This window comes from Saimiri boliviensis, chromosome 2, assembly GCF_048565385.1.
Source record: "Saimiri boliviensis isolate mSaiBol1 chromosome 2, mSaiBol1.pri, whole genome shotgun sequence".
Taxonomy (NCBI): domain Eukaryota; kingdom Metazoa; phylum Chordata; class Mammalia; order Primates; family Cebidae; genus Saimiri; species Saimiri boliviensis.
In genome coordinates, this window is record NC_133450.1 from 132,758,008 (window position 1) to 132,830,096 (window position 72,089).

The window sequence follows — 72,089 nt, forward strand, 5'->3', positions numbered from 1 at the left end:
AACTTAAACAGATTATCAAACGAAGACCAAACAAGCCCATTAAAAAATGTGCAAAGGACATGAACAGATATTTCTCAAAAGAAGACGTACATGTGGCTGACAAGCATATGAAAGCATGCTGAATATCACTAGTGGTTCCCACCTGTAATTCCAGGACTTTGGAAGTCCAAGGTAGGAGGATTGCTTGAGCCCAGGAGTTCCAGACCAGCCTGAGCAACATAGTGAGACCCTGTCTCTACAACAAAACACAACAATAATTAGCTGAACATGCTAGGACAAGCCTGTAGACCCAGCTTCCTGGGAGGCTGAGGCAGGAGGGTCACTCAAATCAGGAATTTGAGGCTGCAGTGAGCTATGATTGCAGCACTGCACTCTACACCAGGCATCCCCAAACTTTTTACACAGGGGCCACTTCACTGTCCCTCAGACCGTTGGAGGCCCGCCACATACTGTGCTCCTCTCACTTACCACCAGTGAAAGAGGTGCCCCTTCCTGAAGTGCGGCGGGGGGCCAGATAGATGGCTTCAGGGGGCTCCATGCAGCCCGCAGGCCGTAGTTTGGGGATGCCTGCTCTGCACTAACAGAGAGACTCTATCTCTTTTTTTAAAAATCTGGTATTTAAATAAGAAAGGCCCTAATTTTCCCTGTTTGACTTCTTTTTTTTTTTTTCCATTTCTCTTTTTTAAGTTCAGGGTGAACATGTTCAGGTTTGTTATATGCATAAATTGCATGACACAATTAGAAATGATTTCATCACCGAGGTAATAAGCATAGTACCCAATAGCTCGTTTCTCAATCTTCACCTTCCTCCACCGTTCAGCTTCTAGTAGGCCCTGATGTCTGCTGTTCCCTGCATTGTGTCCATACGCACTCAGGATTGAGCTCCAACTTACAAGTGAGAACGTGTGGCATTTCATTTTCTGTTCCTGCATTAATTCACTTAGGATGATGGCCTCCAGCTGTATCCATGTTGCTACGAAGGACATGATTTCATTCTTTTTCATGGCTGTGTGGTGTTCCACGGTGTTTATGTATGAGGTTTTCTTTATCCACTCCTCTGCTGATGGGCATCTAGGTTGATTCCATGTCTTTGCTATTGTGCGTAGTGCTGCAGTGAACGTATGAGTGCATGTGTCTTTACTAGAACAATTTCTATTTCTTAGGGTAGATATCCAGTACTGGGATTGCTGGGGCAAATGGTGGTTCAATTTTAAGTTCTTTGAGAAATCTCCAAATTGCTTTCCTTAGTGGCTGAACTACATTACATTTCTACTCTGAGCCCCAAATACCCAAGACAGGTCTCGTCAATTTGGAAAGTTAGAAGATGCACCTGCGACACAGCCCAGGAAGTACTGATGACATGTGTCCAAGGTGCTCAGGGGTACAGTATACATTTTAGGGAAACAAGAGACATCAAACAAGAGACATGTGTAAGATGTACACTGTTTCATTCTGCTAAGGCAGAACATCTCAACGTGGGAGCTTCCACTAGGCTGGAAGTAGGTAAGTGACAAAATTTTGCATTCTTTTGAGTCCTTGATCAGCCTTCCACTGAATATACAATTTAGTCTAGGTCAGTGAATCTTCAGTTTTACATAAACAACAGAAAAGAGGAAGGAATTAGATACGGATTTGTCTCATGTGAGCCTCAGAGGGATGCTGTTGAATAGAATGGGAGGCAGGTTTGCCCTAAGCAGTTCCCAGCCTGAGTTTTCCCTCTAGCTTCATGATTTTGGGGTTCCAAGATTAATTTTCCTTTCACATCACTAACAGTATGTAAGTTGTTCTGTTTTCTCCACAGCCTCACCAACATCTGTTGTTTCTTTGACTTTTTAAGGATAGCCGTTCTGACTGCTGTGAGATGTATCTCCCTGTGGTTCTGATTTGCATTTCTCTAATGATTAGTGATGTAGAACACTTCTCCTTATGCTTGTTGGCAACACCTTCTCTTGGGAAGTGTCTTCATGTCCTTGGCCCATTTTTAATAAGGTTGTTTCGTTTTTTCTTGCTGGTTTGTTTAAGGTTCTTATAGATTCTCGATATTAAATCTTTGTCTCATGCTGTTATGGTTTGGCTCTGTGTCATCAACCAATCTCATCTCACACAGTCATCCCGAAATGTCAAGGGATTGGATCATGGGGTAGTTTCCCCCATGATGTTCTCATGACAGTGAGTGACTGCTCATGGGGTCTGATGGTTCTATAAATGTGTGGTAGTTTCTCCTTGCTGTTCTCTCTCTGTCTCTCTCTCTCTCTCTCTCTGTCTATCACCTGTTGCCATGTATCACATGCCTGCTTCCATTTCCACTGAGATTGCAAGTTTCCTGAGCCCTGACCTGAACCACTAGAAACTGTGAGTCAATTAAACCTCTTCTTTACAAATTACCCACTCTTGGGCAGTTCTTTAGAGCACTGTGAAAACAGACTAATAGAGTAAACTGGTACCAGGAATGGGGAACTGTTAGAAAGATACCTCAAAATCTAGAAGCAACTTTGGAACTGGGTAACGGGCAGAGGTTGTAAGAGTTTGGAGGACTTGGAAGAAGATAGGAAGATGTGGGAAAGTTTGGAACTTCCTAGAGACTTTTGAGTGGTTTTGACCAAAATGCTGATAGTGACATGAACAGCTAAGTCCTTCATTAAGCTGGCGACCCAGAGCGGCCAACAATCAAAATTCTCTCGGCCCAACGAAAAAGTTAGGTGGTCTTTTATACACTAGTTTTAACAAGAAGGGGTTACCTAGCTGAAACAAAGTTTTCACACAGGCAGAGTAAGCAAAAAGTCAAAAGAAAAACTGATATGTAAGAAATAAAACAGTTCCAGGTGTGAGGACTGCGGCTGTCATGGAAGACATACAACTTACAGATAAGGGGGCTCTGGGTGCTCACTGAAGCTGCACTTCCAGGCTCTGCTGATACCACTTTACTCGGCCACTTATCAGCAAAGGCATTTCTATGTGTCAGAGTCAGCCTGACCTTGCTTTATACTGTAGTTGCACACTTGATGGGGAGAAGGTTACTAAAATGTAGAAGCCAAGATGGCGTGTGACCGGCTCAAAAAGGCTAACATAAAGCTTGAACAGCCCTTAGTCAGGAAAAGGAGAGTTAGTTTTAGCTGGCAAAAAGCAGGGTGTCACACATGCTCTGTGGTTAAGGTCAATGGTCAGGTCAAGACAGCAGGTGCTGAGGCATGCAGATCTGGAGGACGTAAACGCTAATGCTCACGGAAGACCATTTCTATGGCGTTAAAGGCGGTTTCTCTTGGTGAACTGTTGTCTTGTGTTTTTGATATTGCTGTTGTTCTAAACAGTGTTTACCTGACTTCGACATGAACTCGATTGGTCACGTTCTTTCTTAAAATGTGTATCGTTCTAAAAGTTCACACGGCATCAGATTTTGGCTCAGACTGTCTGTAATGTTTCTGCAGCAGAATGCACATTTGCCTTCCTTTCCTGCATACTTCCCCCACTGCCCTGAGCAGTGTCCCTGTGGGTCCATCTTTGTAGTGGGTGGGGCAGGTGACACAGGCCCCGATATGGGGTGGAGCTGTGCCTAGTACAGCGCAGTCTCGTGTGTGCACTGGGGTGGGTGGGCGCCGGAAAGAGGAGGTCATTCCCCCTGGAGAACAGCCATGCCCCAGGGGAGAAGTCGGCTGAGCAGCAGGGGGGAAAATGCACCAAGAGTGGGAGAGGCCTGCTGCTGCATCAGCGAATCCCCTCAGTCCCGAAAGGCACGCAAGGGGAGGGCGTGGGGTTCACTGACCTCACACTTATCCGTCCAGCCTTCACCCACAAAAGACAACATATACTGAGACAGGCACAGGAATGGATTGCTCCCATCTTTTTGTTGGCTGAATGGAGGAGATTTCTAAGCAGGTTCACAGAAAGGATATCACGCTGTGTTGGAGAAAAGGGTGGGAATCCTAAACACTGTGTGTCGAAGCAGGGCAGCTAGAACACAGAGGTGTTGAGAAAAACGCCACGTCTCAGTACTGCTCCAGAGTATCAGCGTTTCTGCGGATGGTATGGGAAGTGTGATTTCCTCTGTTTGTGGGCTTTGTCTTTGAAATTCTCTGTGACATATCTGCATTGCATTTTAAAAGTCAATATTATTCTGAATTGGAATTTAAAATGAAATTTTATCTCATTCAGTTATTTATACATTGATCTTTCATTTTCCTTGACAATAACTTAGCGACTCACCTAGCCCTGTTTTTCACCTGACCAGCCTGTGCTGCTAAAGCCTGCTTTCTCTTCCTCATCATGACCTACTCAGCTTCCCTTCCTTCTTTCATTTATGGAAATGTGGGGCGGGAAGGGAGAGGGCCCCTGCCATTCCCAGAGCTCCCACTGAATGCCAGAGAGCTTTCCCCACACGTCTACCTATTTTTCTAGTTGAATTTCTTTGCATGCAGCAATCAACCTCAGGGATTCAGATTCCTGCATACGGGAAGCTCGACCCAAGGTAGGGAGATTTGCTTGGTGGGGGATTGGAACCCAAGTTCTCACTGCAAAGCCCACAGGCATTCCCATGAAAACAGACAGAACAGGGAATAGCCCTGGATGACCGTAAACGCACTTTGGGTTTAGACAAGTACAGATGACCTAGGAATGAGGAGGCCCACTGGTCAGGAGCTCACTTCGGGAGAAATGTCATGAATGTGCCCTTTGGGGAGCTGGTGGCAACTTCCGTTAATTCTGGGACCAGCGACCTCAGTTCATGACCCGGCTGCTCACTCAGGTTTCCTCTCAAGGCCAGAGGCTCTGGCCGAGTCTGGGCTCCCAGTGGAGTCTAAGAAAATGTGGAAGGCAGCAATGTGATTTTGAAGATTTATTTCAGAGTGAGCATCAGCGACCTACAGGAACCTGGGACAGAAGCCAGCACCTCCCGTTTCCCCAAGATGTGAGGGAGGACCCAGTGCCTCCCGTGGACTTCAGGAAATTTGGACTCGAGCTTTTCCATCCCTCCTCCTGCTCCTGTTTCATAGATTTTGCTTTTATATTCTGTGTGTCTTTACAGAGGTCGGGAGGCTGAAGTTTTCTTATTTGGGGCCAGTCACTGTCACTTCCTTAACGGTGGTGGTTCTGATAGTTCGCACATTTGTGGCGATCCCAAACAGCAGTGCAATTATGAAGGCGTAAATGCGACCAAAGACCACCCGCAGGTATGTTGCTGGTAGTTCGCTTTGTTTGATGGAACGCATTCTTTTCGGAGGGGGCCCGCTGTCGACACTGCCCCCAGCGCCACTTCTCAGGCACCGCGGAGGATCCCAGCCAACATGGCAATGGCAGTTCCTTCTGTTGTTGCAGACCCCTCTGTGACTGCACTTCTCAGGGCGACAGTCGTAGCCCAGGGAAGCGATAGTGGCGTTGCACCGGCTTTGATTACAGAAGTTTCCACGAACACAGGGAGTGCCATCGATCACACGTCCAACATCAGTTGTGCCCATTCCACGGTGTTCATCCAGCCCAAAACAGTGAGCCCGGCCTATCACGGAGTGATGTAATGAAGCGTGTTCCTGAAGCCAGGGCAGATGGGTGACGTTGGTGCACTGCAGTCTCCCACAAAACTTGTCTATTCCTACACAAGACTGGTAAGCGTAAGAATCATATAGTCGAGTACAATGTCCAAATCGGTAACTTTCGAGGTTGATATTATAGCAGTCGTCAGGAGCATTCTCAGCACTGACACCAAAGATCGCCTTGCAGAGCAAATTGCGGTCAGTGCAGTTCCCGTGATAGCAGTAGCCTTCTTCAGTGCATGGGGTTCCGTCCTGCATATAAACGTTCGGGGGGCATATCCAGGTGGTCCCACGACAGTACTCTGGAAGGTCACATATGTTTTGGATAGGTCTGCAGAGAGTCCCTGGCGGGGAGAAGCTGCAGTTTGTACAGCAGTCTCCTATATGACAGATGCTCCCTGGTGTGAAGCGACAGTCACTTGTACAACACGGACTGGCGTAACACTGTTTAAAGGAGCCACAGTCACATTGCTCGTTCTCTTCCACTATCAGGTTTCCACAGCGAACTTTTGTCAAAGTTTCATTATACCCAGGCGACGGTGTAATGAAGATACACTGGGATACAGTTGAAAAACAGTTTTGTGCATGTACATAGGTGCAGTTACTGAACGCATCTGTCATCCCTGGATATCGCTGCATAATGCAGGAGGTCCTCCTCTGACATGTACAGTACGATTCATCATATTCCACACCAATACTTCTCATCAGTGACTGCATTATTATCACGGCTATCAACAAATAATGTCTGCTTAGAATACCGATGTGTATCACGCCTTGATTTTTACACATTTTATACGTTGGAACTGCATAGTTAGATTCATGTGGTCCATCTTGAATAAGTAGTATGGATATATGAACTTGAAAAGGAGTAAAAAAGTTTGTTCTATAATAAGTAAAAATTGCACTATTTGTTCGATAGTCATTCATAGGGGCTGGGTCCCGATTGTTATATATGGTCAACAGATAAATACAGTACCGCAGATCAATATTTTGAGCAATGCTGTCAACGAGACTGAACATCCGGACTACCTCTTTGGAACAAGCTGTAATATTGTTATATACTCTATAGTATGAATTGGAACATTGAATATGACCTTTTATATTGCCTGGATGAGAACTATACAGGAAATTAGATATCCTGGGATTCATGCTGTCATTTGCTTCAGAGAGCCGGGGGTCTGTCTGCTCATTTTCACCATCTCTAAATGTGGGCCCCGTGGCATTGGGCTCGGCCACTATCTGAGAAACAACGTGTTCAAACCTGGGGGAATCCTGCAGGGGTTTGATTTCGTAGGCAAGGTCGTCCAGCTTCAGGATGCCGCTGAGGCCGCCATAGCACGTGTCGACGGTGACCATGGACAGAGGCACCTCCTCCAGGTAGCCGAGGTAGTAGCAGTCTGCAGGGATGTAGGGGTAATCCATCTGCAAGGCGCCTTGGTCATCCTGCGTGGTCATTAGCATATGTCTGGGCCAGAGAAGGCGTTTTCTGCGCATGTGGAGGACGTGTCTTTCACCCCCAAAATGCAGGCTGTAGGACAGCCAGCCGGGAAGCTGAAGGCCTTTGCCGCGGTGCGTCTCCCTCCTGGGGATCACCACCTCGGAGGACGCGTAGTGCCACGAGGGTCGGCCTTGAGAACAGGAGACCAGAGCCAGGGTTGCCCAGAGCCCCAGCAGCACGAGGGTGGCCCTGAGAGAGACCCGCACCTCTGCCGGCCTCATGTCCCAGCCCGGGGATGTTCATCCAGAGAATGGGAAATAACTGTCCTCAGGGAAGCCAGACCCCAACCATCTGAGGTGGCCACGTCCCTCCCAGGGAGACCCTGACAGAGAACAAAGGCCCTGCCCGGGCTCCTGCATCACACCCCTGGGGCCCCTGGACTCCCTGAGGGGATGAGGTAACAGTCCCAGGGTGGGGCAGTGGGCGGGTCTGCACAGGATTGTTGTGGGATGAGGTCATGGCTGTGAGGGCTCACTGGAAGGGAAGGGGCCAGGGCAGCAGGGCTGTGTCTTTCTCACCATGCCAATCTGTTGTGCTGCCTTCTCAATCTACAAAACACAGTGGGAGTGTTCAGTGACCTCGCCTGTGGCTCCCATCACCCGTGTTACTCTCGGTCCCTCTGTGGGTGAATATTCCTGCTTCCTGTGACTCACAGCGCTTACTTCTGTGTCACATGGAGGTAGACACTGCCCATGTTTCCTGGGAGGGCTGAATGTTGTTCTAGTCTTAATAGGTGCCCATCTCTTGTTCTTTTGGCTGTTTCGTTTTGTTTGGGCTTTGAAGTTCTGTTTGGGGTCACGAGCTGGTGAAAGGAAAATACCTTGGTCACCTTCAAGTTGGAGACACTCAGGGGAAATCTGCCTCCCACTCTGTTCGAAGGAGCCCCTCTGCTGCGGAGATAGACGCATACTGCCTCCTTTGGAAACACTTATCAGAAACTCAGAAGAGCACAACCCTCTGTCACCTACCTGTGACCTGGAAGCCCCCAGTGGGGAGGCCTTGCCTTGAGTTGTCTCAGCCTTTCTGGGTGGAGCTAATGTACTTCTTCCGCGTATTCACTGACATCTCATGTTTCCCGGAAATGCGTAAAACCAAGCTGTGCCCGACCTCCTTGGGCACATGTCATCAGGACTTCCCAGGTCCGTCCTCAGCCGTGTCAATTCTGTCATTGCTTCTGAGGGGAGGGAAGAATTCCCGGCCAGATCATATTCAGAAACACAAATTACTTTTTTCTCAAAACTGTAAATATTTACCTTTCCTGGCACATGTGGTCTCTGTGTTTAAACTTGCTCTGACCGTGGTGTGTTTCAAGGCCGTCTTGTGTCACACGTGGTCTTCCGATGCCCCGGGGTCCGCACTGCGTCCCTTTGAATCCCACCTTCTTATGACAGATGAACAATTATGAAGGAAGCCGGTCTCCCCTGTAGGAGTGTGTGGGTTGGACACCCTTTCCCTGGGCCCTTAGGGTTTTCCCAGGCAGGAGCAGGAGAATATTTGTCCCCCCTGAGGAAGGCTGTTATGAGTGACTGTGTTCTTCCTAAATTCATGTGCTGAAATCCAACCCCTGCCCCTTCAGAATGAAATCACAGTTGGATTAGTGTCTTTAAGGAGGTGAATGGTTTAAAGTGAGGTTCCTGGGGTGCGGCCCTCAGACAGTCTGACTGTTGTTGTGAGAAGGGAAGCAGCAGGAAGGGCGAGCAGCCCCGAGGGCCGGCCCTGTGAGGACAGGACAGGGAAGAGACGTCCTCTGCAGGCCAGGAGCCAGGCCTCAGGGAAACCCACCCAGCTGGCCCCTGACCATAACCTTCCACCGTCCAGAACTGTGAGGAAATCGGTTCTGTGTTGTAAGCCATCCGACCTGTGGAATTTTCTTTTAAAAGCCCCATACACTGAACACGGTAGGTAATAGGAGGTCTTCTACGTATTGGAAGAGTCAGATGGCCACACAAAGCTGGATGCTCCTGTTGAGACCTGAGCAGGATGATGGACCTGCTTTGGGACAGGAGAGGGGGAGAGATGAGCCCAGCATCCAGAACCAGGTGAGCCTATTCCTCAGCAGAGCGTCCCTGGGCCGGAATTTGCACAGGTGTGAAAGAGTTTGTCTTGGTCTTCAGGGGTTCCTGGAGTTGGAGGGAGGCTGGTGTCAACTGTTGCTCACACAGAAGAACACGTCAACGGTGTGCCTGTGTCTGTGTGAATGGGGCGTGTTTCTAGGCTGTGCTCATCCCCAAAGAAGAATTAATCAGGCCTCTAGGGCCAGACAGAGGTTATGGCATTTGTGTGTATTAACAACTTGGCTGGACCGTACATTAGGTTATGATGCTCATGGGAAGACACAGTGGAAAGAAACTCTTGTTACTGAAGGAAAAAACAATGGTAATTACTTAAATGAGATGCCTTTGAAGGTCACCAGAAGCCCTCAGGTGTGGGCGTCCACGTGTGCTCTCCATGGGGGACACTGTCTCATTTCAGGGCCATGGCTCCCAGTCCAGGCTGTGAGGCTCCTGCCCCTACAGACAGGGTCCTCTCTAAGGCTCGCCAGGGGGCGTGCAACCTTGTGGTTTCATCCTAGAGAATGAGTGCAGAAACCAATAGATGATGTTCCTTCTTCAGGAGAAATGAGGGTGGGAATCTAGGAGAGCAGCTGGCTTCTCACAGCCTTCTGTTGAAAATCCTCTTTGATTAGGGAAAAAGTGATGAATGTGTTTAAATGATGGAGGGTGAATCAACAAAACATTAAAAATGTATTACGTAAAGAAGTGCGTGCTTATTAGTGTGTCTGCACACCGGTGCCTTCCTACAGAAATGCTCCGTGGATGATCAATCTGCCTTCGTGCCCTGTCAGCCCTTTTGGAAGAGCAGACTGTACCGCTGACTTCCCTGTTCTCAGCCCATGAGTGAACAGAGGCTTTGAACAGGGTGTTGGAGGGATCCCAGGGGAACAGCTGGCTGACTGCTGCAGCCTGGCTTTGCACCTGCACTGGAGGCTTTTCTGTGCTCATGAAGCCATGGAGACTTCTGTCCGTTTAGACTGACCTCATTACTACCTACAATCATGTACAGTCACCGGAAATGTCTGCGACAGTGCACGCGTACATACACACCTCCGTGCAGCCACCCTGAGCCCTGCGATGTAGTGGAAGTTAAGCATTTGCACTGCTGCCATACAGTAGGATCATGGTGTAATTGGCAGTGTTGTTTGAAAACCATAGTTCTGCAATGATTAAAGGCTGGTGATTTACACTGGGCTCTATTGCTGAGGCTTCTGTTTCTCAGCTGCAGAAAACAAGACGAAGAGGCAGTGAGATTGTGAAATTACTGAAGCTGCACAGGCCTCTCAGATTTAGAGAACGGCCTGGACGTGGATCATGGAAGGAAAGACAGTAACATTCAAGGGTAGAGCCAGTAAGCCCTGGGTTTTTACCTCACTGACCTCAGAGAAGCTCAGCTAAAGCTGACTTTCCCCCTCATCGTCTTCAGTAATGTTCCGAAGTCTGGGAAAGATTAAGATTGGGCTACATTTGGCCAATGTTTACTTTCAGTTCATAATAAGAAAGGACTTTTTGAGTTAATTCTTAAGAGTAAAATAACCACAAATTAGCTAAAATGTGTACCAATTCCTGCGAGCAAATATCATATGGAAATAGGCATGTTCGAATACAAAAAATATTAGAAGTTGGGATGATATTAAGTGAAATTCAGTTGAGTTGTGTTGACCTCCTTATTGCTGTGTTATTGTATAGTCAATAGATTTTAGAAAATCCTAGAATATAATTTAACTTTCATTCCTGAGAGAGAGTCTCAAAAGCTGGTCATACAAGAATGATATCTCAAAAAATAAAGTTCGTATATGAGAAACACACAGCTTTCATTACACAAAGGCTGCAAAAAGCGAAACCTTTCCTCTCAGAAATGGAACAAGGCAAAGATGCTCATTTTTATCAGTTTTATTCAGGGTAGGACTGAAATGCCAGCCAGAGTCGTTGGATAAGAGAAAAAAAGTGACCTCATATTTGGAATGGAGGAAGGCAATCTGACCATTTCGAATGGAGGAAGGCAATTTGGAATGGAAGAAGTCAGATTGCCTGTTTGTAGACAAAAAGATCTTATACTAAAAAAGAAAAGTAAGGACTTCTAAAAAATATTAGAATTGATGTGCAAATTAAGTAAAGCATGCTTCACCATCTACATAAAAGAATTGGTGGCATTTCTATATGCTGACAGCAAAACATCTAAGAATGAAATCAATGAAACATTTCCTTTTACAAAAGCTGAAAAGTATACCCAGGAAGAAATGTTCCCAAATAAGAGAAAGATTTCTAGAGCAAACTGATAAATATTGACAGAAAAAACTGAAGTGGACACACATTAATAGAAGATATATCCCAGATATTCCACATTTATGAACTGGAAGAATTAATAGCACTAAACTTTTCATACTACCCAAAGTTATTTACAGGATAGATAAATTCTCTATCAAAATAGTAATGATGTTCTTCACAAAAATAGGAAAAGCAATCTTACAATTCACACATAGGCAAAAAAGACCCAGAATGGCCAAGGCCAGCCACAAATGTGTGTCATTTACACATCCACAGTTCATTCATCTGATCATAACAGTCTCCAGACTCTTAACTCTTTTCATCATCAACTCTAAATTCTCGAGAGTAAAACGTAATTTAAATATCAACTAAAGCATATATGGGTAAGATTGGAGGTACCATTATTTCTGAAACAAATTTCTCTCCAGCTCTGAGCCTGTAAAATCAGATATCTAATTTTACTGGGGCTATCTTTGTTTTTTGAGACAGAGTCTTGCTCAGTCGCCAGGCACCAGGCTGGAGTGCAGTGGCGCAATCTCAGCTCACTGCAACCTCTGCCTCCCGGGTTCAAGCAATTCTCCGGCTTCAGCCTCCTGAGTAGCTGGGACTACAGGTGTCTGCCACCGCGTCCAGCTAATTTTTGTATTTTTAGTGGAGACAGGGTTTCACCATGTTGGCCAGGATGGTCTGCATCTCTTGACCTGGTGATCTGCCTGCCTTGGCCTCCCAAAGTGCTGGGATTACAGGCGTGAGCCACCGTGTTCGGCCTTGGGGCTGTCTTGACAAAGTGTCATAAAATGCATGACTTTAACAAGGTGTATTTATTACTTGCAGTGCCGAAGGCCAGGAAGCCCAAGACTGCAATCAGGTGTCTGTAAGGGCTTCCTTCCTGGTTTGCAGATGTCCTAATTTTATTGTATCATCTCATGACAGAGAAGCAAAAGAGAAAAGCTCTCTCATGTATTTTTATTAGAGCACTAATTTCATTTATGAAGGCTTCACCCTTTTCACCTAATCACCCCTCAAATGGCCCATACCCCAATTATATCACATTGGTGATTAGGATTCCATGATATTAATTTTGGGATTACATACACATTCAGTCCATGGCACTGGACATGTTATTTTATTTCAAATACAGTGGTGAGTTAGGCATAGAATATATTTTTTTGTCCCCACAGAAAAAAATTGGAAAGAAAAGAGGGGTGATGTGTCCCCAGCAAGTATGACGCATCATCAAACAAATTGCCATAGGCCTTATGGCTCAGGTGGCATCTTCTCTGGGACAGCTTCTTCCTTCCTAGCTCATTGCAGCAGCAGAATTAACTCCGAGGCGTTAGGCAGAGGCACAAAGCCTGGGTAGCTGCTGGGTTAAGGTCCCGTCCCAAAGACCCCATGCAGCCCTACACAGGAGGCTTGCTGGGAGTTCCTAAGTTCCAGGCTTTGGTAGGACGTCTTTCCTCAAGGTTTTTTAGCACAGGTTGTCTGGTCTGTTCAAATCAAGGTAGTTGTCTGATTACTTCTAAATAAGTTCAAAGTTTTTTTTTTTCTTCTGGAGGAATGGTGCACATTTGCACCCAGGTAGCTGCATCCTTTTAAATCCGAAGAATCTGACAGCATTAATCCATTTTGTCTCATCTCCAACCTCATTCTTTAAAACCTGCAGCATTTATTCTCCTTTAATACCATAAATTCTTCATCAAGTGACATTACAACCCCATACTCACTGTTCTCTTCAGAACACACTTTCTGGTTTTCCAAAACGGATAGGTTGAGAATTTTCCAAGCCTTTAAGTTTTGGATACTTTTTTCCTGATAGTTTCATCTTCAGTTCATCTCTCTCTTATTATAGGTGCTCAGGAGAAAGCAAACCACACTTTTTTTTTGGAAAAATTTACTTAGAAGTGTTCTCAGCTAAATATTCAATTTCGCTGCACACAAGTTCTCTTTCACTAAATATTACAACACAGTCTAGACAAGTTCTTTTGCCGCTTTACAAAAACATCACTATTTATCCAGTTTCCAATAGCACTCCACTCATTTCAGTCTACCAGAATGACCCTTAATATGCACATTTCTTTACGCATGTCAAAACTATCCAGCCTTTTACACATAACCCAATTCCAAGGTACTTTCACAGTGTTGAAGTAACTGTAACATCAGAACCCCACTTCTTCATCTCAAATTCTGTGTAGTCAGTTCAAGCTGAGATTAAAAACGATCATACTTGGTCACTTAGGCAACCTTAATTTGATCTCAGTTCCTCAGTTCTGGAAATTCCAAGATCAAGATGCTGGCGAGACAGGTTTTACGTTGAGGCTTCTACTGTTGGCTCAAAGCTGCCACCACGTTGCTATTTGGTCACATGACATCTTCACATGCTGCGTGTGTGAGTGTAAAGAGAGAGAGGGTGAGGGGAGAGATTGAGAGGAAAATTCTCTGGTGTCTTTATAGTAGTTCCATTTGAATGATTCCACACCCCTAATTTGCTGCACAACTAGTTTCTCGGTTAGTCCATTGAATTGTGAAGAAATACCTGCGACTGGCTAATTTGTGAAGGACTTCCGTTTTAAGTGGCTCACAGCTGTGCAGGCTGTACAGCAAGTGTGGGGCCAGCATCTGTTTTTGGTGAGGGCCAATAGTGGGGAAGAAAAGAAAAGTGGGTGGTACCAGACTCTTTCAAACAATCAGCTCTCATGTGAGCTGAGTGATAACTCAGTCATCACCAAGGGGATGGCACTAAGTTATTCATGAGGGATCTTCCCCTAATAACATACCTCCCCGTGGACTTTACCTCTAACACTGGGGATCACAGTTCAACAAAGAGTTGGAGAAAACACACATCCAGACTACAACAATCTTCCCTTTGTCTTTCTTAATTGCAATATACAATAATCCCTTCCCAATAGTCCCTGAAAATCCGAACTTGCTCTGGCATTAAGTCGAAATCCAAAGTTCAAAGTCATCTGAGACTCAATGCAAAGTTCCTTTCACCTATGAGATTGTAAAATCGAAAACAATTTATTTATGTCCAAAGCACAAGGATGGGTCAGAAATTGGGTGAACAGTCCTATGCTAAAAAGAGAAATTGGCCCCAAAATTGAGTGAAAATTTCCATGGAAGGCTGAAGCCTAGAGGGACAGTTATTCAGTCTTAAGGCTGTAAAATAATCATTGACTCCATGTCTTGTATCCTGGTGGAAAGGGTGGGTGTCCTAGGCCTTGCACAGCCCTACGTTTGTCGGTTCCCTAATGCAGCCTGTAAAGCTGCTTTCATGGGTTGGAGCTGAATGCCTGTGGCTATTCCAGGCTCACAGTGTAAGTTGCCTGTGGATCTATCATTCTGGGGTCTGGAGGTTGGAAGCCCATTCCATAGCTCCACTCAGCAATGTCCTTGTAGTGACTCTGGGTGGAGGACCCAAGCACACATTTTCCCTGTGATTGCCCTTAAAAGTTTACTTTGTCCCCTAAAAGAGGGAAGTACATAGTAACTCTTTATGTCATTTAATGATGTATATGAAAACTTCATGGTCCCATAAACACATATATAGACACAACAGCCCAGCAAAACACATAGATGTGTCCATGCAAAAGGGAATGCATATCTAAACACTGAAAGGACACATCCATTTGTTTCATATTCTTCTAGGGATTTAATTGAATTTAAATTGTGTTTGCAGTTTGAGGTTGTAGTACAAAATAATGCTTTTCTATGTGTGTGTCTGCCTGTTCCCATATTAAAAAGACAAATGTATTTAAATACATGTTTTGGTAAAACTGTATGTAAATGCCATTCTTGTCAAATATGTTACTGAAATGTGCAATGGTAATTATTTTAAATATTAGCCTGTTATTAATAAATGGAATAATTAATAAGCATAACTTTTAAAATTGTATTATGCTGTCTGTTGGTTTTAGATTGCAGTTTTCAAACTAGGCAAGATAAAATTTTATTTGAAAAGTTTTGAGAAAAACCTTTTTGGCATGAATATTTCATACAAACTCTAGTCTTTATTTGCCAATATGCCTTTGTAATAGAGAACATCCAGCAATATGAAACTGAACCCAGCCCATGCTTTCCAGGATCACTCACAATGGCAGTATCCTAGAGGGCACAAGCACATGGGGATGTGAATTTCATCATCAAAGCACTAGTGAGCCCAGTGCTGGGCACACGGAGGGCAGCAGGAGCTGGAGAGCCCACTCCGTGGTACTTCGGGAAAGGAAGGATGGGATGGGGGTGATGTCTGCAGGACCCTAGAGAAGACTGAGGAGGGCAGAGAGTCTGCAGGTAGATGAACGTATTCTAAGGAGAACTTCTATCCTGTAAACTTGGTTGGCTTCAGTGATTATGAAGAGAAGGGAACTGTTCACCAGACTTGGAGGACAGAAAGTAAAGGGACTTTCTATTCCTGCATGGAGACTGAGGAAGTTGAAAGACTTTCAAAGAGGAAGGTAAGATGGAGAAATTGGCTTAAAAACAGGACACCCAAAGTCACCAAAGTGGAGAACAAGAGCATTTAAAGTGCTGTTTAATTTTCACAAACAGCAGATAAAAGAAAAAAAAAAGAACGCACCATGCATATGCTGAATTAAGGTTAGGGAACATATAGAGTTGTCTGACTATTACAGCACAGAAACATGAAACTCTGTTCATGGAAACAGTTTGTATTGAGGATACACAGTATTTTCTAAGACAGGTTCTCGCTCTGTCCCCAAGGCTGGACTGTGCAGGCACAATCACAGCTCACTGCAGTCTCAACCTCCCAGGCTTAAGGAATCCTCCCGCCTCAGCCTTTCAAGTAGCTGGTAGCACCTCATCCAGCTATTTTGTTTTTGTATAGAAAGGATTTCACTATGTTGCCAGGCTGTTCTAAAACTCCTGAGCTCAAGTGATGTGCCTGCCTCAGCCTCCCAAAGTGCTGGGATTATAGGTGGGTGTATACTATTTTAATAATAGTATTATTTTAAATAAAGAAATATATATTGAATAGGAGTGGTGACAGAGGGCATCCTTGTCTAGTGCCAGATTTCAATGTGTACACCATGGAATACTATGCAGCCATAAAAAACAATGAGTTTGTGTCCTTTGCAGGGACTTGGATGAACCTGGAAAACATCATTTTCAGCAAACTGACACAAGAACAGAAAATCAAACACTACATGTTCTCACTCATAGGCGGGTGTTGAACAATGAGAACACATGGACACAGAGAAGGGAGCATCACACACTGGGGTCTGTTGGGGGCGGCAAGGGAGGGACAGCAAGGTGCTGGTGGGGAGGTCGGGGAGGGATAACACGGGGAGAAATGCCAGATCTAGGTGATGGGGTGATGGAGGCAGCAAACCACATTTTCACGTGTGTACCTATGCAACAATCCTGCATGATCTGCACATGTACCCCAGAGCCTGAAGTACAGTAAAAAAAGAGAAATATATTAACCCATTTTAATAATTGTCCTGAGAGATCATTTCTAGTATTACTTGGAAAATATGCAGCCTTAAAAGTAGAATTAAATCCCTGTTCTAAGTTAACGTGGTAGGTAAAATAAGTCATGGCGTTACAAGGAAGAAATGGTGAGAGGTCCTGGGGAAGACTTTTGCTTGACCAGGTGAGGAGTTACCGAAGTGTAAAAGGAAACCGCAGCCTCTGAGGCTCCCAGTGTCGAGCTGCCTCCGAAGAGAACCCTCGTGTCCTGAGCTCCCACTGGTGTCCTGAGTGTCCCCTGGTGGTGCTGAGAACCACCTGGTGACTCTGAGTGGCCCCTGGTGTCTTGATCGCCCCCTGGTGGTCCTGAGCAGCATCTGCCACGCAGTTCCCTCCTGTTTCCCTTCAGAGATTTTTGTGTCTGGGCTCACCCAGATGTTCCCACTCCTGTGTCCCTCACTGCAGTACACGGCCTTGTCCTTGGCTTTCAGGTTGGTCGTTGTGAGGTGGACTGCCCTTGAAAGGGTGTCATTCAGGAATGTTAATTTATTTGTGCTCATGGAGAGTAACCCCGAGAACTCCCACTTGGTCACTCATGTGGCCACCCACACCAATCCCTGCTGTGAAGCCTGCTGGACCAAGCTCGTGCTGTAGCCAGTAAAAGTGCAATCAAGGGCTTTGCAGGAGAGTCTCAGTGAACTGCTGGGCTGTGCAATGTTTCCCCCTCTGACTCCACCAGCAAACTTCACACAGGAATCCTGTGAACAGAGAAAACAGACTGAGAACAGCCCCATGTGGAGCAGCCACAGCTGGACCTGATTCACAAAGGGCATTAATACTGAGGGTGATGAGAAGGAATCCAGACCAGGGCAGACCCCACGGTGTGGACAGAGAGGAAGGGCACAGACATGGGGTTGGCTCCTCACCAGGGCCTGGAGGAACAGGGATGAGTCCCCTTTCTTGAGGAGAGGAGGGGACACATTTCCATGTCTTTCTTTTTGTGGTCCTGGAGCACCGCTCAGCATTGCTCATCCGTCATTTTTGTCTACATTTCAGGGAGTGTAGAGTCAAAGGATTCCTGGGTCTAGATGCACAGGGGTAATCTGCCCATTACTCTTTTTTTATTCTCTAAAGTGGACACTGTTCAGGTATCTTCATAGTTGCAAACATAATCAACAAACATGTCCAGTGAGAACATGACAATACATTTCCAGAGAAAATGGACACCAGTCTTTAACTGGTTGATTTAGAGCTTCAAACTACTGCTCTTGACAATAAGTAAAAGTCAGGTTACAATGAGAAGAATACGGATCTACACCTGGTCAGGGAGGTGGTTTGTAATTATCATTATCTTGAGATCATTTTGCCACAAAACAATTCAACATTGGATATATGTGCCTGTGTAAGGAAAGAGTCATTGTGGAAACACGTGTACTTATCTGAGTGAAGAGTTCACATGGAGACATTTTTGCTTGTCTGAGACAAGAGTCCACATGAGGAAATGTCTCTTTTCTGAGGAAAGAGTAAATATAAGAACATATGTGGTAGTCTGAGGAAAGAGTCCATGTGGGGACATGTCTGTTTGTCTGAGGGAAGAATCCACATGAGTAAAAGTGTGTTTGTGAGACAGAAGAGTCCACATGTTGACAAGTGTGTGCACGCATCTGAGGGTAAATCACCATTAAGGGACAGTGTACACCTAAACCGAGGTCAAGTTTGGGGAAAATCTTTCTCAAGCAAGAAAAGAAAAAATGCTGTGGGTTATTTGCCTGTCAGGAAGAAAAAACCTGGGTCATGCAGAAAACCAGTTTTTCTAAAAATCAAAAGTCTTTAGTGAATGACAACACCTTATATACAAATGATGAAAATCACTTCATTCTTTGTTGCAGGTATCTCATGACAACCCCACACTCACAAAGTACATTATTAGATGATTTTGTGTAGTCTGCCTTTGATCCTGGGGTTAATGAACAGCTAAATACTTTTTAAATTGTATATGTTTAGGTTTATGTTTTCCATCATAAATTATGAGCTTAGACAGATTAATTGTTTCATGTTTCACCATTGCATATTACTAAAAATAGTTTTACTCTTCTCAAACAGTGCCCTTTTAGCTTATTTTCTACTCACTCTCTGAATTCTTGGGATATGTTCTATATGTTTACTTGACTATTGTTTTGGCATTTATAGAATTTCAAATAAGTTCTATAAAAGCCAAAACTAAAAACAAAATTTTACAGTGTAATTAAAATGACTTCACTGAAGAAAGTAGAAAATTAAGTTGCTGACCTAAGGAACTTTGAAAATGAGGAAATGCTACAAGTTTAAAGTGTAAAGAAACTGCACATAAGCACTGTATTCTAGTAGATGGACATGTATCCAAGAAGGGTACAGCTTTACATTTCTGATATTGCTATGCCTGTGTCTTGAAACTGTGCAGCTAAGTAATACAATGGCATATGGTGGGATGGGGTTCCTCACTTTGCAGTGGGTATTTACAGACATCATGGAAGGAAGGCTAGAAGGGTCCATGTGGTGACATAGTTGAGGATAGAGACCAATGTGTTCTGATTTTAATGTAATAAAGTTACAGAAGATTAGACACATAAATAGTTTCGATGTGTCCATAAACATGGGTTCATGTAAACATGCACATTTACTAGGCCAGTTGGTTGAGAGGTTCTGCAAGTTCTTAACCAAATTAAAAACATGCATACCCAGTATCACAATTTTTTTATTTTAATACTATTCTTTAACATCAGAAACAAGGAATCTTTGGGAAAATGGCTGATTCTATGCATGAAAAAGCTAATATAGAAAACAAGCTTAGAATTTATCGTAATACCAGGAAGCAGGGAAGTGTTCAAAAATAAAAGCATGAGGTGTGCTGTAAGGATGCAAGATCCAAACTCAATGAGCTCCCAGCACCTGGTAAAGCTGTGGTGATTTCAACAATAAAATGAATAATGTAGCATGGATCTTCTCCAGAGTATGAAATACACATCCATAAACCAATATGGATATTAATAGATGATTAAATAAAGAAATAATGGGAATAGAAACACATCTTCCAGAAACATTCCAAATATCTTAGGTGAATAGTCCTCCAATCAAGTAGGTGAAGTTTAAACATGAATGAGTTGATTGTGGCCTGAGATTAGAGACAGGGAAAAAATTCACTATTAGTGTATTTTATAATGAGATTTCAGACATAATGCCAAAGACATGATCTATGAATGAATAAAATTTTACATGTCTTTAATTTAAATTTCTGCAGACACACACATATTTTTCTGCAATACACACTGATAAGGGCATAAAAGGCAACCACAGGCTTGGAGAATATACTTTCAAGTTACATGTTTGTTATATAAATTCTTTTAATTAGTTAAATGAATTTTATAATCAATATGCAAGTAAACTTACAACTAATCAAAAGAAAACAATGTTGTTAAAAATGAATCAACTATCAGGAGGAGCATTTCACCAAATCTATATAAAATTGTTAAATATCAATTTTTTATTTGGGACATGTGCATTTAAACAAAAATTAGATGCCATTACTCACCTGTTAGAATGGTTAAAACACAGAATTCCCATAAAGATAAACGGCAATATGAACGTGGAAAGCTAAGAACCATCATGGATTGATGGTGGAGAATTCAGTGGCACATGCATAAAATGAGATACTTCTTGACATTTTTTTATAGAGATAAAAGTAGTGTTAAAATGTGAACTTGTGTTTGTCGTCCAAAATATTTACAACACTGATTCAGAAACTGATGTTTACAAATATACCTTTAGAGGAAGTTCTATATCAGCTTTATCAATTTTATTCATTCTCTAATCCCTGAAATTTGCTCTCAGAATGAATGTTGTATGAAAAATCTCTCAAATAACTAAAATTTCTCAAATTCATATTTATATTGTTCTTTTCTTTAATGACTTAATGTAATTTTCTAAGAAAGTCTCCAGTCTAATAATCCCTGTCATCTCCTCCATGCCATCACAGCTGCCTCCTCCCTCGGGTTTCTGACACCCTCAGGATGTGGTTTTCACACTGTGTCTCTCGCACAGTAATACACGGCCGTGTCCTCAGATCTCAGGCTGCTCAGTTCCATGTAGGCTGTGCTCGTGGATGTGTCCCTGGTCATGGTGACTCTGCCCTGGAACTTCTGTGCATAGTTTGTGTTACCACTGCCAGGGTAGATCCGTCCCATCCACTCGAGCCCTTGTTCAGGGGCCTGTCGCACCCAGTGCATATAGTAGTCGGTGAAGGTATATCCAGAAGTCTTGCAGGAGACTTTCACTGGGGCCCCAGGCTTCTTCACCTCAGCCCCAGACTGCACCAGCTGCACTTGAGAGTGGACACCTGTGGAGAGAATACAGGAGTGGGTGAGATCTCACCTGACCGGACCCAGTTCCTACATCAGTCCTGGAACTGAGGATTCTCTTAACCTGCAGCTGCTGCCACCCAGAAGAGGATCCTCCAGGTCCAGTCCATGGTGAGGTGCTGTGCTCTGGGGTTTCTGTAGGAGAGGGATGTGGTTGTTGTGTGATGCTCTCTGGGCAAGTACAGATCTGTATTTACCTCGGTAGACACCAGCGAATTTGCATATTCATGAGGCAGGTGTTTCATAGCTCAAGCCACCCCACCCTGAGGAATAAGAGAGGTGGCACCTGGACCACGCCACTGTGGGATGCTGACCTCCCTGCCCTGAACTTTGGTTAATGATATTTGTCCTCTGATGTGCTCAGAAGTCCATGAAGACAGAATCCCTCTTACAGAAACCCAGGGTCTCACAGAACGTGGTCCTCAGTGTGAGTCCTTGTTCCTATGGCACACTGACAACCTGAGCTTTTCCTGGGCCTTGCCCTCTGCACATCTAACTTCTGGGATGAGTGTGTCTCCCGATAGTAACACCCACTGAATTAATAAAACCACCGCTGAGTTCCTAACTATAAATACATTTGAAAGGTCTAGACATTTCTCCTTTTAAATGTGGTTTGCCTTAAATTTTTTGAGTTGAGTATAGGCTACATATACAAGAGAATACTTAAAGACACACCAGTGCTTGCTAAATACTTATTTAACTTTTATGTCATTATTGCTTTGAAATAAGGAATCTTCAGTTCTTGAGAGGAAACCCCTCCCCAGCCTCCTGTGCACCTGCTCCAGGGCTGGGTCCTGTGCTGGGCGTGTCCTGAGTGCCCCCTGCAGCTCCGCTCCTGCCCTGCAGGGACGCTCCTGTCTGGGCTCACAGAGAAGTCTCCTGGTGTCTCAGGCCCAATCTGAAGCCCTTGCACTCTGGCTCAGGATGCTCCTCAGTGACAGAAATTGCTTCTCACATCACCTCTTAAACTAGGAAATAGGCCTCAGAAACCCCAACATAATCTATAGAGAGACCTTAGCACAGCAAGCAAGGAATCACTAAAGCCACCCGAGAGCCCCTTCCCTGGAGCTGCTGATGCACTGATACGGTCCAGACACATGGCGAGTCCAGGAACTGATGGAAACTTTGGGGCAGCCTCTTTTTTTAAGGGTTCTGTGGTTGAAGTTTACATCAGATGATAACTTTCACATAGACCATAAATCTCAAAGCCCCCCACCCCCGCCATACACTCACAGTGGCATATTTTCACAGTAATGAGCCTCAAACTTGCCCTCCTTCCTAGTGTCTTGCCAAAGAGAAGTGCTTCCAACATTGACCTCATCCTGCTTATGCTTTTTGTTGTTACTGTTTTTTTCTTTCCTTCCCCAAACAGAGCTAAAACAAACTCATTGCTACCAGAGACTTGGAAAGCGTCTTCACTTTGTTTTTGCCTGTTCTCACCTGGGAACCCAGGAGATGGCCCGTGAGAGGGTAGATCTAAGGCCATTGAGGGAGGTCCTGAAGCTGTTGGTCTCGTAGGCTTTAGATCGCTTCACTGTCCTTGACATTTCAATGCACAGACTCTGTCCGAGGACCAGAACTTAGGGAAACCAAAGGCAGTTTTGGCTTCCCTAAGTTCTAGTCCTCAGACAGAGTCTGTGCATTGCTACACTTTTCTCTTTAATCCTGATTAATCATATTGGTGAGGAGGTGATGTGTTGGGCAGGGGAACAGTATATTTTCTTGAAATTTAATTCCACTGTTGTCTTGCTGTTCTTTCCCCAAGCTGACCCTTTGTGAGGAGTCTCCAGTGGTTCAGCTGATTTTCCTCCATCCTCTACGCCCCATCCTGGCTGCAGCATCCACAGATTATTTTCTTGAATCTGACCCCAGTTGTTCTGTTAATTATACCCTTTTTCATGACACAGGAAGGCTAAGATGAAGCTGCCTGGGATGGAAAACAATCCCTCCCCCTCACATAGGATAAAGATCTTGAAGTATTTTTTTCCTCTGTGTTTATCAGAAAATAGTTCTCCTGATGACAGAGCCATGAGGGAATCTGTCTGGGTTCTCATCTTGAGAACCCAGAAGTTTCTGAAGGGAAATTCCATAAAATGTGGGGTGTGTGGTCCCCAGGGGTTCTTACCCTGTTCATGGCCACACCTGTCCTCTAGACATTTATGGAATTGCCATGTAACTGTTCCCACCAGCTTGCGCTGTTAACTGAAGAATCACCCAATTTATAAACTTAGAAAGGAAACTTTATTTCTGATAAAGGGTTGAAGTTTCAGGAGGGCCATCTTAACGGGCTGGGAAGCCAAGCTGGGCAGGCACTTCAAGAGAGGGAAAGATAAGAAATGAACTCACGCAGATGGATTGACCAGTGTACACACTCAGCAGGCTGTAGAAGGAACTGTGGATATTCACGTGGCGGGCAGGCTCTCAACTGTAATAAGCAAACACACCTGTCACATGCATTTTGTGTTTGCTTTGGGGTGAGGACTTAAGAACTAAATGAATTACAGTCGCCCCCTGTACATCGGAAGGACTTTGTGCAGGGGCAGAAGGACACAGAGTGTACAGCCTCTGTAAATTGGCCAGGACAAGGCCATGGTCAGTGGTCTCTTCTCAGGAGAAATTTACTGAAATCAGTCTCTTATCCAATCAAAGCTCTATTTATGGCTGTGGAAGAGGGGCACAGTTACCTTGTGTCTGGAGTTCCATGAGCTGCAAATGTTTTAATATTGCTTATCTCAGGACCAGTGTTTGTATAGCTGTTAGAGAAAAAAATAAAAGCCCTGTGGCAGTTACAACATAGTCATATAGTCTATTTTTTAAGTGTAGGGGCAAATGATTTAATCGTTTACTGGTGTGACCTTAGATCTTGTTTATAATTTGGTATCTTATTGGCATAGGAAGTTTATTCTCTCAGTCTGATAATCTCTATTTTAATGTCTTTCTAGTTTTGGGGTCCTGATTTTCCCTGAAATTTCATTTCTTCAACAGATACAAAAAGTCATTGATAATCAATTTTTCCAGGCTTTTATTATTGTAAGACAGTGGGCGATGATTGATGTGCTCTTTACATTATTAAAGCAGAAACCAGAAGTAGCTTCAGAGATCACCACTGACCTAATATGAGCAGCAGGAATCTCGTCTCATTAAGTGCAAATGGCACCACACGGATGCGGCTGAACATGCAGTGACACGGAAGACCTGCAGCACAGGACACATATGAGAAGTTCTTACAGTTCTGAGGCTCTGTCCAGGAACTGGAATTCAGATGCAGGGATGGACTCAGTTACCTGTCAGGTGATACTGTGTTTTGGAAGCTTATTCAGACTCCTGCACTGGATTCGGTAGCTGCACCTGGGCCCACACACCTAAAACAGAAACTCTTTTTTTTAAATTGCATTTTAGGTTTTGGGGTACATGTGAAGAACATGCAAGATTGTTGCATAGGTACACACATGGCAGTGTGGTTTGCTGCCTTCCTTCCCCTCACCTGTATCTGTCATTTCTCCCCATGCTATCTCTTCCCACCTCCCCACCACCTGTCCCTCCCCCATTTCCCCCCAACGGACCCCAGTGTGTAGTCCTCCCCTCCCTGTGTCCATGTGTTCTCATTGTTCAACACCCGCCTATGGGTGAGAACATGTGGTGTTTGATTTTCTGCTCTTGTGTCAGTTTGCTGAGAATGATGGTTTCCAGGTTCATCCATGTCCCTACAAAGGACGTGAACTCATCATTTTTGATGGCTGCGTAATATTCCATGGTGTATATGTACCACATTTTCCCTATCCAGTCTATCATCAGTGGGCATTTGGGTTGGTTCCAGGTCTTTGCTATTGTAAACAGTGCTGCAATGAACATCCGTGTGCATGTGTCCTTATAGTAGAATGATTTATAATCCTTTGGATATACATCCAGTAATGGGATTGCTGGGTCAAATGGGATTTCTATTTTTAGGTCATTGAGGAATCGCCACACTGTCTTCCACAATGGTTGAACTAATTTACACTCCCGCCAACAGTGTAAAAGTGTTCCTATTTCTCCACATCCTCTCTAGCATCTATTGTTTCCAGATTTTTTAATGATCGTCATTCTAACTGGTGTGAGATGATATCTCAATGTGGTTTTGATTTGCATTTCTCTAATGACCAGTGATGATGAGCACTTTTTCATATGTTTATTGGCCTCCTGTATGTCTTCTATTGTAAAGCGTCTGTTCATATCCTTCGCCCATTTTTGAATGGGCTTGTTTGTTTTTTTCTTGTAGATCTGTTTTAGTTCTTTGTAAATTCTGGATATCAGCCCCTTGTCAGATGGGTAGACTGCAAAAATTTTTTCCCATTCTGTTGGTTGCCGATTCACTCTACTGACTGTTTCTTTTGCCGTGCAGAAGCTGTGGAGTTTGATTAGGTCCCATTTGTCTATTTTGGCTTTTGTTGCCATTGCTTTTGGAGTTTTGGTCATGAAGTCCTTGCCTACGCGTATGTCCTGAATGGTTTTGCCTAGATTTTCTTCTAGGGTTTTTATGGTGTTAGGTCTGATGTTTAAGTCTTTAATCCATTTGGAGTTAATTTTGGTGTAAGGTGTCAGGAAGGGGTCCTGTTTCTGCTTTCTGCACATGGCTAGCCAGTTTTCCCAACACCATTTATTAAACAGGGAGTTCTTTCCCCATTGCTTATTAATTAACTCAAGACCCACCATTAAGAAAGCTGTCCCAGGGAAAGGGCAGAGCAGGGGCCTCTGCTTTGGAGCCTGTGGCTGTGCAGGGAGGGTCAGGAGTGTGACTCGTTTCCTTCTGCTCCCCTACCGGCTGCACAGACAACTGCAATCAGGAGCTTCACATGGCTAAGTACATAAAATATGTGATAGTTCCAGGGAAATGTAACACACACATGAAGGAGTGAGGAACCATAATGAAATTAAAATAGAAGAAATATATTAAATATATGCAAAACACTGTAAGAGATTATCATGGAAAAAGACAACAAAAAATATTAAAAACCTGTGTGTGTACGTGTGTGAGGTACTATTCTTGTAAACTAAATTATAATTTTCTAAATAAAGTCCTTAAAGTAGGCACAGAATCTTTGCCTTTGATTGCCCCAAAGATGCAGAAGGATCTGGCACAAGGACTCCAGGGTTCTGCTAGTGATTTCCCCTCCTAATCCTGAGGACAGGGTGCTTCCCACTCTGAGAATCAGGATGCTGTAATTGATTGTGTGAGAAGAGAAAGTGGAATTTTCTGTGGGAAAAGATTGGTGTGAACGCAATTTTCAAGTAAACAAGTTTATTCTACCATGAGACACAGTCACATTGTGCGATGTGTGTGGCTTTTGACATTAGCAATATTGTTGGGGTGTTCCCTGGAAAATGACCAATTGTCACAGAAATAACTTGAGTAGTTTCCATTTCAGTTTTTTTCACACCTCTAGCTAAATTCACTGAGTTTACTATAGTTGATATTGGAAATTTCAGGGCATGGGTTACAAAAGATGCAGTGGAAGGTCTCCTGGGGGTTAGATGCCATTCAGCTAAAGGAGGACCCAGGATCGGCCCAAGGTTCCCCTCCTCATCTATCCCACGTCTGATCCTCAGATTGTCCCTGCCTGCCTGAGTCCTGAGAGTCTCTGTGGTCCTGGACAATGCACATCTGGGGCAATTGCTTCCTAGATGTACATCCTCAGGGCGGGCTGCTGTTGCTAATGGTTGAGACGGAGCTGGGCCTGGATCCACTCAGGAGGCCCCACCCTGAGCACCGGGCTTTCTCTCACCAAGGAGACAGAGTCAGCGGAGTGTCCCCAACTTCACAGAACTACCAGGAGGCAATTTTAGTCAAATTCTAACATACTTCAACTATGTAATCCAGTAATCACACTTTTAAGTGGGTATCTATCTGACTTTAAAAGTATGTCCACAAAGAAAACTGCACATGAGTAATTACAGTAGCTTCCTTTATATTTTCCCAAAACTATAAGCATTCAAAAGGTTCTTCTGTAGGTGAATAAGCAATCTGTGGTAATTCTTATAATGGAATAATTTAGCCATTATAAAGAACAGCTATCAAACCATGAAAATCTTGAATGAATTTTAAGTATGTATTGTTAAGTAAAATAAACCACCAGTCTGATAAAGGTACACAGAGTATAATTTAATTCATTTGGTAACCTGGAGAAGGCCAAACATTAAACAAAGTGAACACATTTGTATTTGCCAGTAATTTGGGGAGAAGGTGAGAATGTGTTAAAAACAGAAGACTTTAAAGGATGACAAAAGTATTATGCATAATATTGCCACGGTAGATATGTGACGTCATACATGTGTCAAATTCCACAGAACACACAACATGAAGGCTAGACCTTACTTTACAAAAAATTAAAAGTCAGTAAGAAATTAGGGACCCCAGGATGGAATTCAGACTATACAGAAGATATCTGATGTCTTTAAAATGCACGAAACAACATAACTGAGAAAAGTAGGTCAAAGAAGCTGCTAACTAAAGAAACTGCATGTCGGCACTGTGCTCTAGTTGATGGTGATGTTCCACAAAGGAGCACAGCTTACCATTTGTGGTTCTACACCACAGGAGTCCTAGAACTTGATAACACAGGGAACAGAGGGTGTGTGGTGGGATGGGGTTCTCACAGCTGGAGTGGAAGACACAGACAGCGAGGAAGAAGAGTGAGAAGCGTCCACGTAGTATTGGATTAAGGTGAGCGTGCTGGCAAGTTTGTATGTTTGGCATAACGTGCATACAACAAGTTAGATAAAAATACTTCATTGAAGAAAGTGGAAGATAAACTCTGACCTAAATGACTTTGGAAATCAGGCTATTCTGAAAGTCTAAAGAGTAAATAAACTGCACATAGCACTGTACTCTGGTGGATAAACATGAGTTCCACTGGGGTACAGCTTCACAATTTTGATTCTGCTTGCATGTTTACTGAAATTGTTCAGCTAAGTAATACAACAGAGCATGGTGGGATGGAGTCCCTCACTTTGTAGTAGATGGTGATTGACAGGCAAGACAGGCAGGCAAGAAACGTTCGTGTGGTAAGGTAGATGCGTGGAGATACAAGTGCGTTCTTATTTTTAATGTATTACAGGTAAGAAGATCAGGTACATAGTTCAGATGTGTCTATAAATGTGGGTTGATGCACACATGCACATTTTTGGTCATTTAGTTGAGAGGTCCTAGAGGCACTTATATCCCATTAACAACACACACACCCAAATTCACAATTCTGTATTTTAGTACCATTCTTCAACACTGGAAGCCAGCAATCCTTAGAAAAATGGCTGATTTTGTGTGTGAAAAAGATAATACAGAAAAGGAGCTTAGAATTTCTTATAATACCAGGAAGCAGGAAGTGTTCAAAAACAGAAGGAAGAAGTGTGTTGTAAGGATGCAGGATCCAAACTAAATGAGCTCCAAGCACATAAAAAAGTTGTGGTGATTTGAGTCATGATGTGAATAATGAAGCATGGATCTTCCTCAGAATATAAGCATCCATAAACCAATACTGTTATTAATAGATGATTAAATAAATAAAACTTGAAAAGAAGGCCACATCTCCCTGACAGAAGTAACCAAGATCTTGGGTTGATAGTACTCTTATCAAAGGGTTGAGGTTTAAACATTCATGTATTGATTGTGGCCTGAGATTATAGACATGGAAAAGGTAATCAGTGCTTGCTTATTTTATAATGAGTTTTCAGATATAATGCCATAAAAGGTCTATGGATGAATAAAATTATGCATGTTAATTTAACCAAATTTGTAAACACACATACATACATTTTTCTGCAATACATACTGATAAAGGAGTAAAAAGACTGCCATAGACTTGGAGAAAATACATTCAAGTAATATATTCGTTAAATGACTTCTTTTATTTTAGTAAATGACTTTTATAATGAATATGCAAGTAAACTACACCTAATTAAAAATGCAGTAAAAAATGAACCAAATATCAGAACAGGCACCTCAGCAAAATTATGTAAAAATTGTTAAATATAAATTTTTCATTAGGGATATGTGCATTAAAACAAAAATTAAATATCATTACTCCCCTATTAGAATACTTAAAATGCATAAGAGGACTCATGGTCAAAAATGGTCAAGATTGTGGAGAAACAAAGACTATTATGCATGGTTGGTGTGAATCCAAAATGGCACATACACAAAATGAAATAAATACATGTTGCTATTTTTTAAAAAGCAGAGATAAAAGTAGAGTTAAAATGTGATCAAGTGGCTGTGTTTCAAAATATTTACAATACTGATTCAGAAACTGATGTTTACACAGGAAACCAGCTTCCGCTCTCTGACATCTATCACCTGGTTTGCGTCAAAAGCATAAATCCTAGGAATTCCTCCCAGAAAATGGCTGTGCACGGGGGTGATATTAAGGTATGGCTGCTACTGAGACTCATAGGAGACTCCTGATGGGCAACAGTAATCAGGAGGCACCAGTGGCCTTGCTGGATTTAGCTTGGACCACAGGTTAACTAGGAAGCTCCGTCAAACTCCCACATTTCTCCAGCACTGATTGTGAGACTGGCATCCCGGCCTGAAGTGTCTACAGCCTCACCTGGCCTCGTGTGTGTTTTTCTGCCTTCCTGCTTACATCTCACTTTGGGAAAAATAAGAATTTTTTAGAAATAAACTTTTCGAATCCAGAGACCTCACTTGTAGGCACAGAAACATAAATATAGAGAGGCTCCCTGGGCAACTGTTTGATGCAGAGGAAGCCAAAGACCCTGAAGGAAAGCAGCCTTTGACCTTAAGCTGTGCCTGTCTTGGGGAATGTCCCTAACTTTTATGGGTGTTGCATGGTTCCTGCAGCCTCCTCACTTCTTGCTGCAGGAAATTGTGTGTTTTGGCTGACTCTGACGTTCCCTCACTTAGTAATTTATGTACAGTAGTACAAGTCCATGTTCTCAGCTCTGACTGTTCTTTCGTAGACACAGTTGAGTTCTTGGCATTGTTTTTGATGATGGTGAATTTGTCCTTCACAGAGTTTGAATGCTATATCTGATTTCCATCATACTTTATACTTACTGCTGACTCTAGCACCTTCTCTGAAGCCTGGTGGACCCAGCTAATTCAGTAGCTCCTCATTCAGCATCTCGTTCAGTAGCTACTATAGTTGAATCCAGAAGCGCACGGAAGACTCTCAGGAACTCTTCAGGCTGTCTCAGGCCTTCTCCAGACTCCACCAGCTGAACCTCACTTGAAACCTTCATATACATAGACATCCTGGTTAGAAACTGTGAAATACATCCACTATTCCTCTTACTCGTATCCACTTATACTCACTTTCTCAAATTTTCTATGAATAACCTTTTAAAACAGCAGCAAGAAAAATCTAGCTGAACTCAAAGCCCATACTGAATCCTCTGTGTCCATTCCTGATTACCCCTTGGAAATGTTTGGAAGTTTCAGAGCTGGTGCTCCTCTCCCAGAGATTTGGACCAGAACCGGGCTGTTTTCATCAGTAGAGGGAGAGCCCTATTTTAATGTCTCCTGCTACATAGAAGCTCAAAGGTAGGATGCCTTAGGATAGGGCAGGGCCCAGTGCAGATATGAGACTCCTGGAATTTAGTAGTTATAAAAGAGTTTAGAGAAATATAATTTCTTATTATGTGATTGCATTATGAAAATCACTTAACAGTATCTATATCTTTTTCCATATTTTTAAAAACATAAAAATAACTGCATTAGGCAAACTTCAAGAGATATGAAGGGCGAAATAAAAAATTCAATAATGAAAAAGACCTTAATATCTCACTTTCAGTAATTTACAGCACTTGCAGAAAGTAAATTCTTAAGAAGTCAGTGGAGTTCAAAAACACTATTGAACAGATTTGCCATATACACATCTACAGAACATTCCAACCAAAAGCAGCGTAATATGTACTCTTCTCAAGCACGCTCTGAACATTCTCCGTGATAGGTTATATGTTACATCACAAGATGAGTCTTACATCCAGGTCACATTGCTGCAAGAGGTGGGCTCCCACGGCCTTGGGCAGCCCCATCCCTGTGGTTTTGCCGAGTATAGCCCCTCTCCTGGCTGCTTCCATGAGCAGGCTTGATTGTCTGCAGCTTTTCCAGGTGCAGGTGCAAGCTTGTGGTAGATCTACCATTCTGGGGTCAGGAGGATGGTGGCCCTCTTCTCACAGCTCCGGTAAGTGGTGCCCCAGTAGGAACTCTGTGTGAGGATTCACACCTCACGTTTCCCTTTCACACTGCCCTAGCAGAGGTTCTTCATGAAAGCCCTGCCCCTGCAGCAAACTTCTGCCTAGACATCCAGGTTTTCCCACACATCTTGTGAGATCTAGGCAGAGGTTCCCAAACCCTAAGTTCTTGACTCCTGTGCACTGGCAGTCTCAACACTATGTGGAAGCTGCTGAAGCTTGAGGTTCACTCCCTCTGAAGCCATGACCCGAGCTCTACATTGGCCTCTTTCCGCCACAGCTGGAGCAGCTGGGACACAGGTGACCATGTCCTTAGGCTGCACACAGCATGCGGACCCTCGGCCTGTCCAACACTACACTTTTTCCTCCCGGGTCTCTGGGCCTGTGCTGAGAGGGGCTGCAGTAAAGACCTCTGACATGCCCCAGATATGTTTTCCTCATTGGCTTTGAGGATGAACTTTCAGCTCCTCATTACTTAGGCAATTTTTTGCAGCTGCTTGAATTTCTACTCAGAAAATAGTATTTCCTTTTCTATTGCATTGTCAGGTTTTAAATTTTCCTACCGTTTATGCTCTGCTTCCCTTATAGAACTTAATGCCTTTAACAGCACACAAGTCAATTCTTGAATGCTTTCCTGCCTAGAAATTTCTTCCACCTGATACCCTAAATTATCTGTCTTAAGTTCAAAGTTCCACACATCTTTAGGGCAAGGGCAAAATGCCACCAGTCTCTTTGCTAAAACATAACAAGAGTAACCTTTGCTCAGTTCCCAACAAGTTCCTTATCTCCATCTGAGACCAGCTCAGTCTGGATTTCATTGCCCATATCATTATCAGCATTTTGATTCAATGCCCTTTAACAAGGCTCTAGGAAGTTCCAAATTTTCCCACATTTTTCTGTCTTTTTAGGAGCCATCCAAACTCTTCCAACCTCTGCCTATTACCCAGTTCCAGAGTCCACATTTTTGAGTATCTTTTCAGCAGCACCCTGCTCCTGGTACCAATTTACTGTATTAGTCCATATTCACGCTGCTGGAAAAGACATACCTGAGGCTGAGAAATTTATAAAAGAAAGAGATTTAATTGGCTTATGTTTCCACTTGGCTGGGGAAGCCTCACAATCATCGTGGAAGGTTAAAGCCACGTCTCACGTGGCAACAGACAAGAGAAGTGAGCTTTTGCAGAGAAATTCCTTTTTTTTCATTAAAAAAACCCATCAGATCTCATGAGACTTATTCACAATCACAAGAAAAGCATGGAAAAGACCTGTCCTTGCAATTCAATTATCTCCCACAGGGTCCCTCCTACCACACATGGAAATTATGGAAGTATATGTCAAGATGAGATTTGGTTGGGGACATAGAGACAAACCATATCAATTACAATGACAAAAAATTATAGATGACATTGATAGTCACGGAACACTGAAATTAGGGAGATTCTCTGGGGAAACTGTCAGATGAAGAAGAAATTCCAACCAGTGAAAGGAAACACATCCTTAACCTCCATCTGCACCTGTCTCTGGGGTTGACTCTGATCAGTGGGTTCTGAGCACCTTCTGCAGCTAATTTCCTACATATGTTTGTGTCTGGGCTCACACTGATCTCCCCTCACTTTGTCTCTAAGACATTAATACACAGCAGTGTCCTCAGCTCTCACACTGTTTATTTGCAGATAAAAGGAGTTCTTGGAATTGTCTCTGAGATGGTGAATCAGCCCTTCATGGCATCTGTGAAGTATGTGCTAGATGCATCACTACTAATTCATGAGACTCACCCCATTCCCTTCCCTAAAGTCTGGTGGATCCAGTGCATATATCGCTACTGAAACTGAATCTAGAGGTGCAACAGGAGAGTCTCAGGGACACACCAGGCTGTACCAAGCCTCCTGTAGAGTTTACCTGCTGCACCTCACACTGGACACCTGCAAACACAGAGACACAGTGGTCAGAAACTGACACACATATCCATTGTTTCTCTCACTCATATCCATGCACACTAAATATCTTCAGATCTCCTGGAATTACCTTTAAATATAGCAACAAGAAAAACCCAGCTCAGTCCAAACTCTAAGGTGAGTTGTTTGTGTTCAGTCCTGAACACCAAATAGAAACACATAGAAATGCTGGGACTGAGTCTCCTCTCCCAGAGCTGAGGATTACTAAATAGCAAGCTCTGGATGGGATGCCTGAGGAGAGGGCAGGTCTCAGAGAAGGTCCTAGGTGAGATGAGTAGAAATACTATCCTTCAGGAAGACATAATTCTATATTATGCAATTGTGCATTGATTAACACTTAGAAGTCACTGTCTTATGTAATTTTACTTATTTGCCCAATATATATTTAATTTAGGTTTTAATGGTACATTTTACAGACAACTATACTTACAGAACAGAGCAGTTGCAGTGTGTCCGAGAGCTCACAGCAGGACAGAGTTAGCCTCATTATCTGTGACCGTGATTGTAAATACTGAGGATGGTGGTCCCCTGAGACAACTCCAGGGCAGTGTGAGACATGCTTTGTGAGGTCTGCAAAAGTCCATACCTCTCATGACAACTGTGTGTGTTTTTGCTGTATTTGGTGTTCACTTAAAATATATAGAAATAATAAGAATTCATACATGGGAAGTTTGAGGGGTTTATAATGTTTCAAATGTCATGATTTATTTTTATTGCTCATTCCCAACCAATATATTCACTTTTTTATTACTGATTTATTTAAGTATAATTAACTAATAATAAACCTAAATTTGTGCTGCACAGTTTGGAAATGTTGAACTAGGTGTGCAATCTTTTTTTTGTGTGTGTATGAAGCATTTCAGAAACCCCTTTTTTATTGCATTTTAGGTTTTGAGGTACATGTGTTGGACACGCAAGATTGTTGCACAGGTACACACATGGCAGTGTGGTTTGCTGCCTTCCTTTCCCTCACCTGTATCTGTCATTTCTCCCCATGCCATCTCTTCCCACCTCCCCACTCCCCATCCCTCCCTTATAATCAGGACATCAAGCAAGGTGTGAAATATTCAATTAACCCTTTAAAATTTCTCTCAATTTTCTGTAATTTTCACTCATTACTCCAGTACTCCTGCCATGCTATTCTGACACAAATTCAAATTTTCTCCATGTTACTTCAGAATAGTTGTATTACATGTGATAATACAAATGGAATTGTATGATACATAGTATATTATAATCTTTAGTTTCTTTTATTGGCACACTTATTGAGAATACAGTCATGTTATTCTGTGACATAGGCATGCCTTGATTGAATTGTATTCTACTACATGAATATATCTGAAACTGTTCAATCATTCACCTATAATTAATATTTGATTTGTTTTTTCAGCAGCTGTCTTTTATATAGGAAGCAACTACTCCATAAGGAAAAGTAAAAAAGTGAGAAAAATACAACCTCATTGACATTAAACTGGAACACCTTCTAATAAAGGAAATAAAGCATCTGCATATCAGAGTTAATGTCACAGGGCAAATGAGAAAACAGCAGTCTGAGGTGATAGGGGCCTGCAGGGAGAATCAGGACCCACATGTTATTGCACATGGGATTGTTGCCGCTGGATGGCATTTCTGGTAGAAAAAGACTAAGCTGGAAATATTTAATAAGTTGCTTTAGGATTTTTAAAATTATACTTTAAGTTCTGGGGTACATGTGCAGAATGTGAAGGTTTGTTACATAGGTACACATGTACCATTGTGGTTTGCTGCATTCAATCCCCCTGTCATCTACATTAGGTATTTCTCCTAATGTTAGCCATCCCCAATCCCCCGGCCCCCTGCTATCCCTCCCCTAGGATCCCCACCTCCTGACAGGCCCTGGTGTGTGATGTTCCCCTCCCTGTGTCTATGTGTTCTCATTGTTCAACACCCACTTATGAGTCAAGAGATGCAGTATTTGGTTTCTTGTTCTTGTGTCAGTTTGCTGAGAATGATGGTTTCCAGCTTCATCCATGTCCCTGCAAAGGACATGAACTCATCCTTTTTTATGGCTGCATAGTATTCCATGGTGTATATGGGCCACATTTTCTTCATCCAGTGTATCATTGATGGGCATTTGGGTTGGTTCCAAGCCTTTACTATTGTAAACAGTACCACAATAAACATACGTGTGCATGTGTCTTTGTAATTGAATGTTTTATAATCCTTTGGGTATGTACCCTGTAATGGGATTGATGGGTTAAATGGTATTTCTATTTTTAGATTGTTGAGGAATTGTCACATTTTCTTCCACAACAGTTGAATTAATTTACACTCCCACCAGTAGTGTAAAAGTGTTCCTATTTCTCCACATCCCCTCCAGCATCTGTTGTCCCGAGATTTTTCAATGATTGCCATTCTAACTGGTGTGAGATGGTATCTCAATGTGGTTTTGATCTGCATTTCTCTAATGACCAGTGATGATGAGCTTTTTTTCCATATGTTTGTTGGCTGCATAAATGTCTTCTTCTGAGAAGTTTCTGTTCATATCCTTTCCCCACTTTTCTTCTTGTAAATTTGTTTATGTTCTTTGTAGATTCTGGATATTAGCCCCTTGTCAGATGGGTAGACTGCAAAAATGTTTTCCCATTCTGTGGGTTGCTGCTTCACTCTAATAATAGTATCTTTTGCTGTGCAGAAGCTCTTGAGTTTAATTATATCTATTTTGGCTTTTGTGGCCATTGCTTTTGGTGTTTTAGTCATGAAGTCCTTGCCTCTGCCTATGTCCTGAATGGTTTTGCCTAGGTTTTCTTCTAAAGTTTTTATGGTGTTAGGTCTTATTTTTAAATCTTTAATCCATCTGGAGTTAATTTCTGTATAAGATGTAAGGAATGGATCCAGTTTCTGCTTTCTGCACATTGTTAGCCAGTTTCCCCAACATCATTTATTAAATAGGGAATCTTTTTGCCATTGCTTGTTTTTGTCAGGTTTGCCAAAGATCAGATAGTTGTAGATGTGTGGTGTTGCTTCTGAGGCCTCTGTTCTGTTCCATTGGTCTATATCTCTGTATTGGTACCGGTATCATACTGTTTTGATTACTGTACCTTTGTAGTATAGTTTGAAGTCAGATGCCTTCAGCTTTGTTCTTTTTGCTTAGGATTGTCTTGGCAATGCGGGCCCTCTTTTGGTATCATGTGAAGTATAAGGCGGGTTTTTTCCAATTCTGTGAAGAAAGTCAATGGTAGCTTGGTGTGGATAGCACTGAATCTATAAGTTACTTTGGGCAGTATGGCCATTTTCACAATGTTGATTCTTCCTAACCATGAGTATGGAATGTTTCTCCATCTGTTTGTGTTGTCTCTTATTTCCTCGAGCAGTGGTTTGTAGTTCTCCTTGAAGAGGTCCCTTACGTCCTTTGTTTGTTGTATTCCTAGGTATTTTATTCTCTTTGTAGCAATTGTGAATGGGATTTTGCTCATGATTTGGCTCTCTGTGTTTTTTTTTTTTCTTTAGTAACTATTTAGGATGATGTATTTGTTAATTAGTGTGATTGTGGAAACCATTATGCAAGGCATTCTTATATCAAAACATCATGTTGTCTATCTTAAATACATACAAGTTCAATTTGTCAATTATCTCTCAAAAAACCTGAATAAGTAAGCAAACAAACAATTTTATCACCAACTAGCACTTCAGCTACACAACTAGTTGTAACCAGAGACTATCTTCTCTCCCTAATCTCTTCTCAGTGCCGGTTAGTGATACCTCCACCAGCGCACTGCAGTCTAGTCGTATATTTTCCTTCATCATTTTCTTTTTTTTTTTCCTTTTTTAAATTGCATTTTAGGTTTTAGGGCACATGTGAAGAACATGCAAGATTGTTGCATAGGTACACACATGGCAGTGTGATGTGCTGCCTTCCTCTTCTTCACCTATATCTGACATTTCTCCCCATGCTATCTCTCCCCACCTCCCCACCACCTGTCCCTCCCCCATTTCCCCCCAACAGACCCCAGTGTGTAGTGCTCCCCTCCCTGTGTCCATGTGTTCTCATTGTTCAACACCCACCTATGAGTGAGAACATGTGGTGTTTGATTGTCTGCTCTTGTGTCAGTTTGCTGAGAAAGATGGTTTCCAGGTTCATCCATGTCCCTACAAAGGACATGAACTCATTGTTTTTGATGGCTGCATAATATTCCATGGTGTATATGTACCACATTTTCCCTGTCCAGTCTATCACTGATGGGCATTTGGGTTGGTTCCGGGTCTTTGCTATTGTAAACAGTGCTGCAATGAACATTCGTGTGCATGTCTCCTTATAGTAGAATGATTTATAATCCTTTGGATATATACCCAGTAATGGGGTTGCTGGGTCAAATGGAATTTCCATTTCTAGGTCCTTGAGGAATCGCCACACTGTCTTCCACAATGGTTGAATTAATTTACACTCCCACCAACAGTGTAAAAGTGTTCCTATTTCTCCACATCCTCTCCAGCATCTGTTGTCTCCAGATTTTTTAATGATCACCATTCTAACTGGTGTGAGATGGTATCTCAATGTGGTTTTGATTTGCATTTCTCTAATGACCAGTGATGATGAACATTTTTTCATATGTTTGTTGGCTGCTTAAATGTCTTCTTTTGTAAGGTGTCTGTTCATATCCTTTGCCCACTTTTGAATGGGCTTGTTTGTTTTTTTCTTTTTTTTTTTTTTTTCAGTTTCAAGGTTGAGTTTAATAGTACAGGTAGAAATAGGATCTAGGGATCAGATCCTCACATTTCAGGTTAATGATATCTTCCCAAAGGAGAAAAATAATTTCTTTTGGTAGATAACATTGATAAATCATTTTTCAAATATATAATATGAATTTCCTTGAAAATCTTTGGCATTTGTGAGAGTCTTTGTAGGCTAAGGTTTTTAGGCATTTTTCCCCCCAAAATATATAAAGTTGGGGGAGCTAGCGTTAAAGTTAAACAAAAAAATTAATCTTAATTTCAAAATGACCTGAGTTCATTTTGCATTCATATAAATCAAATGTACAACTTGAGTATTCTGAAACATAAAAGGTCACCATACTTCATAGAGTTCACACACATGCATTCTACAGTGATATTTATATTACCAGAACTTATCTCACACTTACATAAAGGATAAAATAAAATGTCTTAGTCAAGTTTTTCCATAAGCCCAACTATTTGAAGATGTCCAAGTTATTACAGTGGGATGAATAATTTATATATCATACAGTATCAAGTGAGTCCCATATTCAAGTATTTATAATATTCACCCCATGTGAAAGTTTCTTTGCACTGGCTAAGACGTGAGCTGTGAACTTGATATTGCTCATTTTGGTATTTTTCCCTGTGTGTATGTTTTCCATCACAAAACCTCTATCTCACAATTCTGCACTTGTAAGAGCTCAGGTAGGTTTATGTAGTCAGAATGCAGTAGTCTAGAACATACTATGTTAAAGTAAAAACTAAAATTATTTTCAAGTTTCTTAGTTTTTAAAGTGCTCTATGTGCTGTTATCTCAATTTTCAGGTTACAGAAATTCGTTATGACTAGCAATAGTTTTATAAAAGATCAGCAGTTAAGCAAGAATGATTTCAAGTACCTATACCCAGATTAAGAGAGCATAAATTCTTTAGGCACATTCATATTCAAATATGAAAAAAATCCACGAGAGTACATAAGAGAGATGGCAGAGGTGTTTAGAAGGAATGTCAGAGTGTCAGGGACTAATTGGTAAGGTAACTAGTATGTAAACTCAAAGTGGTTTTGAATATTTTGGTAACAAATATTTGTCCAAAAAAACCAAAACCATAAATACTTATAGCTTATCAGAAATAAAATACAAAACAAGTCTGTCCAAATGTTCAGAAGCTGCATAAAAATATTTTTTGAAAAATTTCATGCCTAATAGGTTGCTTCATCCATGTTGTCATCACTGTCTGCTCCAAAGTCATCTCCATCTTCAAAGTATGAATGAATGTAGTCATTTTCCTCTTCTTGGTCTTCTTCATCATATTCCTCCTGTTCTGCAGCATCATCGTCTTCGTCATCCTCACCTTCTTTACTTTTCTCTTTGCTTCCTTCTTTCTCTTCATTTTCCTCATCTGATTTTTCACCATCACCTCTCTTTTCCAACTCCTCAATTTTTTTAAAAACATCTGCAGTATTAGTGAGTGAAGTGCCTTTGCCTGCGTCTTTTGCCTTTTTGGGTTTGGGGCCTGCTTTTTTACATTTATTCCTTGGCATCATCTCTCTTGGAAGTCTTCTCCAATCTGGTATCCATTCTTCCTTGTACACTTTCATGTATCTTTTACTATACCTTTCGATATGTTGTCTTTCTTCAGGTGTTTCAATAAAGTAAGGCATTCTTTTCATTGTTTCTCTCAACTCCTGTTTCAAAGCCAGCATATATTCTTCACCTTCTCCTGTTTTCAGTGGCACTGGTTTATAATCTGTATCAGGAAATAATGGGGGTGGTTTCAACACTGCATCAGGTAACTTTTCACCTTTGCTAAATCCAACAGCTTCAATATTAAAGGTATAAGCAGCACGTCCTCTTCCTTTATTCCCAGCCATCAGAACCAGTTATACCAGACGAGTGGGCAAATTCGCGGAAAGCTGGTGGGTGGGCGGCGGTCCTAGCGCTTCCCATCCTCGCTCCGGGTCTCTGCTGTCACACGCCTGGGGAGGGGAAACAGTCGCCTCCTGAGTCTCCATTCTGCTGCAGTGGCCCCTGCGTTAATTCTCCCTCGAGCTGCGGCTGGAGAGGCTGCGGTAGCTCCTGTGCCTCGGTGCAGGTGGCGCAGCCTCTGCTGGCTGCCGGCTTGGCGGGAGGGTGCGAGAGCCTGTTTTTTTCTTATAGATCTATTTTAGTTCTTTGTAAATTCTGGATATTAGACAAGAAAAAGAATCCTTCATTTCTTTCTCTTGCCTGATTGCCCTGGCCAGAACTTCCAATACTATGTTAAATAGGAGTGGTGAGAGAGGGCATCTTGTCTTGTGTCAGTTTTCAAAGGGAATGCTTTGGGTTTTTGCTTGTTCGGTATGATATTGGTTGTGGGCTTGTAATAAATAGCACTTATTATTTTGAGATACATTCTATGTATACCTAGTTTATTGAGAATTTTTAGCATAAAGGGCTGTTGAATTTTGTCAAAGGCCTTTTCTGCATCTATTGAGATAGTCATGTGGAGTTTGTCTTTGGTTCTGTTTATGTGATGGATTACATATATAAATTTGTGTATGTTTAACTGGCCTTGCATCCCAGGGATGAAGCTTACTTGATCGTGACACACAAGCTTTTTGATGTGCTGTTGAATTTGGTTTGCCAGTATTTTATTGAGAATTTTTGCATCAATGTTTATCATGGACATTGACCAGAAATTTTCTTTTCAGTTGTGCCTCTGCCACATTTTTGTATCAGAATGATGTTGGACTCATAAAATGAGTTAGGGAAGATTCCCTTTTTTTGTATTGTTTGGAATAGTTTCAGAAGGTATGGTACCAGCTCCTCTTTGTACCTCTGGTAGAATTCATTTGTGAACCCATTTGGTTAACTAATAAGGGATGTGAAGGACCTCTTGAAGGAGAATTACAAACTGCTGCTCAAGGAAATAAGAGAGGACACAAACAGATGGAAACAAATTCCATGCTCATGGTTAGGAAGAATCAATTTCATAAAAATGGCCATACTGCCCAAAGCAATTTGTAGATTCAATGCTATACCCACCAATCTACCACTTTGTTCACAGAATTGGAAAAAACAACTTAAATTTTATATAGAACCAAAAAAGAGCCCACATAGCCAAGACAATCCTAAGCCAATATAACAAAGCTGGAGGCATCACAGTACCTGACTTCAAACTATACTACAAGGCTACAGTAATCAAAACAGATGGCATTGGTACCAAAACAGATATATAGACCAATGAAACAGAACGGAGGCCTCAGAAATAGCACCACACATCTAAAACCATCTGTTCTTTGACAAAGCTGACAAAAACAGGCAGTGGGAAACGGCTTCCCTATTTAATAAATGATGTTGGGAAAACTGACTAGCCATATGCAGAAAGCTCAAAGTGGATCCCTTCTTCACACCTTATGCAAAAATAACTCTAGACTGATTAAAGATTTAAACATAAGACCTAATACCACAAAAATCCTAGAAGAAAACCTAGGTAATACCATTCAGGACATAGGCATAGGCAAGGACTTCATGACTAAAACACCAAAAACAATGGCAACAAAAGCTAAAATAGACAAGTGGGATATAATTAATCTGAAGAGATTCTACACAGTAAAAGAAACTACCATTAGAGTCAACAGCAACCAACAGAAGGTAAAACATTTTGCAATCTACCTATCTGACAAAGATCTAATATACAGAAGATACAAAGAATTTAAACAAATTTATAAGAAAAAAACAAACAACCCCATCAAAAAGTGGGTGGAGGATATGAACAGATACTTTTCAAAAGAAGACATTTATGCAGCCAACAAACGTATGAAAAAGAAGCTTATCATCACTGGTTATCAGAGAAATGACAATTAAAACCACATTGAGATAACATCTCACATTAGTTAGAATGGTGATCATGAAAAAAATCAGAAGACAACAAATGCTGAAAAGGATGTGGAGAAATAGGAATGCTTTTACACTGTTGTGGGAGTGTAAATTAGTTCAACCATTGTGGAAGACAGTGGGACAAATTCTCAAGGATCTACAAATAGAAATACCATTTGACCCAGCAATCCCATTACTGGGTATATGCCAAAAGGATTATAAATCATTCTATTATAAAGACATATGCACATCTAAGTTTATTTTGGCACTGTTCACAATAGCAAAGACTTGGAGCCAACCCAAATGCCTATCAATGATAGACTGGATAAAGAAAATGTGGAACATATACACCATGGAACACTATGCAGCCATAAAAAGGATGAGTTCTTGTCTTTTGCAGGGATATGGGTAAAGCTGGAAACTATCATTCTCAACAAACTGACACAAGAACAGAAAACCAAACACTGCATGTTCTCACTCATAAGTGGGTGTTGAACAATGAAAACACATGGACACAGGGAGGGGAACATCACATACTGGGGCCTGTTACTAGGGGAGGGATAGAAGTGGGTGGGGAATAGGGGAGGGATAGCATTAGGAGATATACCTAATGTAGATGACGGGGTGATGAATGCAGCAAACCACAATGGTACATGTATACCTATGTAACAAACCTGCACATTCTGCTCATGTACCCCAGAACTTAAAGTATAATAAAAATTCCAGAAGACATTTATATAGACATTATAAAGTACACACATATATATGTGTATATATATATACATATACGTGTGTGTGTGTGTATATATACCTATATATATATATACACACACACACACCCAAATTTTACCAAATACTTTAATATGTATATATATAAAATATTAGGCATGGTGATATTAATTCTATCAAAAAGTATATAAAATATATTTCTATACCATATATGTGATAGTATTTGGTAGAATTGTCTATCTATCTATCTATCGTCTATCTCTCCATCTCACATTTGTCGTAGACCTCTCATAAAATGAATATTGAGATAATTTATACATTCACTGGATAACTACAACACTGGTGCCATTTATTCTTCTGATACGTCACTAATAACTTATTAATTGAACTTCACTAATAACTTATTAATTGATCAATTCTCACCTAGAGATTCTGACATGCTTTGGATCTGTGTGTTTACCCGAAGCTCATCTTGAATTGTAAACCCCAAGTGTCAGGTGAGGGGTCTGGTGGGAGGTGATTAGATTGTGGGAGTGGTTTCCTCCAGGCTGTTCTGATGGAATTCTCAGGAGATCTGGTTATTTGATAAGTTTTTGGCTCTTTCTCCTTCTTCTCCTCTCTCTCTCTGTCCTGGTGCCTTGTGGAGAAGGTACTTGCTGCCCCTTTGCCTTCCACCATGATTGTAAGTTTCCTGAGGCTCCACAGCCATGCAGAACTGTGAGTCAATTAAATCTCTTTCCTTTATGAATTACCCAGTTTCAGGTGATATCTTTATAGCAATGTGAGGACGAACTAATACAGACCTTTTCCCATTAAATGTGATTTTAATTAAATAAACATTTTTGCCATGAGATAAAACAATCTTCATGGTGACTAAATATGTGTGTTGATTTTGACCTGACAACCATCATATTAAAGATGATAATGTTCTCAGAAAAATAACCCAAGTTCAATGAGTTTAATGCCGAGTAACATTTACTTCTGTTTTGTTTGGAACAAGAAAGTTATGAGTAACATGACATAAGGGTGGTATCCTTAGGGTTGGATGCTGTTAAGCAAAAGAAGACAACCCTGTATTGTGGTCCTACGTTCCCTGGCTGGTTCCCCTCTGCATCTGCTCCTCACTGGGGCTCTGCCTTGGGTGGGTTCTGAGCATCTCCTGCTGGCCCTCTTCTGCCCATGCAGCCCAGCTAAGGGAAGGCTGGAGGATCTGCTTCTGAGATGCCCAGTTCTATGCCTGGCTCCAGGCCAGGAGCTCTGCCAGTGCTGGGGGCTGCACCTTGGATCTCTCCTGTGAGACCTCACCTGTGCACTGAGCATCCTCACAGCAGGGTGACAGTGTCAGCTTCACAGACATTACTGCAGGCAATTTTCAGCAAATCGAATTGTACGTCGACTATATAATTCAGCAGTAATGTTCATTGGGTTGTAAGTTGTAAGGAACTCATATTCACACACATGTGTGCACGCGCACACACACACACACACACACACACACACACTGCATGGACATTCATTTACATTTTCCCTAAACTGGACATATTTTGTATTATTCCTAATAAGTTCAGAAAATTCTGAGGTATTAAGTGTAAACTAAAAGATAACATTTTCTATAACCAAACTTACAAATAAATGAGAAAATAGGGTCAGAAAAATCAAGATTGAGTAATTACCTGCAGTCTAATGGTGATAATTTACATAAAGAGACTGTGTTAAGATAGGCTACCAGGTGCTCCAATGATAAACTCCACAATTACAGTGTGCAGCAATCTCTGGCAGTGGGGAATATAGAGGTTCCCCCACATGGGACATTTCTCTGACTCCATAAAACTTCACTAGGCTTCTCTGCAGACTCTGAGGTGTGCAGACTCCTACCCCAGATTCTGCAGTGAGGCAAATCTCTGCTGTTTTCCAGGGGACACTAGACATATAGACAGTGAGGATAAGGGCCAGACATGCTCTACTCAAGGTCTCTGCACATGGAGAAAAACCAGTGAGAGTGGAAAATGCATGTTCTCGATCCTTTGAATGATCACTATGAAAAATTCAACTCTGTGCTAGGACATCCTGCAAAATTAAAAAATAATGCAATTGAAGTAAATGTGAAAATTATAATTGTTTGCAGATCCACATTTGTTCATATATTTTCTAATAAAACACAGTAAAAGCAGGTGTTCACTATAAGAATCCACAAACAGTGTGTTGACCCCGAAATGCACCTCCCTGCCTCCTCCTACAGGCAGCAAGATGCACGTGGATCTGGTTCTCAGCAGCTGCTTTCTGATGTCTGTGGCATGCCGTGGGCCGAAGCTCATGTCATGTGGCCCACTCTAATGAAAGGACTGACTCCTCAGTGATTTGTAAGCAGAGCCATTTCTGGGAGTCATGGGGGTCCCCTGAGAGGTAGCACTGACTTGCACAAAGCTCAATTATATTTTGCACCTTCCTTGCACAGCACAGAAATACAGGAACCTTCCACCCAATCCTCCCTCCCTCTCTCCTTCACTCAGGGACAGACTTCCCTCATATGCCATCAGCTTCACAGCCTCATTCCACCCGCTGTGCATTTTCTCTCAAAGGGATGAATGTACTTCTTACAAAAATTCAGGAAAACTTCATTCCATCTTGGAGATTTTAGCTTAGAAAATCAATAATAACAAAAATGTTACCAGAAAGGGGTCCTAATTCCAGGCCAATCCAAAGAGTAAAATGAAAGCCAGTTTATAGTAAAGTAAGAGAATAAAGAATGGCTACTCCATAGGCAGAGTAGTGGCATGGGATGCTGGTTGTCCATTTTTAAAGTTATTTCACGATTGGGAATTGTAACCTGTCATTCTCAATGGCCAGCAGTATTGACCTTAGGCATCCTAGCCAGACTCTACCTTTACTGCCACCCAGAGCTCACAGCAAAATGGAGTGTCCATCCTCAGCTCTCCTCAAAGTCACAGGTGAGAGTGAAAACTCTGTGACAGTGTGAAAAGGCCAAGATCAGCTCTACATCAATATCCCATTAGAGAAAACCAGTACTATTACCTTCATGGCTAATGTCCACTTCATTTTCCAAACGCCTCCACTGCACAGAAGACAGCAGGAGTGTCCAGGCAATGGTGAGTGAGAAAGTCCCTCAGCCTACCCGGGTTCCGCAGACCTGAGCCCTGGGATTTTGACTACAGAAAACACATCCTCTGTTTTCAGGGAAGAGAAGAAGAAAGGGAAGGATGAGAATCAAGTATGCAGAGAACGAAAATGGATTAGCACAAAGAGGGTCAACTGAATCAGTCTGAGTGAGATGTTCACAGTTTTACAAGGTGAGGGGGGATAGCTGTGAAAAACGCTAGTTTTTAAGTCCTGACCCTGGCTGAGCCTCTCACTTGGCTCCCGTCGGAACTCAAAGCCTGTTCTGACGAGAGATTCCCATGGAGGTCTCTGTCCTGAGTCTAATTGGAAAACACTCCCCAGGTTTCCCAGGGATTCCTCAGGGCTCTCCTCCTGTTGACCACGAAAGGATTATTTCTGCCCCCAAAGTGACACTGTAGTTTCTGTGAAGGTGAGGATGTGTCCTGTTGAAAAACAAAACAAAAAGAAAAAGAAAAAAAGAAGTTTTGCATTAAGAGACATCAAGTGTTAGCACAGAATTGTGACTCTGGGAGGTTCCCTGGGGAGATGTGACAAAGAGGCAGCCCCAGACCACGGCAGGAAGCCAGCCCTCAGCTGCACCTGCACCTGCCCCGAGACAGCCCCGTGCGCAGCGTCCGGACGCCCCTGGCGGTCTCGGGGACCCCTGCAGGAGGTTTGTGTCCGGGCCCACACGGGCCTCCCCTCACTGTGTCTGTCGCACAGTAATACACGGCCGTGTCCTAGGCTCTCAGGCTGCTCATCTGCAGATACAGCGAGTTCTTGGCGTTGTCTCTGGAGATGGTGAATCGGCCCTTCACGGAGTCTGCGTAGCTTGTGCCACTCCCATCAGTACTGATAGCTGAGACCCACTCCAGCGCCTTCCCCGGAGCCTGGCGGACCCAGTCCATGTAGTAGCTGCTGAAGGTGAATCCAGAGGCTGCACAGGAGAGTCTCAGGGACCCCCCAGGCTTTGCCAAGCCTCCCCCAGACTCCACAAGCTGCACCTCACACTGGACACCTGCAAACACAGAGACATCCTGGTCAGAAACTGCCACACACATCCACTGTTTCTCTCACTCATGTCCACACACACTCAGTCTCTCTAGTTTTCCATGAATCACCTTCTAAAATAGCAACAAGGAAAACCCAGCTCAGCCCCCACTCCATGCTGAGTCCTCTGTGTTCAGTGCTGATCAGCAGGTGTAAATGCCTTGGATCTAAGGCTCCTCTCTCAGAGCTGCAGGGTCGGGGCTTGGCTGGTTTTCATCAGTACGGGGGGCCCTATTTGCATATATCCTACTATATAGCAAGCTCTAGGGCGGGACGCTTGAGGAGGAGGCTGTGCCCAGAGAACATGACAGTGTCCTTCAGGAGTTTGCTGACAATGATGGTATTCGGAACATATGTGTTCTTTAGGAAATTGTGCTGTGACAAACACTTTGCCCCTATCACCCTATCTAATGTTTAAGTATTTCTGTAAATTATGATCGGTAGGAGTCAATATTTTCTCCATTTACAGATGTGAAAGTGAACCCACACATGGAGGGGCTCTGTATGCATGTAGGGGCTCATGTCTGGGATGAGTGGACCCCGGTATCTGGCCTTGTGCTCCTCATCACTGGCTCTGCCTGCTCTCTAACCCAACTCCAGGACAAAGCTGGGTGTTTCTAGGGTGGTTTTCAGAACCCAGTTTTCTGTAACACAAGCGTGTGTGATGTTGCTGCCCTCCAGCACTCACCTGAAAATATGAGGAGAACTAGGGTCCAGGCACATTAATTTTCAAGTAGCTCAGACATTTAACATATTTCTTCTATCTTGCTATTATTCCTTCATTGTCTAAGTTTCCATTTGTTTTCTTGTAATACATTTTATAAGGCTTAATTGAAAGATAATACATTTTACATATTTAAAATGTACAATGAATAAACATGATGTAATTGCCAGCATTATCAAGAAAGTGGACAAGTGAATTCTTCTCAACATTTCCTCTTGTTCTGCTATATTCCTGCTCCTTTCCCCTTCCCTTCCTCTGCCGTTTCCCCAGGCAACTGCTAACCTTTATTATATTACTTTAGACATATTTTTATTTACCAAAATATATAAAAATGAAAGAACATACTATATATTCTTATTTGTTTGGCATTTATTTAGTATAAATGATGGGTAGTATTCCAGCATAAAAAATTATCATAATTTGTTTTTCTACTAAGCAGCTTAATAATATGAACATTCTTTTATTACTCTGGAACTTAACAAAAGAAAAATCTGCAAGTCACCTTTGAAATGTACACAGGTGAGGAATATATTTTACTTTTTCTGTTTTTACAACCACATCAACAACAATAGATAAACACAGAAAAGGGTATTTTCCTAATTAAAAATATCCTTTAAATACTGGAAGTTTTAAGATAAACATCAAGTCGGAAATCTACGGAGACGGAAGTTCTTGTAGAGAGTAACAAAGCCAGGGTGTGAGCTGAACTGGGGAAGAGTCCGGAATATAAAATGTAGCTATTACAAGATACAAACACACACATATATTGGATTACTCAAAGTCAAGGGTAGTAAACATGTTGAAGTGTGAATTTCTCAGGGACAACAAACTGAAGAGCTTTTCTTTGCTCTTGAATCATTTTTCCCCAAAATCAGGACCATCAAAAACATATTTCTGTCCCAATGTGTCTGTCTGGGAGAGAAAAGGAGCCCACACTCTGAAATGCATTTAGACCCACCTCCTTTATCCCCACTGCAGAACTACGATATTACTCAGCAGGGGCAAGTCACCAAAGCCAGTGTCTTAGGGGCACTGGGGAAACCCCTTAGGAACTGAGACGGGAAAAGAGGTCTTCGCCTAAGTTCCATTGAGAAGTGTCTTCCCACTGTTTCTTATTTAACCGGAGCCTTAATGGGAAGGTCAGTCAGCAAATCTGGAAGGTGATAACACAAAAAGACAACACTGGAGCCGTGGGAGGGAGCAACTGGGGAAAACAAGAGGACTCCACCCAGGGAAAAAGGAACAAGAACGCACAGACCAACATCTCACCTGGAGAAACACTCGAAGCTCACACCCAGACCAGGGATCACGGTGCCTTCGTGGATATGTGGACCCGTGAAAGGTCAGAATATCTTTTATTATTCTACCACCTTCCACCAATTTCACAATTGTCAGTAAAATATAACATTTCAACCCACCTGAAGGAGCTGAGAGCAACTCTCTGGACGGGACAAGGTGAAGAGGCAAAGCCAAGCAGGAAAGAAAAGCAAGGTGTCACGGGAGGATCTGAGGTCTCCGGTGGACCTGAAAGAACAGACTTCAGCTCTGATGTCAACTGCAAAAGTGAATGTCGAATGTAGCTCTGAGAAGATTCACAGACACTTCCACAATGAAGGCCCGGCAAAGATAGAGTGTGGTGAAATACAGGCAGAAAATGTGTAAAATGAAATAATAAGCCAACACTAACTGTCCAACCCAACAGGTCTGGTTATCAACAACAATTATTACATATGTTAGTGAGAAATGTCAAATTCTCAATAAACAAATAATTGGAACGAGATTCATAAATGATTCATTATTTAATTAGAACTATCTAATTAAATAAGATATGTAAAGTAACTATAATTCATATGTAAAAATCTCTTACAGAAACTGTGGACATGATGCAGGACTAGACAGGAAACTGAGGGCTAAAAATTCTAAGAAGGAATCAAATGGAAATGCACAAGAAATCAAAAGCAATGCAGCATAAACCTTGAACAAGCTTTGGGCACACCCCTCAGTCGAGCTGGCTCAGCTTTTAAATGCAACCATGCAATTAAAATGTCACCAGAAATTTCACAAAGTAAATGGCAAAGGAAAAGAGAGTGAAGAAAGTAAACATTAATAGCAAAAGGTATAGTATATGTACTTTTTAAATCAGAAAAGGAGAAATTGTAGATACAAAGACAGTACTTGAAAAAATGATGGCTAAGAATGTTCCCAGTTTTGTGAAATACACAGGACTACAGATCCTAGAATCACAGCGAACCCCAAGCAGAGTAAACACACACAGACACAGACACGCACCACACATCCACCATGGACAGAGCGGTGTGCAAGAAAAACTCACACATCACACACCACACACATTTCCTCAACGATATTCTTTTTACTTAGCTGTTTTAAAATTATTTGCATTGATAGTATAAAGTAGAAGCCTAAAATGAAAATATATTGTTATACACATAAGTCGGTCTATTCTAAACATGATCGAACCCATGCTTTAGTTCAAATGAATGTAACTACATTGTTAGAAAATTCACTATTTCAAAGAAAAATGTTATTATTCCTGGCTGTGTGTTGAATCATTTGTAATATATGCCAATAAAATTCTTTTTAATTAAATAATTTTTTAGCGTTGCCATATAATAACTGTTTATATTTATGGAGTACAGTGTGACATTTCTATATATGTGTTCCATGTGCTATGACCAAATCAGAACAATGAGCAAATTCACCAGATTAGATACTAACATTTCTTTGTGCAGGTAGCTTACAAAATTCTCTCTCTCGCTACTTGTAGACATAAAATTTCCATATTTTGTTAACTGGAGTCGCCCTGCTGTGTGACAGGACACTAGAGCACATCCCTCATGTCTACCTGTAACTGTGCATTTGTCAACAAACCTCTTCTTATCTCTCAGTCTCTTCCCATTCCTGGCATCTCATAACCACTACTCTACTATTTACTGCTAGAAGATCAGCTTTCTTCAGCTTCCACGTAACATTGAGAAAATGTGATATTTATTTTTCTGCGTCTGGCTGGTATCACTCCACGTAATTGTGTCCAGTTCCATCCATGTTGCTTCAAACAACAGAATTCCATTTCTAAGGTTGAGTAATATTCAGTTGTGTTAAAATACCACATTTTATTTATCTATTCAACTGTTGGTGGACACATGTTGATTTCATACGTTAGCTGTTGTGAATAACGCTGCAAGAAACACGATTGTACAGGTATCTCTTCAATATTAGTTTTTTACTTTAATTATTTAGATAGATATATACTTAGCACTTGGATTGTTGAATTACATGGCAGTTCTATTTTTCCCATGATGGCTGTACTAATTTATACTTCCATCAGTGGTCTATAAGAGTTTATCTTACTGGTGGAGGGGTGGGTAGTTAAAGAAAAAAAGAAAAGAAAAAGAAACGAGTTTATCTTTCTATGCATCCCGGCCAGCTTCTGTTGTTTATTTTATTTTATTTTATTGCCTTACTGGGTTTCAAGCAAAAATGAAGGATGAAAAGACTTCTTATTGCATTTTTTGAATATTAGTGATTTCTAGCAATATATGTATGTATATATACTTATCTATTTACCTACCCTTTTTCACTGATTCTTTTGAGAGAAGGATATTCCTATTATTCACCCGTTATTAATCACATTATGATTTGCAGTTCAGTTGAGTTTATTTTATGTGCTTGATAGTACTCCCCTGTCACATGAACAGTTTTCAGGTATGGTCTATCATCTGCAGTTCTCTCCTCACTCAATTGTTTCCTTTACTGCACAGGAGTTGAACTTTGATGGAACCTGGACAGGTGGGCTGAGGTGCTGTGGGACACTGGAGTGGAAGAGCTGGACCCAAAATCCAGAGCCAGGTGAGCTTTTACTCACCATGTGGTTTCTGAGTTTATGGTTTGAACAGATGCAGAAGAGTTTGTCCAGGTCTTCTCAGGAGTAAAAATTTGGAGGGAGAATGATAGAATATATTAGTCAAATAAATGAAAATATCACACTTATGCATATGTTCTTGTGAGTGGGGGTAGCTCAGCAGTGTGTGTTCATCCCTGTAAAAGAGAAAATTATGTCTGCTGTAAAATAATACATAGTTTTTAACATACATATTTATCAATGACAACTGAGCCTGGATACCAGATCATGTTATAATGCTAGTGGGAAGACTCGATAGAAGAAAAAGTGTCATAGCAACAAAACATGAAGCATCAAACATGTAAATGAAATGGCTTTGAATGTTACTAGTAATGAACATGCCAAGAAAAGTCAATTACCATAATTAGAAAAATAATGCATGATCAACCATGGGATTCAATTTGAGAAGATAATTTTCATTGAATGGCTCACCCCACCCTCATAACATGGTTCAGACAACAAGCTAAGAACCGAGCATGACCTTATAGCAAGTGGAGGCCAACCATTTAGGGAGCAGGAGAGTCTGTGTTGGAATTTTGAGAAGCAGAAACCTGAACTCTGCAGAGAAGCAGCAGTGAGCATGGATCTCGCTGAGTTCACTTCAGGTTAGTGGTGAATACAGTAAAGGTGGGTTTCTCTGCCCTCATCCAGTTTTTGCTCTCAATACACTCTTGGAAGCTCAGTTGTGAATACTGGGAATCTTCCTAAAACTCAATCACAGCAAGCAAATTTTCACTGAAGAAAGAGGTAACAATTCAGGCGTAATTAAATTTAGGTAATAAAAATGAGTTATTGAAACCTAAATGCCTGTCTCTAGTAATTTATATTATAAAGTGCTCAGCTACATCAGTGGAATTCTCTTATCCTGTTAGGGATGAGTGTCCACGTGGGCACGTGGTGCAGTCATGGAGATTAGGGAGGTGGGCTGTCCAGGCTTTCCTGGTCTTTCAGAGGAAAATTGCAGAGTCATCTCCTTCCCTATTCACATCAGATTTCACATCTGTATGTGACCCTTGAAAATGTCATTGCCATGTCTCTGCATAATAGGTGTTAAATGGGAAATTAAGCTGACATGCTGGGTATGTCATTGTAGAATTGGCCAAGGAAATTACCTGCATACTGTTTCATCATTCAGGCCTGGAGCCTCTCATGTCTAGGCTTTGCATTATATTTCTGATTTTCCATGTTGTTTAGTCAGTACAAATATTCTTTTTAACTTTCTCTGAAATAACCTTATATAAAAATCTAGAGGCATAAAGATTAAAAAATAACGAATTTGGATATTAACTCAAGTTCCCGGTGAGGTCACAGTTTGTGGTGATAGTGAGACAGCCTGGAAACTGACTGAGCTCATGAATGCTTCATGTTAATAGGGAGACCCTGTATACCCAAGAGATTCAGACACTTCCACGGAGAGCCTCCACCTAATATTATTTGTTGTGAATCACACCTCAATAATGAAACTGTAGGTTAATGACTAAAATTGCTGTTGCTAACAAAAGCCTTCCTTTAGAACATAATCCTCTATCTGACATAAAATCAGCCCATATGACAGAATTGATTGTATTTATTAGAATGTTCTAATTTGACAAAGTAGCAAACAAACACATTGTGAGGCTGTGTGGCTTTGGGGTGCTTTGTAAGTGAAAAAGCATCTGACATATTCTGGAACACCCACCAAAATGGGCAAGTTAGGGAACTCTTAGAACCTTCCTTTATCCCAGATTCCTGGCAAATGTAAATGTGGAAGTCAGTGTAAAAAGAGTGTAAAAACACTGAAGCAAAGAAAACTGCCATGCCAGATCATATCTTCAGAGGATAAAGCTGCTGAGAGAGAGTCACAGATTTTATCAAAATATATCAACGCTTAGCCCCTGATCTTAAATAAAAATGAATGAAATACATCTAGTTATCGATTTTACTTAGATAATTTATGCCAGATTATTTCAAATGAATATTTGTTGCATTTCAACTCTACAATTTGTAGACAAAATGGTTATCAGATTAAATAAACACTTTGAGGAAACTTAGAAAAGATAGCAGAGGTTAATTCTTGATGAGGTGTGACCAGCTCACCACAAGATCCTGGGAAAACTCGAACAAGGAGGCCTACACATACACCAAGCCATCAGCCCTTTGGACACATTTACATAGACTTTCTTCATTTTCCACCCTTGAGGGGATGTGAATGTATTTTATTTATCATCTGTCTGTGTTCTCCATGTCTTGAAATAATTTCTTGACAAAAGGCTACAGCTCTTTTAGTTGATTAAAAGCGTCTGTATTTTGTGTTTTTAGCCTGTTACCAATGAGGTTTTGCATGAACCGAGTGAAGCACATCCAGGAAAGGAAATATTATAAAAAGATTCTGTGAGGCATGGCTGATATTAAGTCCCACATTGTTATAACCTCCCACAATCTTCCATGTAAGTTTAGCAGAATGGTTTTCATACATTAAAGTTATCACAATGTTAAGGATGTATCTGTTATTGCCCTTTCCTCCCTGAGAAACTGATCTTTGACAAGTTGCCAAGAACTCACAATAGAGAAAGGACAGTCCTTCAGCAAGTGGTGTGAAATCTGCACATTTGTATGCAGAAGAAGAAAGATGGGCCTCACCTCACACAACACACAGAAATCAGGTAAAAATGGATTTGAGACATAAACATAGGCCTGAAAATGTGGTCCAAAAGCATCCAAGTATGATTTTGAACAAAGTATAAATTAGTACACTCATTATGAAAAGCAACATGAAGATTACTCAGTGACTCAAACATAGAGTATACCCATTTCTGAGAAGACATCTAGAGAAAATACAGTGAGTGTGACAAATACATGTTCATTGTGAGATTATGAATAAAAGCCTAGATTTGGAAAATAAGTCAATGTCCATCTACGAATAAACAGATAAAATGTGGCTTATACCTACAAAAAGTTGAACACGATTCAGCCTTTAAAAACAAGGAAATTCTTACATTTGAACACATGGAGAACACTATGCTAAGTGGAATAAGCCAGACACCGAAAGATAAATGTTGCATGACCTCATTTATATGTAGAATCTACAATAGTCAAGCTCTTGGAAGCAGAGTAGAATAGTAGGTCCCAGGGGCTGGGAGGAGGAAAAAAATTGAGTGATGTCAGTCAAAGGATAAAATCTTTCAGTTATGCAGGTTGATATGGTTTGGCTCTGTGTTCTGACTCAAATTTCATGCCAGATTGTAATCCTTACGTGTTGAAGGAAAGGCCTAGTATAAAGCGATTGGGTCACGGGGTGGCCTTCTTCTTTGCTGTTCTCATGATAAAGTTCTCAAGCGATCTGTTGGTTTAAAGGTGTGGCCCCTCCTCGCTCACTTGCTCTCTCTCTCTCCTGCCACCACGTGAAGAAGTTTCTTGCTTCCCCTTCCCCTTCCGTCATGATTGTGTGTCCTGATGCCTCTCAGTAACGCTTCCAGTTTAGCCTGCGGAACTGTGAGTCCCTAAACCTCTTTTCTTCATAAATTACTCAGTCTCAGGTAGTTCTTTATAGCAGTCTGAAAATGGACTAATACAGAGAATTTGCACCAGGAGTGAGGTACTGCTATTAAGATACCTGAAAATGTGGAAGTGGCTTTGTAATTGGGGAATGGGCAGAGGTTGGAAAAGCATGGAGGGATCACAGGAAGACAGAAAGATGTGGAAAAGTTTGAAACTTCCTAGAGGCTTGTTGAATGGTTTTGACCAAAATGCTGATAGCGATACGGACAATAAAGTCCAGACCGAGGTGGCCTCACATAGAGATGAAGAACTTAGTATGAAATAGAGTAAAGATCACACTTGCTACGCTTAACAAAAAGACTAGCGGCATTTTCCATCTGCCTTAGTGATCTGTGACATGTCGAGCTAGAGGCAGATGATTTACGGTTCCTGTCAGAAGAAATTTCTAAGCACCACCAAAGCATTCAAGATTTGACTTGGCTGTTTCTGCAATTGTTTAAGTCGTGTGCATTCACAAAGTGGTGGTAGGAAATTGGAACTCACCTTTAAAAGGAAAGCAGAGCATAAGAAGTTTGACAAAAAATTGCAGCCTGGCCACGTAGTAGACAAGAAAAACTCATTTTCCGGGTAGAAATCCAAGCTCACTGCAGAAATTTGCATAAGCAATGAAGAGCCCAGTGGAAAAAAATGTCTCCAGGGCATTTCAGAGATCTTTGTGGCAGCCCTTCCCATCTCAGATCCTGAAGCCCAGAATAGAAAAATGGTTTCATGGTCCAGGCCCATAACACCACTGTTCTGTGCAGCCTCGGGACATGGCACCTTGTGTCCTTGACTCTCCTGTTTCAGCCATGGCCAAAAGCAGTCAAGGTAAAACTATGGCCAGTGCTTCCGAGGCTGGAAGCCCTAAGCTTTTGTTTCGTCCACGTGGTGTTGAGCCTGCTGGTGCACATAAGGCAAGAGTTGAGGTTTAGGAACCTCTTCCTAGATTTCAGATGAGGTATGAAAGTGCCTGGTATTCAGGCAGAAGTCTGATTCAGGGGCTGAGTCCTAATGAAGTGACTCTACTGGGCCAGCGTAGAAGGACCACGTGGTGTTGGATCTATCACAGAGTTCCCACTGGGTCACTGGCTGGTGGATCTGTGTGAAGAGGGACACAATCCTTCAGATCCCGAAATGGTAGCTCCACAAACGGCTTGCACGGTGTGCCTGGAAAAGCCATAGGAACACAATGCCAGCCTGTGAAAGCAGCCATGGGGACTGTACGCTGCAGAGCCACAAGGGTGGAGTCTCCCAGGCCTTGGGAGACCACCTCTTGAGTCAGTGTGTCCTGCATGTGAGACATGGAGCCTTACAATTTAATGACTGCCTTGCTGGTTTCTGGACTTGCATGGGGCCTGTATCCCTTTTGTTATGGCCAATACCTCCCATATTGATATTACATGTTTTTGACTTTACATGTTTATAGGCAGAAGAAACTTACCTTGTCTCAGAGGAGATTTTAGATTGTAGATTTTTTTGTTAATGATGAATGGGTGACTGTTGAGAAGAGATAATGATACTTTACCATGTGAGAAGGACACGAGATTTGTGATGGCCAGGGGTGGAATGATATGGTTTGACTCTGTATTTCCACCCAAATCTCATGTCAAATTTTAATCCCCAAGTGTTGTAGGAAAGGTCTGATGGGGACTGACTGGATCATGGGGCGACCCTCCCCTTTGATGTTGGATATAGTTCTTTGAAGAACTCATGGTTTAAAAGTGTGGTATACCTTCTCTTGCTCGTTCTCTTTGTCTCTCCTGCTGGCATGTGAAGAAGGTCCTTGCTTCCAATTCACTTTCCACAATTTTTCTAAGTTTCCTGCTGCCTCCCAGTAATGCTTTCTGTTAAGGCTGCAGTACTGTGTGTCAACTAACCCATTTTTATTCATAAATTTCCCAGTCTCAGGTAGTTCTTTATAGTAGTTTGAGAACGGACTGATACACAGGTTGAAGACGTTCTGGAGACAAATGCACACTAATGTGATGATGCTAATGAATATTATATTACAAATTTATCTTTTGCCAGAAGAGTAGATCGTATGTGTTCCTGTCACACACTCACAATAAATTAAAGGCATAAAATGATAACTCTGAGATGATAAGCATACCAATTACCTTGATCATGATGAGCATTTTCCCAAATACATCAATACATCAAATGTTGTACATTAAATACGTAAAATATTATTACTCAGCTATAGCTCCATAAAGCTAAAAAGGTCATGTATACTTATTTATACATATTTTATCAATAAAACTGTGAGAATATAAGCAGAAGAACTTGTACAAAAATATTTATAACAGATTTATTTAAGATATTTATTGGAAACATTTAAATTCCATCAACAGAAAATAGATATTGTCACTTATTAATGAACTGATTTATTTACTTAGTAAACTGTCATTTATTAACATAATGGACTGTTTCAGATATGAAATACCTATATGTGTATGAGTACATACATATGTACAGATATGATGACAAAATCTTGATAGATGCCATTACATGAACGAAGCTCACAAATAGCAAAACGAGTCCCTTACAAAAAAATGATTTATGATATTTGATTCCATTTTTATGAAGTTCAAAACAAGAAAAATGGACATAGAGTGACAGAAATCAGAAAATTTATTTGCATTTCTCTGATGATTAGTGATGCTAAACATTTTTAAAAGATATTTACTGGGCACTCGTGTGTATTCTTTTGAGGAGTGTCTGTTTGTGTCACTTGCCCACGTATTACTCCATTTTCAAACTGCTGATAAAGACATACCTGAAACTGAGAAGAAAAAGAGTTTTAATTGGACTCACAGTTCCACATGGCTGGGGAGGCCTCAGAATCATGATGAGAGGTGAAAGGCACTCCTTACCCGACAGTGGCAAGAGAAAATGAGGAAGCAAAAGCAGGAACCATTGATAAATCCACGAGATCTTGAGAGACTTACTCACTATCACAAGAATGGCACGGGAAAGCCAGGCCCCAGTGATTCAGTCGCCTCTCTCCGGGTTCCTCCTACAACACTTGGGAATTCTGGGAGATAAAATTCAAGTTTCAATTTCGGTGGGGACACAGATAAATTAGCCAATTTTTTTTTTTTTTTTTTTTTTAAGAATAAAGAAGAGGAAGAAAGAGAAAGAGGAAGAAGGAGAGAGGATGGGGGTATTGCTTTATTGCCCGGGCTAGAATGCAGTCTAAATATGGGTATGCCTATAATTGTCCTTAATAATGGAGACATGAAAGAAAATGAGGGAAGAAAATAGCAAACAAGGAGCCAACCAAGATTTCTTTTAAACTTCTAAGTTGATATGATGTGGTACTGATAAGAGTGTATATTTTGTATATTTAAAGTGCAGAGTTCTATAAATGTTAATTACATTTACTTGTTCCAGATCTGAGTTCAAGTCCTGAATATCGTTGTTAATTTTCTGTCTCATTGATCTGTCTAATATTAATGTTAAAGTCTCCCACTATTATTATGTGGGAGTCTAAGTCTCTTTATAAGTCTTGTATGTCTGCATATTCCTATATTGGGTGCGTATATATTTAGGATCTTTAGCTCTTCTTGTTGTTGCATTGATCCTTTTATCATTATATAATGTCCTTCTTTGCTTCTTTTGATCTTTGTTGCTTAATTGTAACTTCTGCTTTTTATTTATTTATTTTAGCTCTCTGTTTGGTTGGTAAATCTTTCTCCATCCCTTGTTTGGAGTCTTTGTGTATCCTCGAATGTGAGCTGGATCTGGATGCAGCATACTGATGGGTTTTAGTTTTTTATTCAAGTTGCCTGTCTTTGGATTGGGGGATTTAAATTTAAATTTAATTTTAGAATTAAATTTAGAATTTAAATTTAAATTTAGAATTAATAATAATATATGTGAGTTTAATACTGCCATTAGCTGGCTATTTTGTCCATTAGTTGATGTAAATTCTTCATTATATTGATGCTCTTTTTGATAATTTTTTTAGAAGGGCTGATACTGTTTGTTCCTTTCATATGTGTAGTGGTTCTTTCAGAAGCTCTTGTAAAGCAGGCCTGGTGGTGATGAAATCTCTGAGTGCTTGCTTATTCACAAAAAACTTTATTTTTCCTTCACATGTGAAGCTTAGTTTGGCTGGATGTGAAATTCTGGGTTGAAAGTTCTTTTCTTTAAGGATGTTGAATATTGGCCCCCACTCTCTTCTGGCTTGTAGGGTTTCTGCTGAGAGATCTGCTGTAAGTCTGATAGGCTTCCCTTTGTGGGTAACCTGACCTTTCTCTCTGGCTGCCCTTAGTATTTTCTCCTTCATTTCAACCCTGGTGAATCTGACGATTATGTGCCTTGGAGTTGCTCTTCTTGACGAATATCTCTGTGGTGTTCTCTGTATTACCTGGAGTTGAATATTATCCTGCCTTACTAGGCTGGGAAAATTTTCCTGAATAATGTCCTGAAGCGTATTTTCCAGCTTGGATTCATTCTCTTCGTCACATTCAGGTACACCTATCAAGCGTAGATTAGGTCTTTTCACATAGTCCCATATTTCTTGGAGACTTTGCTCGTTCCTTTGTATCCTTTTTTCTCTAATCTTGTCTTCTTGTTTTATTTCATTGAGTTGGTCTTCGACCTCTGATATCCTTTCTTCTGCTTGATCAATTCGGCTGTTAAAACTTGTGCATACTTCACGAAGTTCTCCTATTGTGTTTTTCAGCTCCATCAATTCACTTATATTCCTCTCTAAATTGTGTATTCTTGTTAACATTTCATCAAATCTTTTTTCAAAGTTCTTAGTTGCTTTAGATTGGGTTAAAACAAGTTCTTTTAATTCACAGAAGTTTCTCATTATCCACATTTTGAAGCCTGCTTCTGAAATTGGAACACACTCGTTCTCCATCAAGCCTTGTTCCGTTGCTGATGAGGAACTGTGATCCCCTGCTGAGGGAGAGGCGTTCCGATCTTGGGCATTCTCAGCCTTTTTTGGCCGCTTTCCTCCCTTCGTTATAAATTTATCCATCTGTGGTCTTTGAATTCACCGTCTTTGTAATTAGGTTTCTGAGTGGACGTCCAACTTACTGATTCTCAGCGCCGAAATCTGAGCAACCCACTGCACCGACTAAATCAGCGGCGTTAAGATTGATGGTGCTTTTCCGACTCTGCACCAAGAACCGTCGCTCCAAGGCGCCGGCAAACCGCCTCGCCGGTCACAAGAGTCGCGCTGGCGACCCGTGGGGCTCCTCCGCTGGGAATCTCCTGGTGCGTGAGCAACAAGAATTCATGCGAAGGTGTGGCGTCCTCTCATTCTTTGCGCTTTCAGTGGGAGCTACAATCCCGAGCTGTTAGTGATCAGCCATCTTGGATCTCTCTCCAAATTAGCCAATTTTTAATGAGGTTATTTGTTTTTTGCTTCTTAGTTCGCTAAATTTCCAACAGATTCTGGATGTGATGTTAGGACTTTGGTGGATGCCATGTTTATGAATATCTTCTCACGGTCTGTAGGTTGATTGCTCTGCTGATAGTTTTGTTTGTTTGTTTGTTTGTTTGTTTGTTTGTTTTGCTCAGCAGAAACTCCTTAGTTAATTAGGTCCCACTTGCCTATTTTGTTTTTTGTTGCAATTGCTTTTGGATACTAAGCCAAAAATTCTGTCAAAACTAGTGTTGAGAAGAGTATTTCTAGGTTGTCTGCAAGGATTTTTATCGCTTGAAGTCTAACGTTTAAATCGTTCATCAATTTTGAGGTAATTTTATACATGTTGAAAGTAGACGTCCAGCTTAAATCTTCATCATACAGCTAGCCTGTTGTGCCAGCAGTATTTATTGAACAGGGAGTCAGTCCTTTCCTCATTGCTTGTTTCTGTCAGCCTTATCAAAGATGACATGATTGCAGGTGTGCAGCTTCACCCCGCTCAGAATAGTTATCACTAAAATGTCAGAAAACAACAGATGCTGGTGGGGCTGTGGAGAAAAGAGAACATTTATACACTGTTGATAGGAATAGAAATTAGTCCTGCCACTTTGGAAAGCAGACTGAAGATTTCTCAAAGAGCTTAAGACAGAGATATCATTTTACACAGCGATTTCACTACTGGGTATACACTAAAAAGTAATTAAATAATTTCTTAATTTGTGCACACATTTGTCAGAAACCCTCAAGCTATCCATTGAAACTCTATGCATTTTATCTTAATTTTATCTCCTAGAAATAGAAAATGGATTGTATAGTAATATTTTATACTGAAATTAAAATATTGACAAAATGTGTATGAAAATTCAAATACAAAATGTAAATGTGATTACTACAACAATTATTAAAATACATTCAGCTATACTAGAATAAAGTCCCAGAAATAAGAAAGATAAAGGTGACATATTAAAATGAAAAATTAATAAACACAAATTTCACAGATAATTTAAGCATGGCTAAAAATATGTGCAATATTTTATATTATTAGTTATACAAACTTAGTAAACTATTTGTATAATATTTTAACCTGTTTTATCAGAGTAATTTACTAATATTTTGTATAAAATTATAACTGGGGACCACAGAAAAATAATGATATTGGTAAGTATATGTATTAATTATTAATATAGTCTTAATGTTGGCCCAGCTATTACACCTGAAATTTGTAATTATATCATGGGTTTGTCTGGAAAAATTAATTTTAAAGGATGACTTAGGGGAATAATCTCCAATATGGAGATATTAGTATCTCATGTATAAAGCAATGGAAAATACAAACTACATGTAAAATCCTGATAAGCAACTGTGTCTCATGGAAAGGAGTTTATCTTATTTGACTGTAATACACTTACTGTTAAAATGATCTCCTTCATGATGTTTTGGAAAATTAAAGCAAAGTGTGGTGAATTGAAGTGTGATGTTGCCTGTTTGGTACAACAGTGGGGTGAGGATAATGAAGAGTCCTGTGATCCCGAGGAGATGGCCTGATCCAAGCAGAGGGGGGCTCCAGGTCCTGCGGACTCACCTGGGGCGCCTGCTTCTGCCCGGCTGCAGCCACTCCCAGAAGCTTCCAGGAGACAGGGGTGCGGCTGGGCCCTCGAGAGGATCCAATGAGACATGGAAGTGAAGAAAAAGATAATGATGTGAAATAAATTTTAAGAATTAAAATAGAAAAATTTTATTTTAAATTCACAAATTATGACTGTTTATATTCACAAGGTAAGAAGCAATGTTCTGATTTGTGAATCCAATAGGGAATAATTAAGATAATAAGAAATAATTAAGATAAATATCATTCGTCATCTCAAATTCTTATCATTTAGTGTGACAACAACATTTAAAATGTACTCTTACCTCTTTTGAAGTGACCAATATACTACTTTTAAATGAACAAACAGAAATCAATTCATGTAAACAATGAAAAATAATTGAAATCTATTGTGAATTACTCTAATAATTTATATTTTGTTCATCATTAAGTTTGATTTTTGAGGAGATATTTTCAGAATTATTTTATTGTAATGTTTAATATGAATGCCTACAACATGTGTGCATAGATAGGTGTATTTATACTTACTTCTTTCTTTATTTCTTTCTTCCTTATTTTTCTTTTTGGATGGAGTCTCACTCTCTCACCCAGGCTTGACTGCAGTGGCATGACAGGGCTCACGGCAACCTCCACCTCCCTGGATCAAGGAATTCTCCCGCCTCAGTTTCCTGAGTAGCTGGAGTTATAAGCGTGAGCCACGCCTGGCCTACACATCTTTCTATGCGTATAAATTTCAGTCCCTATAGCTATGTGGTTGTTGATGTCAACAAATGTTAATAAAACCCTGGAAGAATCAGTGCAAATAATTATGAATGTTTTTTCCTTGAAAGTATATGTTTAAAAAATATTTGTATATACATAGTTTTAATAATTAGTAAAATTTAAATACCAACGTTAACAAACTTATAACAAATATAGCTAATAAAATGTCACAGCCTAAAATGCTCCAGAATTCTGCAAATACAAAGTTGACTTCTCCAGCTGTGGAGAAAAGAACCCTCCCCCTGCACCTGCTCCTCGGGCCCGCCCCGTCCTCGGTGGGTCCCGCCGCCCCCTGGTGGCCCCGCGCGCCCCTGCAGGAGGTTTGTGTCCGGGCCCACACGGGTCTCCCCTCACTGTGTCTCGCACAGTAATACACGGCCGTGTCCTCGGCTATCAGGCTGCTCATTTGCAGATACAGCGAGTTCTTTGAATCATCTCTGGAGATGGTGAATCGGCCTTTCACAGACGCGGCGTACTCTGCTGTCCCACCATTGGCTTTGTTTCTAATAAAACCAACCCACTCCAGCCCCTTCCCCGGAGCCTGGCGGACCCACTCCATGTAGTAGTCACTGAATGTGAATCCAGAGGCCGCACAGGAGAGTCTCAGGGACCCCCCGGGCTGGACCAAGCCTCCCCCAGACTCCACCAGCTGCACCTCACACTGGACACCTGCAAACACAGAGACACCCTTGTCATTAACTGCCACAAAGACCCATTGTTCCCCACGCTCATGTCCACACACACTCAGTATCTCTAGTTCTCCGTGAATTACCTTTCAAAACAGTAACAAGGAAAACCCAGCTCAGCACAGACTCCATGGTTGGTGGGGTCTGTGTTCAGTGCTGATCACCAAGTGGAAACTCCTGGGAATCCCAGGGCCGGGCTCCTCTCCCAGAGCTGCAGGGTCAGGGCCGGGCTGGTTTTTATCAGCAGAGGTAGGGCCGTATTTGCATGTCTCCTGCTATATAGCAAGCTCTGGGGTGAGATGCCTGAGGAGAGGACGGAGCCCAGATAAGGTGACTGTGCCTTGCAGGTGTTTGGTGACAATGATGGTACTTGGAAATTATACTGTCTTCTTATAAAATTATTCTGTGATAAACACTTTGAACTGACCGCCCTATTTTAGTTTTGCATATTCATGTATATTACGTTTTCTGGGAGTCAGTGTTTCTTCATGTACAGATGTGGAAGCACACCACACATGGGAAAGGGGCTCTGTGTGTGTCTAAGAGCTCATGCCTGGATGAGTAAACCCTGGTACCTGGGCCTGTGCTCCTCAGCACGGGCCGCAATGACTCCCTGAGCCAAGTCCAGGACAGAGCGTGGTTTGAGGAACCCACTTTCTGTAGTGAAAACATGTGTGTGGCATTCTAGAATTCACTAAAACTATGATGGGAACCATGGTTCAGGTAGACACATTCTTGAGAATTTCTGAATTCAATGTATCCTTTTTGTATCTTTCTATCATTCCTTCCTTGTCTAAGTTTCAATTTGTTTGCTTGTAATAAACTGTGTAAGTTTTAGTTTACAGATAGTAAACTTCCACATATTTAAAGTGAACAGTTGTAAACATGATTTAACCGTCATTGTTGTCAAGGTGGACAAGAGAATTCTCAGCATTTCCTTTTGTTGCTCTGTGTTCTTTCTCCTTTTTTCCCTTGTTTCTTCTACCATTTCCCTGGTGACTACTGATTTTTACGTTGCTGCACATTTCAATTTATCAGAATTTAAAACAATCAAATAACATAGTATATGTTCTTAATTGTTTGGCTTCTTTTACTTGCCATAAATAGATATTTTACCTTGTAGTTGCATATATCAGACATTTATTTATTATAAATGTTGGGTAGCATTCTAGCAAAAATTTTCTGTAAATTGTTTTTCTAGTAAGCACCTTAACAATTGGACTTTTTACAAATTATTTTGGGTCTTACTAAAAATCTGCGATTAAACTTGGAAATGTACATAGGAAAGGAATATTCTTCTTATTTTTTACAACTGCATCAACGATAGCAGATAGACATAGAAGATGGAATTTTGCAAATTTTCTTAATATTTACAATATTTAAAGTTTGGAAACAAACAAGAAATCTGACGTTTAGGGGAAGCAAGTGCTTGTAGAGCGTAACAATGCCAGGGTTTGAAACTTCCTAAGGTGGGTCTGGAATGTGAAACATACGCTATTCCAAGAAAAAATACAACTATAAATTGGATTGCTTGGAAACGAGTATGGTAAATGTATTGCAGTGTGGAATTTTAAGGAACCGTATACTGAAAAGCTTTCCTATCCTCTTGAATCCCTTTTCTCAAGAAACAGGACAGTCACAAAAGTCTTCCTTTCCTGAACGTCTGTCGAAAGAGAACAAGAACTCCCACTGCTATAACGTATTCAGACCCAACTCCCTGTTGTCACTACGGAACTAGGAATGTACTCTGCAGGGGCAAGCCACTGAAACCTAGGGGCCTAGGGGCGCTGGTTCAACCCCTCAGGTATTGTCATGGGAACCGAGGTCCCCACCAAAGATCTGTTGAGAAGCAGCTCCCCTCTCTTTCTTTTCTTTTCAGTTATATTTTCTTTAATTAACATATTGGCTAATATCCAGAACACACGTTCAGGGAGTTCAATGGAAAGGGTGGCCTCAGTACTTTAAGGCATCCCTGAAATTTTGCTAATATTATAAGCATAAAGCCCTCGTTACGTCAACACTTTTCTTAATTTGTGTAATTATGAAATGAATATTTGGATTACTAAGGCTATTTAAGGCTTTCTATTCTCTGGGAAGAACCAGCATTTTGATGTTGCAAGGCAATTATGTAAGATCTTTCCCCACCATGATAGTATTCTAATAAACTTGGGTTGGCAGCAAAGAATACAGACTTTGAATCTTCTCGTAAATCCAATACTCACATCCCAAACCTACTGTATCCATTCTGTTCTCCTGGATTCACAACTCCTCATCCAGTAAGTGAGGCATAATAAGAACTCCATGTATATTTGTTGACGATTTAATGAAATTATAAAACATCTACTCATGTGCTGTCTAATATACCAAAGGCAACAAATTTCCCACATTTACTCACACTATTTACCAATGTTGAGAAGCTTCCATCCAGTCTCCTTGCCCTAATCTGTCTACAGGGACTGAAATCAATTTATGTCTCACTTTCCTGATTGTCCTAGTGGACATTCATCAACATATTGATCATCCTATATATTCTGCAGATCATTATTAAAATTAATCATACAATTGCTTAAAAGTGACTTATGTCTTAGTAAACATTCATCATCATATTGGTCATCCCATAGTCTACAGATAATTTTAAAATTAATTATGAAATTGCTTAAAAGGGACTTAGGTAAGTGTACTTCTTCCTGCCTAGATTATTCAGCTAATTGAGCCCAGCTACTCTGTCTAAATTGACTCTTTTAAGTACTTGATCCAGAGGTTTTCTTATAGAAGATACTCATTTATGTCGCATTTTCTGAAGAGGTACATTTTTTTCCATTACTTTTGACCATCTATAGGATGCAAGGTGGTGTAACTATGGGACACCAGGACATCCACACAGTCTCTTTAAGACACAGCTTTGTTTCCAGACATAAAGACAAAACAGGTTTTGGCTTTTTCTTTTTTTTAGGTAGCATTTTTTGTAGGAGAAAAGTTTTCTGAAATTTCCTCATAACTTACAAATCTTAAAATTGCTGCACTGTGACAATTATTGGTAAAAATCGGTTAGGTCGTGAACTTGGATAGCAAAAGGTATGATTTATCAGTTTATTACACAAAGCCTTTTCAGCACTGTGTGACATATTGTCGTGTGACTAATTGTACATTATCAAAGTGGAATAGTCTCTGTTTTTTCTAGCACATCTTGATCTAGAATACTGTCATTAATAGATTCTCACCAACTATGTGATTTTGCTTTTTGTGCAATAACTTTTTCAAAATAACTTGCTTTCTTAACCTGTTACTTGTCCGATTGTTTTAAAAAGCCTTACTCTGAGCCAGGCAGAGTGGCTTATGCCTGTAATCCCATCACTTTGGGAAGCTGGGGTGGGAGTCTCACAAGGTCAGAAGATTGATACCATCCTAGCTAATAAAGTGAAACTCCATCTCTACTAAAAATACAAAAAATTTTAGCCGGGCGTGGTGGTACATGCTTATAGTCCCAGCTACTTGGGAGGCTGAGGCAGGAGACTCGCTTGAACCAGGAAGGCAGAGGTTGCAGTGAGCCGAGATTGCACCACTGCACTCCAGCCTGGGTGACAGAGCAAGACTCCATGTCAGAAAAAAAAAAAGCAAAAAAAAAAAAGCCTTACTCTGTTTCGAGATTCCAGTGTTGTCTTAAAATATTTTGCACCTTTACTCTTCAAATGCTGTGCTCTTTAGTAAGCTGGCTTTACAACTTTGCTGGAGTCATTGCTTCATATCTTAGTGGTTTGTCACAGTCAACACACAGTAGAATAGGACAACATATATCAGCAACCCATGTGCAACTCACTGATAATTGATTTTCCTGGTAAAGAAAGCTTGTTTCGTGTCCTGCTACACTACTGCAGTAAAATAACTAGAAATTTGTAATTATTAATTACTAACATTATCAAAATTATTTTTCTTTCTCTCTCTCTCTTTTTTTATAAAGACAGGTTTCACCATGTTGGTAAGGCTGGTCTTGAACTCCGGACCTCAGGTGATCCGTCTGCCTTGGCCTTCAAAGTGCTTGGATTACAGGCATGAGCCACCACGCCTGGCCCAAAATTATTTTTCATCTTAAATCTAGAATTGTTTGTACCTCACACATCATCTTTTAAAAAAGCACATTGAGAAAGCTCCACCAAGATGGCGGAGTAGAAACAGCTCTGAGCACAATTCCCAGTGAGAGTGACGCAGAGGGCAAGTGACCGTCACATTTTCAACCTAGGTACTAGGTGCGTCTCAGAGGGACTGGCTGGACAGTCAGTGTAGCCCAGGGAGGGCGAGCCAATGCAGGGCGGGGCGTTGCCTCACCTGGGAAGTGCAGCAGACTGGGGGATCCCCTTCTACCGAGGGGAGGCCACTGGGGGCTTCTTTGGCTACTCGGGCACTCGGGTTCAGATACTGCGCTTCTCCCGTGGTCTTTACGGCCCACAGACAAGGAGATTTCCTTGGCCGACCAGTGCCGCAGGCTTCCAGGACAAAAGCCCGCACAAAACTGGGCGACCGTGTTAACTGGCACCTGCAAGGCCTGTGAGACAGAGCCTCACACTCCCCTGAAAAAGAGGAGGCGCACGGCAGGGAGCCAGGTGCTCTGGAGCAGCGGGCCCCACCCCAAGGGAGACCAGCAATCTCAAATGCAGGAGCCCGAGAGTTTCGCAGCCAGTGCAGCAGTTTGATCCAGGACTGTCGCTTCCTTGGGGTAAGGGCAGCCACAGTTCTGAGACAGCCAGTCGTTCTCAGACAGTCGCCACTACCGAGGCAGATCTCACCTTACTTGTGTTAACAAAACCGCAAAGACATTGACAGAGCAGCTGGACAAAGCCCGTGGCGGCTCAGCCCCGTCTCTGTCTTATGAAATCAGAGCCTTAGTCTGCAGTGCAGGGCAGCAGATCTGGAGGGCGATGACACCAACGGAGAACACTGGAGCTGAGGGAGGAAACATCTGGGGAAAACGGGAGGACTGTACCCCAGGGGAAGGGGCAGGAACACACAGACCAGCTTCTCATCTGGGGAAGGGGCAGGAACACTCGCAACGTCACGCCCAGACTCAGGGTCACAATGTCTTTTTAGGAATATGAACCCAGGAATATTAACTGTTTAGTCTAATGCCTTTTACCATTTAAAAAATCGTCAGTTAAATAAAACACTTGAATGCACCTGAGGGAGCAGAAAGAGATTATTGGGAAGACAGAACAAGGTGAAGAGACAAAGTCAAGCAGAAAAGACAAAGAAGATATCACTGGAAGATCTGTAAGCCATGGTGGGCATAGAAGAACAGACTTCAGTTAGTTTTTAAAACCTTTATATCTGTTGATAGTAATTTATATGATGAAATTGCCAGCCACGGCAATGGAATCTTATTATCCCCTTCAGGGATGAGTGTCCATTGGGCATGTGGTGAAGTTCTAGTCATGGGGGCAGGGGAGATGGTCTGTTGAGGTGCTCCTGGTCCTTCGGAGAACTGCAAAAATGTCTCTTCCCCACTTCAAGGGATATTTGATACATGTGTTACTCTTGGGAATGTTGTCTCCATGTCACGGCATGATGGGAGTCACCTGAGGTGAATTTCTGGATGCATCAGTGTGGAAAACTGAGAAAAGAAACTGCCTGGGCACATAAACTGTCAAACTACTCAATCTCGGAGCCACTCACATCCAGCCTTCTTAATTCATTAGGTTGTGATTTTCCTCAATGTTTGGTCAGCCTAGGCTGTCTCTCTTCCCTCTCTGCTGAAATAGTCACACATAATAATCTAGAGGCATTAAGATAAATAAGTAGCTAATTTTAAAATTAGAACAAGTGCCAAGTGCAGTCAGAGTTACCACGTGGTTAATAACATGATAGGCAGGAGGTATGGATGGATAGTAAGAGTGTGCTCATGTCAATTTCCTCTATATTAGCAAAATATTTTCTATATCCCTTACATGATATTCCCATTTTGACCCTTGACTTAACATTAATTCTTGATGAGTAACACCTAAATAATAAAGTGGTAGTTATTAACCAATAATTTATATTACTAGTACAAACTTTTATTTAAGTGATATTGCTCTACCGATGTAAATTCAGCCCCAAAGGCAGAAGTTATTGCACTTAATTAAATAAATACAGATATTCTACAGTGGTGCATAATTGTAAAAGATGCTGCATGCAAAGGAGGATTTTAAATCTTCAAGAAGCTCCATGAAAATGAACAACAAGAAAACACACTTGGAAGTAATTTCTGTATTCTAGAGACCTGACATGGAAATTTGAAACTAAATACAAACAAAGAAAAAAAACAAATATCCAGTATGGAAACTAGAATAACGCTATGTTGCATCATGACCAGCAGGAAGCACTGGCTGTCATGGGGATGCAGAGACAGCACAGGCGAGGGGAGGGTCTGCGAGGGCTTCCCCAGGCCAGGAGTGCACCTAGAACACTGCAGTTTGCATCACCGGTTGTGAAAAACACACTGAAACTCACAATATGCACGTTTTGATGCATAAATAAAAACAGGATGGCACTGGCATTAATATATATAGAGAGAGCTCAGAAATAAAAGGATATGTCAACGGCAAACTGATTTTCAGTGTGTGAGCCAACAATATAAAATGTAGAAATCAAGGTCTCTCCCTAAGAGGGTGTTAAACTGCATCTACACATGCAAAGAATTAAGAATTTTAGTTTAGAATGAACACAAAGATCACATTTAAATCGTTAAACGTATGGCTTGCAATTGTAAAATTTCCCCCACCCAGAAAATAATATTAAGAACGATTTTCTGTATTTCAAATTGAAGGCACAGACAACAAACGCACAAATGAACTGGTGGAAATGCATCACAAGAGAAAGATTCCGCAAACCATGGAAACAACTGCAGCCTACAGAATGGGAGAAGGTAATCCCACGCCATGAATCTGAAAATGTGTCAAAATCCAAAACAACTCATTAGCAAAATCATAATTGCTTGATTGTGAACTGGTCAGTTTTACACCTTAACAAACTTAAGAACATAGATCTCATGTTAAAGACTTTTCCCTCTGGGTAGTGGTCAGTGTTATGGTGCACTTGGTAAGGGTAGACTTTGTAGTTATTCAATCCAACACTAATATAGGTGGTGTTAGCTGGGCAAGGCGGCTCACGCCTGTAATCCCAGCACTTTGGGAGGCTGAGGCGGGTGGATCACATGAGGTCAGCAATTTGACATCAGCCTGACCAATATGGAGAAACCCTGTCTCTATTAAAAATACAAACATTAGCTGGATGTGGTGGCATCCACCTGTAGTCCCAGCTACCCAGGAAGCTGAGACAGGAGAATTGATTTAACCTGGGAGGTGGAGGATGCGGTGAGCCAGGATCACACCATTCATTGCACTCTAGCCTGGATGACAGTGAGACTCCATCTCTGTTTCTCTCATATATATATATATAAAATATACACATTTTATACATATTTTATATATATATGTATTATATATGATGTAAATTTATTTAATAGATGTTATTAAAACTGTCATCAGCTAAGTCTACGTTAGGTAGTTTGCCATTGATAAAATTTGTGGGCCCAATTCCACCAGAGCAGAACTGGAGAAAATGTAATTCCGTGGTGATTCAGCAGCTTCACTTCCCGATGGCACCTCCAGCATGCGCTTACTGACGGATGATCCTATGGACATTGGATGTTCCTAGCCACCTCCACAAACTGTCATCCTCTATGTATCACAGAAATGTGGCCTGTCCATCTGTAGCTTGTTAACCCTGAATAATAAACAGAGAGGGACTCTAAAATATAATAAAATTTATTTAAGGATTCGTTTTGAAATTGAAATATGTATGGATGCATTCAGGTTGGTAAAAGAAAGATACATAATTCAGGAAAAATGAGGAGGGTTACATCAGCTGTTTTGAGACAATTATCCTGGGCTAGAAGGATCAATATGGAGGTGACATTGGTGTGAGGTTGAACGGGCAGTTGTTGGAGAAGAAATTCTTTTAAGGTTGTGGTGGCCTCTGTGTAAGGTTGTGGCTGTGCAGAGTCTATTTATGACAGTTCTTGCTATCAGGAATATGTGTGTTAGACCCTGCTTCATGGCCTTCCTTCATTCATTGGGGTTTTAACACACATGGCTCCATTTTGATTCTAACACATTTCAAAAGCTCTTTCTACATCTTTCTAACTCTTTCTAACTTTCATAAGCTCTTTTGAAGCATAAGACTCTGACACTTTGCATAGAACAGGGTTCATTCCACATCCACACCCCATTTTGATCAAATAAATTCATCCCCTTCATTATTAACGGCCAATTGCTTTCCCGGGTGAGTCTACAAACAACACAGTGGAGGGTCCTAAGCAAATGGGAGAGAAGGAAGCCCCATCAACCTCTCCTACGTGGCTGCAGGAGCCACAGCCTGAGCCCCACCTGCGCTCCAAGAAAATGCCCTGAGGCCTGAAACGGAGACCATGGAGACCATCTGTTACTTTTTCAGGAAGCAGGAAAAGTAAATAAAAAAGGGAGAACCAGCACTGCAAAGGAAGGACAGGGAGTGGGAGCAAAGGAGCCCCGGGTCCCTGCTGATGCGATGGGCTTTAGTGTCAGGAGAAGGATCAGACGTGAAACCTGTGAGGTTCTACACGACACCGAACCCGGCCCAGCCTCTCCATTGTCTGAGGCCAAAATTCCTAACAACTGTTCTAGTCCCGGAATCTCCCTGAGGTTTCTGTCCTGGGTCTGATTGGAGA

The 72,089-nt window shown here is 41.5% G+C and overlaps 1 protein-coding gene, 1 pseudogene and 3 gene segments (V, D, J or C); all 5 read right to left on the minus strand.

The window, feature by feature from the left end:
- Window positions 1–5,015: 5,015 nt before the first annotated feature.
- On the minus strand, window positions 5,016–7,238 carry LOC120361361 (disintegrin and metalloproteinase domain-containing protein 20-like). Its single transcript, XM_039462951.2, has one exon. It carries the CDS (start codon window positions 7,236–7,238, stop codon window positions 5,040–5,042), a length of 2,199 nt encoding a protein of 732 aa, XP_039318885.1. The 3' UTR covers window positions 5,016–5,039.
- Window positions 7,239–20,820: 13,582 nt separating this feature from the next.
- Window positions 20,821–21,324, minus strand: LOC101044837 (immunoglobulin heavy variable 1-3-like). The segment is given in 2 exon segments: window positions 20,821–21,138; window positions 21,225–21,324. Coding segments are annotated over 2 exon segments (363 nt in total).
- Window positions 21,325–39,097: 17,773 nt separating this feature from the next.
- Window positions 39,098–40,126, minus strand: LOC120361362 (DNA-directed RNA polymerase III subunit RPC7 pseudogene; annotated as a pseudogene).
- Window positions 40,127–46,409: 6,283 nt separating this feature from the next.
- On the minus strand, window positions 46,410–46,922 carry LOC141582513 (immunoglobulin heavy variable 3-74-like). The segment is given in 2 exon segments: window positions 46,410–46,724; window positions 46,828–46,922. Coding segments are annotated over 2 exon segments (324 nt in total).
- Window positions 46,923–55,978: 9,056 nt separating this feature from the next.
- Window positions 55,979–63,575, minus strand: LOC141582266 (immunoglobulin heavy variable 3-72-like). The segment is given in 4 exon segments: window positions 55,979–56,082; window positions 61,881–61,951; window positions 62,915–63,335; window positions 63,439–63,575. Coding segments are annotated over 4 exon segments (642 nt in total).
- Window positions 63,576–72,089: the final 8,514 nt, after the last annotated feature.

What these genes read in the sequence shown, in the direction of transcription:
- LOC120361361 (XM_039462951.2), bottom strand. Translation starts at nt 7,238, where the DNA reads ATGAGGCCGGCAGAGGTGCGGGTCTCTCTCAGGGCCACCCTCGTGCTG.